The sequence below is a fragment of the Leucopleurus acutus genome, assembly GCF_964270905.1.
Source record: "Leucopleurus acutus genome assembly, chromosome: 1".
Classification (NCBI taxonomy): Eukaryota; Metazoa; Chordata; class Mammalia; order Artiodactyla; family Delphinidae; genus Leucopleurus; species Leucopleurus acutus.
Genome location: NC_139142.1, coordinates 142,597,321 through 142,667,643, shown reverse-complemented (window position 1 = coordinate 142,667,643; position 70,323 = coordinate 142,597,321). Strand labels below are relative to the sequence as shown.

At 47.7% G+C, this 70,323-nt stretch overlaps 2 protein-coding genes across 3 annotated transcripts; one reads left to right on the top strand and one right to left on the bottom strand.

The window, feature by feature from the left end:
- Nucleotides 1–25,942: 25,942 nt before the first annotated feature.
- On the bottom strand, nt 25,943–33,224 carry LOC309965135 (cytochrome P450 1A2). Of its 2 annotated transcripts, XM_082844459.1 has the most exons (7): nt 33,126–33,224; nt 30,999–31,838; nt 30,296–30,416; nt 29,735–29,824; nt 29,335–29,458; nt 28,097–28,183; nt 25,943–27,161 (listed from the first exon to the last, which is right to left on the bottom strand). In XM_082844459.1, the coding sequence occupies exons 2-7, from the start codon at nt 31,827–31,829 to the stop codon at nt 26,864–26,866; spliced, it is 1,551 nt and encodes a 516-aa protein (XP_082700585.1). In that variant the 5' UTR covers nt 31,830–31,838; nt 33,126–33,224; the 3' UTR covers nt 25,943–26,863. The 2 variants fall into 2 exon arrangements, with proteins under 2 accessions (XP_082700585.1, XP_082700586.1); XM_082844460.1 differs by lacking the exon at nt 28,097–28,183.
- Nucleotides 33,225–47,101: 13,877 nt separating this feature from the next.
- On the top strand, nt 47,102–54,010 carry LOC309958226 (cytochrome P450 1A1). The gene is made up of 7 exons (XM_082833934.1): nt 47,102–47,233; nt 50,069–50,933; nt 51,489–51,615; nt 51,704–51,793; nt 51,887–52,010; nt 52,156–52,242; nt 52,406–54,010. Exons 2-7 carry the CDS (start codon nt 50,097–50,099, stop codon nt 52,689–52,691), a joined length of 1,551 nt encoding a protein of 516 aa, XP_082690060.1. The 5' UTR covers nt 47,102–47,233; nt 50,069–50,096; the 3' UTR covers nt 52,692–54,010.
- The last annotated feature ends 16,313 nt before the right edge of the window (nt 54,011–70,323 follow it).

Here is a 70,323-nt window from a genome sequence, read left to right as displayed (position 1 = left end):
CTCTGACCCAATGCACCCCTTGGCCAGTTTCCAGAAAGGAGCCAGCCCTTCAAGGAGGGAAGTGGTAGTCACACCACAGCCCTTTGAGGAGACATCCAGTAAGTCTCAGAGATAGCTATGGTGTGACAGGAAAAAGCATGGATTTGGGGTTCAAATTGTAAAGTTAAATTTCAGCTGGGCCACTTCCTAGTTGTGTGATCTTGGGCTAGTTACTTAACATCCCTGAGCTCAGTTTCCTCCTCTGTAAGATCAAGCTTAAAATGCAACTGTCTCACAAGAGATGGTGCAGATGCAGCAAGATAATGGCCTAGGGGTGGGGGAGGTGGGGAGGGTGTTCAGCTTGGCTGGTTTCCCTTTCTTTCCTCTGAGGTCAAGATGGAATGATAAAGTAGGACCGGATGGGGCCACCTCTCAGCCTGAAGGAAAGTACTTCAGCAGCTCTGCGAAGGCTTCTGGAAGGGCCAAGTTGATATCTCCCCTCCCCTGACTGAATCAGCTGGCAAAATGGGAAAGGGCTGTGGGGATATGTGGAAAATGCTCTAATCCCTGTCCCAGTTTTTCACCAATGCATTTTCCTTTACCCCCAAACATGTTTGACATTATCCCCTGGGTTTGCTGTGGCCTAAGTGTGAACTTTGGAGTCAAATAGACTTGTATTTGCATCCTGGTTCCACCTCTTCACGGTAGAATGCAATAAATTTGTTAACTTCCCTGAACCCCAGGCACAGGGGACAAATCAATAAAGGGTCCTGCTCCACAGAGCTATCCTCCAGTGGAAGAGCCAATGAACTTCCAACCTCACCACCATTCATTCATTCATTCATTCCCTCACTCAAATACTTACTGAGCACCTACTAAGTGCCTGGCACTATCCTGGATGCAGGAGTTGAAAGGGCGAGAAAGACCACTGTGGATAACCATGTGGTTATCCCCTCATGGGATAAATAAATAAGCAGGGCAATCAGACACTGTGGCATGAGGGCAATGAATGCTTGATGGAGGAGAGCACGGGGCGGGGAAACAGACACAGAGGGCCCAGCAGCTTAAGGGACAGCCAGAAGGCCAAGGTGACAAGACCAGCAAGCGAGGGGGAGTAGTATGAGAGGAAGGGGCTGGATCTGGTAGGGTGTTATGGGGCGGGTGTTTTATTACGTGAGTTTGGATTTTATTACATGAGCGCTGGGGAGCCGCTGAAGGATTTTTAAGCAGGGGAGTGACACGATTGAGCAGAGGTCAAGAGACCAGTGAGGAGACTTTGCATATTATGGCCAGTGATGATGGGCATGGACCCCGGTGGACAAAAGGGAGCCACGCGGCAGCTCTGGGTGATGGGCTGTTCGGGGGAGTGAGGCCCCAGGAGAAAGGGGGCCTGATCCTTAGGTCCAGCTGGAACATGGGGAAATGCTGGTGCTTTTTGCTGAGGTAGGGAGGACCTGGGAGAGGCGCAGGCTGGGGGTAGCGCTCAGGAGCTGTACTTTGGACAAGCTAAGGTTAAGACACCTGTGAGACAGGGAGATGTCAAGATGGCGTTTGGAGCCACGTTTTACGGACAAGGCCACTGAGGCTTGAAGCACTCAGAACTTTCCCAGAGTCCCATTCCCAGAATTGGGGTTCCAATCTGAGGACCTCCAAAGCCTGGGGCACCAAACAGCCTCCCCTCTCAGCAGACCCTAGGAAAGGAACTCATCAGAGAAGGGTCTTCTGGTTCTAGGATAGGGGAGGAAATTTAAGAGGAGCCCCTCCCTGCCAGGTAGGCTCAAGTGCTAGCTTTCCCAGGCTGAGCTGTTGTCCCCACCTTCAGGGAATGGAGAAAAGAGGGGAGGCTTGAGACCCCTGGATGTGGGAACAGGGCTTAGGACTTCTGGCTGCATTTGATGACATAATGCCACCGCAGTAGCTCGATGCAAAGTTGGGTTGGTAGCCAGAAATCCAGAGCTTAAGCACCTTTATGGGTGGACTGAGCTCTGATCCCAGGGTCCCCTGGGAAGGAAAGGACTTCCCGCCATGCTGCCTCCTCCTCTCCCCCAGCCTCTTTGCTCTGAAATGACAGTTTAGAGAAACTGGTGTGAAATAGTTTGAAACTCAGACGTCTGGGCAGTCCCTCGGGGCAGAAAACAGGAAGCCAAGATTAAAGGCAGATTTCCAGCAAAGTCCCCTTCTACTTCCTGCAGAGCAGGTGCTCAGGCTGAGCTGACTGTGGGCAGCTTCCCTCGCTGACAGCACCTCTGGGTGGCTCTGCACAGGCCGGCTCTCCTGCTTTAGGAGCTGTTCTTCAACCTCGTCATCACCATCCCCACAGGAAGCTCCTGCCAGGCCCTTGGGGGAATGAGCCTCCTGCAGAAAGAGGCTGTGGAAGGTGGAAGGAGGCACCAACAGGAAACAGCACCTGGGGACACCTAGGAGGCAGTGAGGCCAGGCGGAGAGGGCATGGGCTTTGGGATCGTTCAGCCCTGCTGTGAGTGCCACTCCTTGCTGTAGGGTCTCACTGACCTGTGGGAGTGGGTCGAGGGGTAGGAGCAGTGCAAGGGGGGGCTTCAGGGAAGGTAGCCGGGGAGACTGGACCAGTGCTGGGGCCTGGGAGGCCTAGGGGAGGGCAGATGCAGGAGAAAGCAAGTGGCCACAGTGGCCATCTCAGCATCAGGGACCACTCGGCGGGGTGGCCAAGATGATATCCACAGCTGCTAAAGTCTCAGGGAACCAGGGGCCAGCATGGGCCTCCCCCGTGACCTCTTTCCCTTCCTGACCCACAGGAGAGCTGGCTTCCGTGGGCTCCGTCAAGGCAAGAAGCTACGCCTGCCTCATGCAGAGGCAAAGCCGTGACCTTCCAGATAAGCCCTGTGTTCTCCTCAAGGGGCCTGAGACCCCACCCTCACCAAGCTGTCCTTGGGAGGACACCTGCATCCAGAGGCATCACGCGTTGGAAACCTCCCTTCTTGGGTGGCTGAGTTTATCCCGAGGACAAGGCATTGGCCTGGGAGACCCAGGTTCTAGGGACAGACTGGCTTCTGATTTGGGGCAAGTCCTCCCCATCCAGGCCTCAGTTTCCCCTCCTGTGTACCGAAGGGTTGCATCTGGTGATCTCCTGCAGCTCTGACTTCGTGTGCACAGGTGGAGGCCCTGGGCATGGGGAGGGTGGGCAGCTGCCAACGGACTCCAACTTCTGTCCCCCTGGGACCAGGGAGCTACCATTTACTGAGCACCTACTATGTGCCCGATACTTTATTATTGTTATTGATGAGGATACTGATATTTACTGGACACTTACTATGCACAAACGTTTTTAATGTCAGATTAAAGTCTCTTCTCTTTACCGCAACAGTTTGCTCTAAGGGGATTTCTAAGGAAGCTTGTTTGTTTGTTTCCGCCATGATGGTGGCAGAAGTCTTGGTGCTGATGGTTTGGTGGCTTTTTGGCTTTTGTGGTGTTAGCGGTGGTGGTGACCCAACCGAGAGGCCATTGAGAGCTGGAGGACCTCACTCTTGTGGCTTGAGGCAGCCGGTACATAGGGCTTCCTCGACCACACCACAGGGGTTAATTGGCTGGTCTCTAGACCTTGAAGGTCATGGGTCTGGGCTTCGCAATTCAGAATCTCTCTGGAGCAGGCAGATGCAGAACCAAGTTCATGACATGAATTGGTCAAGGAACCCGGGATCCCTGCAAACTATCTGGTGCCTTCCTCCAGGAAGGCATATTTCCTCCAGAAATGTGGCACATATTTCTTTCCTCCTTGGTCCTTGGTCTTGCAATGTTCTGTCTGGTGGGGCACAGATGTTAAACAGCGTGATGAGAGTTACTAGGAGGGATGTGCAGGTGTGATGCAGGTGCACAGCAGAGGAGCCCTCCTCACCTGAGTGCTCAGACCCTGCAGGAGGAGAGATGCCTGGGATAATAGGAGCAGAGGCCCTGGAGCTGGAAGGGGTTGAGCTTTGGGAGAAGCAGAAAGAGGCTAGGATGGGCTGAGGTGCAGGGCATGCGGGGCAGTCTTGGGAGCAGAGGTCAGTGACCAGAGCCTGCAGGGCCTCCTGTGTCCACCTCAGGGCAGAGGGACCCTGCTCTTTGAGGGTTTCACCAACGCCTCAGCTGTGTGTTTGCATTTTTAAAAAAATATTTATTTTTTGGCTGCGTTGGGTCTTCGCTGCTGCACGCAGGCCTTTTCTAGTTGCGGCGAGCAGGGGCTACTCTTCATTGCGGTGTGCGGGCTTTGCGTTGCAGTGGCTTCTCTTGTTGTGGAGCACAGGATCAAGGTGCACGGGCATCAGTAGTTGTGGAGCACAGGCTCAGTAGTTGCGGCTTGCGGGCTCTAGAGCACAGGCTCAGTAGTTGCGGCACACGGGTTTAGTTGCTCTGTGCCTGTGGGATCTTCCTGGACCAGGGATCAAACCTGTGTCCCCTGCGTTGGCAGGCAGATTCTTAACCACTGTGCCACCAGGGAAGTCCCTGTGTTTGCTTTTTTTTGTGTGTGGTACGCGGGCCTCTCACTGTTGTGGCCTCTCCTGTTGCGCTCCGGACGCACAGGCCCAGCGGCCATGGCTCATGGGCCTAGCCGTCCTGCCGCGGCGTGTGGGATCTTCCTGGACCAGGGCACGAACCCGTGTCCCCTGCATCAGCAGGCGGACTCTCAACCACTGCGCCACCAGGGAAGCCCTGTGTTTGCATTTTTAAAAGATCACTTCTTCCTGTTGATGGAGAATTGACTGGCTTTTTGTCCTCCAGGAAGCTGCAATGGCCTTTCCCAAATCCCCAGGCTAGATCACTGCCCTCTGCAGTGCCCCTCAGTGGGCCCTCTTCTCAGCTTTGTAGCATTGACTACCTGCTTTGTGCAAGTTTCCTGGTCTGCCACTGGAGGCTGAACCATGGTGTTCAGATGTTGGTTGAATGACTGAGTGATGTGAATTTTAATAAATAATAATAATAATAATAGTTAACACCGATATAGGCTTTACCATATGCCAGACACTGTCCCAAGCACTTTACATGTCTTAAGTGTCATTTAATCCTTGTAATATATTTCCAAGGTATGTATCATTATTCTCTCCATTTTGCAGAAAAGGAACTGAAGGGGATTCCATGAGGCAACTCAGCCACCAGACCCTGCGTAGGAGAGGAAGGATTCAGGATGCCATTGTATCATTCTCACCCAATTTATTTTAACAGCTTCTGGGTTAGAGTCCTGGCCTCACTCCTGCCCAGCTGTGTGACCTTAAGTAAAGGTCATATAACTTTCTGAGCCTCAGTTTCCTGATCTCTAAAATGAGAGGCTCACCTCACTTGTGATGCTAAACAGAGAAGAAGAAAAGCTAATCACTTAGCACAGTGCTTTGGCCCCAGGCACACTTGCACTCACTGGCAGTGAGATGAATATTTTTTTCTCTGACTCCTGAAACAGGCTGTGTAGTACTGGCTCTCCCCTGCTGTCCTCTAAGTGCAGCTTCCTGAGGCTTTTGTCTGTTCCTGAGCCTACAGTTTCACAATGGCTTGTGAACAGTAACCCTCCTCCATCCATTCCCCAAATATTGAGGGCATGTGTACTACTTCCCAGGCACCAGAGCCCCTGGGGTTAGGCAGAGCCAGAGCTTCCTTGGTTCTTGGTACCCGGAGTCCTGGGCTCGGAAAGCTTCTGAAAGTTTGATGCTTCCCCCTCAAGGCTGCCTGGAGACCTTCTCCTGCCGCGTGTCATCTTTGAGCTGGACCAGCCTCCACCCAGAAGTCCCCAGGCTCAACTGCACAGATTGGAAACCCAGTTGGTGTTGTTCTGCCTTTCTCATGGGAACTGTTTGGGGGAAAGCCGAAAAGGGGTTCTGGGTTCTTCACGGTACAAAAGTTGGAAACTTGGCCTAGGATGGGGGTGGGCAAGGAGAAGAAGCAGGAGGTTTACCTGGCTTGGGCTGCAAAGGGAGAACAGCTGGGTGCTGCTACTGCCTCAGGCCAGGCTTTTGCAAATCACATGCAAATCCTCTTGCCCAGGTGTTGTACCTGTGAATAAACTTGTGTGTCTGTGTCTGAGATCAGGGGAGCTTTTGGAAGAATGGGGTGAAACTGCGCAGGGAGGAGATCTTCCGTGAGCTGAGGAGGTTTTAGAAGCTGCCTGAGACAGGGATGGGCACCTGGAGGGACATGTCCCTTCCCTTTGATTTTTAAGGCCCTCAGAGTTTAGTTCTGAAGAGCGGGTGCCTGGGTGGAGAGGAGAGGGATTGTCTCTCCATGGGGCAAACAGTAAATGTGTATTGAGTGAATAAGTGAGCAACTGAATTCTCCTTGGGGTCTCTGGCTGCCATTCTTGCCATAGGTCTCAGGGCTCCCGTCCCAAGGAAAAGGGCCTTGCCTGCCTCCCTGTTGTCCTTCCCCCCAGCCCATCTTCTTAGACCCCTGCTCTTAACCACTGGGTCTCCAGGAGCGCTCTCCTGACATAGAGGTCCAGGTCACATCTCTCTCCAGCCAAAGCCAGTTCTGGTTGTAGAGGTGGTCCTCTTATCTCCAAAGACCCGCCCCCCACCGCCCCATCCCTGGGGCCAAGCAACTCCAGTTTCAGGTACACCTAGTGCAGCCAGCCTTACCCCCCTCCCACTGGCCCTCAACCGTGTGGCCAGTCAGCAGTGAGGGTGGCAGCCTCAGAGGAAAGGCGGGCCTGCCTGAGTCTGCGAGACTGGGTCCTAGGTGCCTGCTGTTGATATGAGTGAAGGATGAAGGTTGGGGTGATAGGACCAAAACTTGGGAGGAGCTGGTTGCTTCCCCGAGCTCGTGGTGCAAGGGAACATGAAGCTTCAAGTCAGCGAGGGTGAGGGTGTGTCACGGAGGAAAGCAGTGCCACGAACTCTAGGGACCCTTGATTATTTTCAGTTGCAGCTGGGAGCAGCATCCTGTTCAAACCGCACTGGAGGCCTGATGTTGGCTGTCTTCTTTGAGTGACTATCTTTTCTGTTGTTTTGGTGAACAGCACATTTATTTTTTGCTTGTTAGCCAGAGGTCGGTTTCTGTTGTTTGTGACTCAGAACCCCACCCCGTGCCCCCGACCCCACCCCCACTGTGGCGGCTGGAGGATGAGGTACGGTCCTGCGTGGGAAGTGCCAGACTCATAGCGGCGATCAGACAAAGGCCATTGTCTTCCCCTTGCAGTCTCCGCTGTGACTTGCCTTTTGCTGTCTCTTAGAATTTGGTCTCATTTAACGATGAGGCTTGTGGTCTCATCGGGTCTGAGGGGGAACAGCGCCTCCTGGTGGCCAGAGTGCAGATCCCCAGGGGAAGGGAACGTGATGGGGCTGGAGGCAAGGCAGTCTCAAGGTCCTGGCCAGCAGTCCCAGGGCCTCACCTGTAGAGCAGGTGTCTGCTCTGAAAAAGTTGGCTTCTAGAAGCCTGGGCAGGACCCTGTCCAGGGCTCAACGAGGGCCAGAGCCAGAGCTGACCCTCACCAACTGAGAGTGCCACAGGGTGGGTTCTGAGCAGGGCTGGCCAGGGTAGATGAGGACAGAGAACCCAGGGCAGCTAGAAGGGGAGAAGATAAGACCGCTTCTGGAAAGCATGGGTGGATTGGTCATCCCTTTACAGAGGGGCGGAATCCAGCTGTTCCAGAAACCACCCCCAGTGGCTGTTGTCTGGCTCTGGAAGGGCTTTTCCACATGGGATGCTGGTGGGGGACAGCCAGATCTGTCCTGGCTGCCTGAATTCCCCAGGGTCCCCCACCTTGGACTGTTCTCTGATTCCAAGGCCATTACCACACTGGTCCCAGGTGCCTGACTGGCCTGAGCATTGCTGATTCTCCTGGTATTCTTCCGAATAACAAGGCAAGGTCGAGAAGGAAGGCATGCTTTGTTGAGCACCTACTGTGTGCTGGGTGTTTGTACATTGGATTTCATTTGATCATTGTCCATCAAGGAAAACAGTAGCATCTAGATCTTATCTGTATGGCCAGGGAGGCCCACAGAAGGTGATTTGCAGAACCACCTCGAAGCCTGGGCTCTCTCTCCTGCCCCATCAGGTTGGTCTCAGATGGCAGTTCCAGAGTCCCCAGGCCATAGGTTTGCTTGGCAGTGAAGGGGCAGTGAGCTGTGGGGAGGATGTTTACATCCCGCCTGCCAGTCCTCCCTCGAGGTATAGAGGAGCTGCTGGTGCAGGGCAGGAGGGTCTGGTTGGAATGGCCCTGGGCCTCAAGGTGGGGGCACTGGTGGAGGCAGAGCTGGAAGGGAGGGGCATGAGGGGGCAGGCTGGGATCAAACTTCTGGCTTCAGAGTCCACCCTGAACCTTCTCAGCAGGTCTGACTTGGGCCCAGACGTCATGCGTTGGGGCGGGGTAGTCTGCACGAGCTGCAGGAGCCACCAGCAAGGCTGAGGTCAAGTCCACCTCTGCAAATGACTAGCCATGACATCCTGGCTGGGTGACCTCCCGCTCTGCACCCCATCCCCATCTGCCCAGCAGACACGAGTGCACTGCCCTTACAGTGCTGTGAGGACTAAGTGGGACAAAGTGCCAGGAGGGACCTGGCAGAGAGCAAGTGCTCAGGGGACTCTGGCTGATTCTCAAGCAGAATTAAGGGGGCAGTCAGCCTCCAGATATCTTCAAGATTCCAGGGCTAAATTCCTGTCTCCAAGACCCCTGAGAAGGGCTTCCCTGGTGGCGCAGTGGTTGAGAGTCCGCCTGCCAATGCAGGGGACACGGGTTCGAGCCCTGGTCCGGGAGGATCCCACATGGTGCGGAGCGGCTAGGCCCCCGTGCGCCACAACTACTGAGCCTGTGCGCCACAACTGCTGAAGCCTGTGCGCCTGGAGCCCGTGCTCCGCTGCAAGAGAAGCCACTGCAATGAGAAGCCCGAGCACCACAACGAAGAGTAGCCCCAGCTCGCTGCAACTAGAGAAAGCCCGCGCGCAGCAACGAAGACCCAACGCAGCCAGAAAAAAAACCCAAAAAGACCCCTGAGAAGAGGTAGGTGAATGTGTAGGTCCTTGTAGCACTGGCCACGCCCATCTCTGTGCTGATCAGTGCACCTGAGGCCCTTGTTTGCTTACCTGAGCAGTGTGAGTCCTAGGAGATCAGGGGTGGGTCTACATTGTCAGTGTTCCTGGTGCCCCAGAACAGAAAAGATGATGGGACACACTTGGGCGAGTTCCCTGTCTCTGGAAGTAAGAGAATGGAAGTGAACGCCTATCAGGAAGCTGGACAGGGAATTTCTACTTTAGGTGTGTCTCTGAAGACCAGGCCAGGGAATGATGGGGAAGGGTTGGGAGGAGAGTCCTCTGGCCATTCTTAGTGGCTTCTCCGCAATTTCTGGGAAGGAAGGACTTGAGAGTTGTCTTGAAGCTGCATTTGCGAAATAAACTCACTTTTCCTTAGATTGTCTATTTATTTGGCATGGGGTTCCCGGGCTGCAGGTGATGGGTCAGTGGCTTCGGGAAGCATGTGCTTCTCTGAGTGGTCACGAGGGGGCAGCCCAGACTGCATTAGCGCTGCTCCAGCTCCAAGCAGGAGGAAGGAGGATGGGGGCAGATCCTGATCTGAGATCTGGGGGCAGGAAGAGGGGCACAGAATTGAACAGCTGCGGGGGCGGGGCACTCTAGGGACAGATTCCCCCTCCTCTGGGGCAAGGAGAATGTAAGCCTATGGCTGCTGAGAAGAGGGAGGAGGGGGCCTAGAGCACAGGAGGAGAGGAGCCCCGAGGGCGGTGCTGACCCCAGGTGGGAGGCATGGCGGGTGGCGAGCTGTGCGCTATAGCCCTTCCTGGAGTACCTCTCATCATCCCCTGGGAGGGCAGACTGTGGTGCAGGCTTTCCAGTATCCTGGGCTTGCACATCCCTCCAGGGAAACAGACCTTGCAGGGAAAGGAAGCTAAAGGGGGGCTCTGGTGTGGGAGGGGGCAGGCCTGTGTGTAATGAGTATGCTCATTTCAGAGCTCCTGGCCTCCTCCCAGGTCAGCTGCTCCCCTGGGCTCTGCATGGGCTTAGCACAGGCACAGCTGTGGGTAAGCAAAGGACTTCCACCTGCCCTCGGAGTGGGGCCTGGGGCCCTCTCTGGGTGAGAAGATAGGGTGAGGGAGTAGCCTAGGGAGAAGGCAGCCCCTTGTCACACTCACTCATCATCCAGTGCATCCCTGGGGGTGCAGGGCAGAGAAGGCCAGGACTCCCTCGGGCTGCAAGTTGTGGGTACAGGGCAGGGGCCAGAGAGTTCAGCTACATCCCAGGATGGCAAAGAGGATATCCTGCCCGTTCCCATCTACTGCCTGCCTGCCCAGCTGTGTGTGGGAGCCCGGCAGGAGGACAGGATCTTGCAGTCCTGAGGAGGGTGGCTTCTGGGAGGGGGCCCGCCTGGGAAGAATGAAGGCTAGGGTTTTAGCCTTGCCTACATCAGCTTGCTAGGTTCCTATCTAGATCTCAGTTTCCCCATCTATGCCATGAGGCTCACTTATTCATTTATTCATTGCATGTTTATCTAGTGCTGAGCTAAGGGCAGGGGCTTTGCCATCCCACACTCCTGGGTCTGAGTCTTTGCCACTTACTTGCTGGACAACTTATGTGATGATCTGGGCCTCAGTTTCCTCATCTGTAAAAAGGGGTGAATAATAGTGTGTGCCCCATAGGATTGTTGATTAAATTATTATTACACAACGAGGAAAATGGGAACTGGATGCTGTTCTTGGGAAACGCTCAGTGTAAACACACTGAGAATACTCACACATAAGCTTGCAGATACACAAGGACACACATACTTGCGTGCCCTGAGGTTTGTACACAAAAGAAGCAGCATTCTAAAAGAGGCACCTTTCGAGACTTCCCTGGTGGTCCAATGGCTAAGACTCCATGCTCCCAATGCAGGGGGCCCGGGTTTGATCTCTGGTCAGGGAACTAGATCCCACATGCTGCAACTAAGAGTTTGCATGCTGCAGCTAAAGATCCTGCATGCCACAACTAAAAAAGATCCCTTAGTGCTGCAACTAAGACCCAGCATAGCCAAATAAATAAATAAATATATAAAAAATTTTTTTTTAAAGAGGCACATTTCAAAGTCTCGGGCAAAGTAGAGGGCGTATCTGACTTCAGGCCTGAGATGACCATGGTAGGTTAGCAGCTCAGCTGTCTGGGGTGTGGTTGGTGCTCAATGGTGTGTGTGTGTCCATGCTTGCACGTGCACGAAGCCTCTGATTTCCCCCTCCCTCAGGTCCTGAGATGGTGGAAAGAGCCAGGGGAATGGCCAACTTTTCCCCTCTTTACCTCTGCTCCTGGTCTCTGTGATCCTGCAAAAAAGTCCCCAAATGAACTGAGAATAGCTCTGAGTTCATGGACTCAAAAGATACAGGTGTTGGTCCTGCCTCGTCAACTTTCCTGGGGAAGCCGTCTTCCCTGTCTGAGGCTCTGTCTCTCCATCTCTTAAATGGAGTTATTTCACTTGTGAGGCTGTGCTTCCCTGAGAAGGGTGGTGATTTGCCCTGGGCACACAGTAAGCCCCTTCCTGCCTCAGGACCTTTGCACATATTGCTCCCTCTGCCCAGAACTCTTTTTTCCTCTTCCCTTCCTATTTAATTCTTCCTCCTGGGAGAAGCCTGCCTTGATCCAACCATCTAAAGCCATCATCCTTGTCTCTTTATTACACTTTTGCTTCTTCTTCAGAAATCTCATTACAATTTGTAATTGGGTATTTACTTGTATGTTTACCTTTTTTAGTCTGTTTCTTCACTAGACTTTAAGCTCTATGGGAGCAGAAATAACCATATGCTGATCTTGTTCACAGCTATGTCTCCACCAGCCAGCACAGAACCTAGTACGTAGTAGATATTCAATCAATATGATGTAAATTCCTTTTTTTTTTTTTTTTTTGGCGATACGCGGGCCTTTCACTGTTGTGGCCTCTCCCGTTGCGGAGCACAGGCTCCAGACGCGCAGGCTCAGTGACCATGGCTCACGGGCCCAGCTGCTCTGCGGCATGTGGGATCTTCCCGGACCGGGGCACGAACCCGTGTCCCTTGCATCAGCAGGCGGACTCTCAACCACTGCGCCACCAGGGAAGCCTGTAAATTCCTTTTTTGGCATAGGAAATCTATACACATGATACAAAATTCAAAAGTTACAAAAGGATAAAATCTCTCTCAAACGTGTCCTCTGGACATCCGTTACTTTCTTTAGAGAAGAGACTTATTTTTTCTTATACATCCTTGCAGGATCTTCTCTGCATGTATTAGTATAGTGTGTTTAAAAACATAAATGGTAACAAAACTAGATACTTTGTTCTGGAGAATCTTCCATGTCATACATATTATTTTGTATGGATCTATCATAATTTATTTAGTCATTTCCAGATTATTGGAAATGATGGAATGCTGCAGCAAAGATCCTTGAACATATTATTGTCATTTGTGTAAGCTTAACTGAAGGATCAATTTCTAGAAGTGGAATTGCTGGGTCAAAGAGTATGTACTTTGAAACTTTTGATGAATACTGTCAGATTCATTTTTTAGAGGTTTACTTTTTAACTTAAATGCACCTTCACCAAAATGAATATGAGTGCCTGTTTTCAACACCCTTCCCAGCACAGTGTGTTAGCAGATGTTTCATCTTTGCCGATCTGATTGGTGAAAAATTGTATATTCTATTTCTATTTATTATAAGCGAGGTCAAGCATCTCTCTCTTTTGTTTTGTTTTTTATTAAGGTATAGTTGATGTACAATATTGTATAAGTATCTCTTTATAGTTTAAAATTTATTTGTATTTTCCTCTTCTGTTAATCATGTTTTTTGTCCGTTTTTTATTGGATTGCTGTTTTTTGGTTGGACCTCTTTGCATATTAAGGACATTATTCTTTTATCTGTGTATCACGCAGCGTTCCAGCAGGAAACAGATGGAATTCTCAATTCAGGTTAATTTGGGGAAGGGTTAATAAGGGATTATTTACAAGGCTATATAGGCAGGGAGTAGTGGGGGCTCTCGGGGTAGTTCAGTTGCCTGAAGGATGCCACTAGAGGGAGCTGTTACTAGACCCCCCCTCCCAGGGAAAGAACTGCACGCGGAGGGATGCCTGAGAGGTCACCTTTCCCATCTCCCATTAGAGATTCGGTTCCAGGAAACCAACTAGAAACCAGGGGGCAAGGGTGCCTGTGGCTGAGGCCCCTGCAGGCCAGCTTCACAAGACAGAGAGCAGGGTAGACAAGGGTAGAGAGGGGATCTGGAGGGGCAAAATGGAAGAGATCAGCACACATTTGTTGTATGTCTTTTGACTTTACGATTCTTTTAAATGTAGAAATGATTTACTTTTATGTAGTAGGATCGATCTTTTCAATTATTTTCAACATGATTTATTCAGTAACATATCTTTGCCCCATTGATTTGAAATGTTACCTTTTAGTAAAAGCTTATATGAATGAATGAATGAATCGGTAGCATTTCTGGGCACAAAAACTCACTGCTGTATCATTTGTTACACAGCACTAGACCCCATTGTTACCCGTGGGCCCTGCCTGGGGTTCATGTCCAAAGCCCTGCCATACCCCTAGTATCCTCTGAACTGCCAAAGTGGACATGGTGTGGGTCCATAAGAAGATGGAGGGCTTCCCTGGTGGAGCAGTGGTTAAGAATCCGCCTGCTAATGCAGGGGACACGTGTTCGAGCTCCGGTCTGGGAAGATCCCACACGCCGCGGAGCAGCAGAGCCCGTGAGCCACAACTACTGAAGCCCGCGCGCCTAGAGCCTGTGCTCCGTAACAAGAGAAGCCACCGCGACGAGAAGCCCGCGCACGACATCGAAGAGTAGCTCCCACTCGCCGCAACTAGAGAAAGCCTGCGTGCAGCAATGAAGACCCAACGCAGCCATAAAAAAAAAAAAAAAAGATAAATAAAAGTTAAAAAAAAAGGAAGGTGGCGTTCCTGTGGGGTGGCCCAGCCAAGCGTACCAGTGGGCTGGTGGGGAGTGGGGTGGGGGTGGGCATTCATGTCAAGGCTAATCCTGGGGGGTGGATAAGCCCGCAGATGTGGGGCACCCTCTCTCTGTGCGTGCGTGCACATGGGCAAGCATGAGCCTGGCGTGGTCAGGTGTATACCTGTGCGTGAGCCTGCCAGGTGTGCGTTCAGGTGGGTCAGCATGCCAGCCAGGTATGTGCGTGCTTGCAGCCAGGCGTGTGTTTGCAGGTGTGCCTGCTGTCTCCTGTGCCCTCAGGGCCACGGGAGCTGCTTGCTCGCGTGCCTGAGAGTCCTTCTTGCCGTGGGAATTGAGGAATCTCTCAGGCCCCAGGTTAGCACGTCCTCCAAGGTGGGGGTGGAGTTGGGGAGGCGGCCGGTGGGGTAACCAGTCAGGTTTGCGGAGCGTGTTTCTGCTCCTCCCTCTCGCTAACGATGGTCACGCCTGAGAGCCTGGAGACCTGGACCTGGTGACGCCATCTGCCTGGACAGGGTGAGCTGAGACCCTGCCCAGAGCTTTGGGGGGTTGTGCTGTTGAAAAGGAGTAGCGGAGAGAGATGCAGATCAGACAGAGCTGTGCGCTGGGCAGCCAGGCCAGGAGAGCCCAGCTACGGGGATGGTCCCACCCAGTCCACCCCACACACAGGCTGCCACGTGGGGAAACTGAGGCCCAGACAGGATGCATCTTGTCCAGAGCCTCTGCTCAGCAGCCCACCAGGGGTGAACCCTCCGAGACATCCTGCTGGGTGTGGACAGGCACAGTGGAAGAGCCGCCTCCCCCCCACATCAGAGGGCTCCCCGTCTGAGGGTGGAGGTGCTGGACCCACCTGGAGTGAGGGTGATTGTGCATGAGAGAGGAAGCTGGGGGTGTAGGTGAAGATGCTGCTACATAAGTGAAACCCTGAGTACCGGAAGGACTTCTGGGGGGAGGACATCCTTGGTCCCGCAGCAGTGTGCCCTGTGCTCTCTGGGGGGCTCTCTGGGGCTCTGACCTCATCCCTATCTGCAATGTAGGAGTTTTGGCTGAGCCCTGAGATGGATCCTTCCCTCTCTCTCATCTTACCTGGCTCAGCCCCTGGCCCCTGACCATCCCTGGGCTGGCTTCTTGCACTGTTATTTACTCAGTTGGTCAACACTCATCAATCGGGACTGCTCTAGCCCGGCCACTCTGGGGCCACAGAGATGAATGAGAACAGGGCCCTGGACTCTTGCAGGAGGACCCAGCCCAGCCCCTGGGGAGGGGGTCAGGGATGCCTCTGAAAGGAGGTGGGGGAGGCCAGTCTAGGTTCAAGGACAGAATGTACCAAGAATGAGAGTCCTAGAGTGCACAGGCCCTCCCCTTGAGCAGCATGGGGGGTCTCCAGTCTTCCCTGGGGCAGTCATCAGGGGGGTGGTGGCCTGTCCCACAGGGAGGTGAGTTTCCTTCCGGCAGCTCCTTCTCACGCAATGGGCCGGAAGGGGTTGGGGGCCCATTGTTCCCTGTCACGCCAGCACCCCCAGCCCTCCCCAGCTGCTGGGTGGGGGGAGCAGTGGAAGGAAGTAGGCTGAGCCCAGGCCCTGGCAAGACCCCAGTGAGAGGGTGTGGGGTCCTGGGAATGCTGGCTCACACACGGACCTGGTATATGCACAGCTGCACATGCCATGCCCAAGTCGCGGGTTCAGTCCTGCCCCCAGACCACCTTTCCCAGCATTCCTGGTGTGCGTGCATGTATGTGTGTGTGTGTGTGTGTGTGTGTGTGTAGCATTGATTTAATACCTGACGCTTTACACACTCCATCTCATTAGGCCCTCCCCAACCCTGTGGGGTAGGATTATCATCCCCAGTTGCAAGCTGAGAAAATCTAGACTCAGGAAGGTTATGCAACTGGCCCAGCATTAGTGGGCGAGCTGGGATTTAGACCTCTCTTTGTGAGCCAACCTCCTACCTTATCCCCTTTCCCTTTCCCAGGCCCTGCTGGGGATTAGACTCTTATCATTAATTACTGGTCCAGGATAGCATAGAGGGTGCACAGGTGAGGGGGTCGTTTGGGGAAGCATATCAAGTATCACCATGTCGTCCTTCTAATACTAGAAACATCTGCTGGCACGCAGGGCTGGCAGGGAGAGCGCAGGTGGCCTCAGTGGAGACCAGAGGCTGCCTCCCTCATCAGTGCAGGTTGAGGGCTGTTGGGTAGGCTCCCTATCCAAAAATGCCCCCTCCCCTGCACAACCTGAGAGCCGCTGCTACAGTTGCACAACCTTGAATCACGGCCCCAATTCCAGGGGCATCCTGCGAACCTGGTGTTATGTCGTGGTACAGGCGTAACCAGAGTGTGGGATCTTGGGGGGCAAATTTTGAGAGAGGGGATCATTAAGGGGTGGGGAACTTGGCTCAGGGTGTGATAACCTCTGGTGGCAGCCCCCTCTCAGGGACAGGAGCCAATGACAGGGATAAGGTGGAGGGCTGACTCATGGATTGTGTCTTTGAACCATATACACTTTGGACTAAGAAAATCCAGCCTCTGGTTTCCCCCACCCAGATGGTGCGCTCACCACCCTTCTTTCAGAAGTCTGCTCCCTCCTCAGAGTCCTTTGTCACTTGGAAAATCCTTCCTTGGGGAGCAAGTTGCCTTTGGACTAAGACTTATCTGGGCAGATCTGGGGGGTGTCCCCAGTGACTGGGTTCATTTGCATAGGGACCAAGGGGATCCTGGGAGGAGGTCACCTTCACCCTGAGGAAAAAAGGAGCCAGGCAGGACCACCTACCCCAGTGTCACAGTCCCTATTGGAAAAAGGATGAGCTGGGCCAAAATAAGAATAGTGATTTTTTTTTCGGTAATTTGTCAAGAAACCTAAACTTTTGGAGTCTCAGGGAGGACTGAGAATGAGGGCAAGATTGCTTTGTACTGAAGGTATGGGGAGGGGTGGGCAGGGCAGGAGAAAATAACAAATGGAGTCTTTTGTGTGGCTCTGTAAGCTTTTTCCTGTGCCACTGTCTTTCCTGGGCCTGGTGTGCAGGGTCCACCTGCCAAGGTGGCGTGTGTGCTGTGACTACTTGGACCAGACACAGATGTTGCTCCAAGGGGACTCAACACTGACTGACACATGGCCTGGTTCAATCAAACTCCTTTCTCAAGAACCTGAACTGAGTTAAGTAAAGCAAAGAGCTGGTTAGTGGTGGATGCTTGAGATAAAAGGAGTTGAGAGACTGAACTGAACAAGCTGGGAGACTTAGGGAAATCACTTAATTTTCCCTGTGAGGCTGACATGGGATTCTCAGCCCAGGGCTTTTCCCACCATTTCATGGGATTCCCAACCCAGGGCTCTTCCCATCATTTCATCTTAACCAAATTACCCCTTCCCAGTGCACTGCACCCCACAGTTTGCCAGATTCTCACGGGATTTCGCCCACAGCCTTAAGTGAGGCTGGCAGACCAGGGGTCATTGCCAGTGGCCTGATCTTCAGGTTTATGGTGCTGGAGAAGACCTCAGAGGTGGCTGAAGATGGGGGATCTGAGGCCCAGAGAGAGGGAGGGACTTGCCCAAGGTCACCCACAGGTAAAACCTGAGCTTAGGATTCCTAATCCGCCAGCCCAGTGTTCTTTCCAACTCTGCACACGGTTCAATGGTCATGCTGCCTTTCTGAGCTGCCGTGTTCTATTCGAACAGTCCTGGCTATGTGGGTGAGGCAGGAGAAGAGACCCTGCACAGGGTATAAGAGACACAGCCCTGAGTCCCTCCCCAACCACTTCCCAGCTCGGGCTTCTGAGCCTTGTGTTCCTTATCTCAAAAGGGGCTATAGTGGTGTCTGCCTCCTGAGGTTGTCGTGAGAACAGCCTGGGATGGTGTGTGTCCAGGACCTACCCAGGAAGGGGCAGGACAGAATCGTTGCAGTCTACCTCCAGCCTGCTGTGGGGGGCAAAGTCTCCATGTCCACTTTCTCCTCCTTTGGCTCTGACCAGAGGGGAGCCCTAAGCCAGCCCAAGTGAGTTAAAGATTGGCCAGGTGTGCGTGAGAAGGCTCAGGCCAGTTCCTGACCACAGGGAGCCAGACAGGGCAGTGACCCTGAGTGACCCCTGGGCCTGAACTTCCCCAGGGAGCTGGGCCCCGGCTGAGTCTTGGATTGGCGAAGTATGGCAGTGTCTGTTTGTTGCTTGTTGGGGGTCTTTACGTGTGCCACTAGGTGCTTCGATGGAATTTTCCACTAGTTAGGGGCTCTGAAGGATAGGATCGTGTCCCCGGCAGACTGGAGCTCCCAGAACAAGGGTTCGTCTCCTTCCTCAGACAGGGCCGTGTTTCCTGAGATTCCGGGGGATGAGCTGCATCCCCCTCATCAGACTGGGACTTTTAGAGCAGGTTCATTTCCCCCTCAGACTGGAGCCCCCAGGTAGGCCTGTGTCTCCCCGCTCTGCGTGTGACGTGCAGGACAGGGCCACGTCGGGCTCACCCTCAGGTTCCCAGGACAGGACTATCTTCCCCCTCAGACTGGAGTTCCCTAGGGCAGAGCTGAGCCTCCTTTGTCTGACAGGCGAGCTGAGTTTCCTCAAGGGGTTCCTTGAGGAGTTTGCTTTGGGTTTGAGGACGGACAAGTGGAGCTCAGGTGAGGTGCTTCCTCCCTCCAGGACTTTAGCACAGAATCCGGCTGATTTCATTCTTAAATTTATTATTTTCTTCAAAGCCACAGACAGCCGTGATTATTTCCAGAATGTTGAGGCAATTCTGCCACTGGATGAACACTTTGAAAATGAGGTCTGGCTCATTTTCATCTCATTTCAGAAAATCATGATTTGTTGGACAGATAAGGCCGAGTCTTGATTAGTAATAGAGAAGGCAAAAACAAACTGACGGGGCTTCCCTGGTGGCACAGTGGTTAAGAATCCGCCTGCCAATGCAGGGGACACGGGTTCGAGCCCTGGTCCCAGAAGATCCCACATGCCACAGGGCAACTAAGCCTGTGCATCGCAACTACTGAGCCTGCGCTCTAGAGCCCGCGAGCCACAACTACTGAGCCCGCATGCCACAACTACTGAAGCCCGCGTGCCTAGAGCCCATACTCTGCAACAAGAGAAGTCACCACAATGAGAAGCCCGCACACGACAACAAAGGGTAGCCCCGGCTCGCCGCAACTAAAAAAAGCCTGCGTGCAGCAATGAAGACCCAGCGCAGCCAAAAATAAAAAAAGAAACAAAAATAAAGTTCCCTTTAAAAAAACAAAAACGGGGCTTCCCTAGTGACGCAGTGGTTGAGAGACCGCCTGCCGATGCAGGGGACATGGGTTCGTGCTCCGGTCCGGGAAGATACCACGTGCCGCGGAGCGGTTGGGCCCGTGAGCCATGGCCGCTGAGCCTGCGCGTCCGGAGCCTGTGCTCCGCGACGGGAGAGGCCACAACAGTGAGAGGCCTGCGTATCGAGAAAAAAAAAAAAAAAAAGGCAATAGGAAAATAGGATTCACTTTGCAGAGATCCGCTCTACTGCCCATGTGGCTGGATGAGGCTATTCCAGAAAACAGGGCATCAGGATAGATGTGCAGGCACAGCCATTCTTTCTGTGTCATTCTCTTCTATCTCCTTCTGGGACCCTCCCTGAGAATTCCTCCATCATTTTCCTTCCTTTATCCCCAACCCCCAGGGTGGGTGCTTTGGAGTCACACTATACCCAGTTGATCCCTCCAGGCATAAAGGTATGTCCTTGGAAAGAGCCTTGGGCTGGAGGGACAATAAGGAAGCAGTGGTCAGTTCAGGTGTGTGTGGGAAGGGACAAAGCCCAAATCTCAGCGTCCTCAAGCTCTGTTTCTCTGTATCCATTTTTTTCAGTGGTGAAGGGCCTTGCTCATGCATATAAAACATAATGAACAGGTCTTCCATTTTGTGAAGACCAAAGCAAACTTATTATGCACTTAGAATCGAGGGCTCTTATGAGATAAACTAATTCAACTCTTTGCCTCCATTTTTCAGGTGGAAACACTGGAGGTGAAATTAGGGAGCTTCGGAGCAGAAAAGGGGCCTCTGGCACTATGGAAGTGAGCACAGTGACTGCTCCAACCCCCAGGGCTATGTGAAGGGAGGGTAAGGCCTGGGCCTTTTTTCCCTAATGTTTTGCCAATATTTTATTGGATTACTTGCCTTTTGTGTTTTTAATTGATAGACTTTAGTTTTGGAGCAGTTGTAGGTTATAGAAAAATGAGCAGAAGGTACCGAGAGTGCGCATGTACCTGCTCTCCCTGCTCCCAGTTTTCCCTGTTATTAACATCTTGCATTAGTAGCTAATTATTTTACAATTGATGAACCAGTATTGATACACTTTTATTAACTAGAGTCCATAGTTTACATTAGGGTTCACTCTTCGTGTTGTACATTCTTTTTTTTTTTTTTTGCGGTACGCGGGCCTCTCACTGTTGTGGCCTCTCCCGCTGCAGAGCACAGGCTCCAGACGTGCAGGCTCAGCGGCCATGGTTCACGGGCCTAGCCGCTCCGCGGCATGTGGGATCTTCCCGGACCGGTGCATGAACCCACGTCCCCTGAATTGGCAGGCGGACTCTCAACCACCGCGCCACCAGGGAAGCCCATGTTGTACATTCTTTGGGTTTTGACAAATGTATAATGCTGTGTACCCACCATTACAGTATCATACAGAATCGTTTCACGGCCCTAAAAACTCTCTGTGCTCCACGTGTTCATCTCCCCCTCCTCCCACCCACCCCCTCACCCCTGAAATCCTGGCAACCACTGATGGTCTCCATAGTTTTGCCTTTTCCAGGATGTCATATAGTTGGATTCATAAAATAGGTAACCTTTTCAGATTGGCTTCTTTAACTTAGCAATATGCATTTAAAGTTCCTCCATGTCTTTTCGTGGTTTTGATGCTTGTTTTTTATTGTACACAATGTTTTATTGTGTTACTTGCCTTTAAAAATTGTGGTAAGGTTGGAAGGACCTAGAGTCTGTCATACAGAGTGAAGTAAGTCAGAAAGAGAAAGACATATACCGTATGCTAACACATATATATGGAATCTAAGAAAAAAAAATGTCATGAAGAACCTAGGGGTAAGACAGGAATAAAGACACAGACCTACTAGAGAATGGACTTGAGGATATGGGGAGGGGGAAGGGTAAGCTGTGACAAAGTGAGAGAGTGGCATGGACATATATACACTACCAAACGTAAAATAGATAGCTAGTGGGAAGCAGCCGCATAGCACAGGGAGATCAGCTCGGTGTTTTGTGACCACCTAGAGGGGTGGGATAGGGAGGGTGGGAGGGAGGGAGACGCAAAAGGGAATAGATATGGGAACATATGTATATGTATAACTGATTCACTTTGTTATAAAGCAGAAACTAACACGCCATTGTAAAGCAATTATACTCCAATAAAGATGTACACACAAAAAAAAAAATGTAGTAAGGGACTTCCCTGGTAGTCCAGTGGTTAAGACTCCATGCTGCCAATGAAGGGGGCGCAGGTTCGATTCCTGGTCAGGGAACTAAGATCCCATATGCTGTGTGGTGGGGCCAAAAGATTAAAAAAAAATATGTGGTAAAATATACATAAAATTTACCATTTTAACCACTTTTAAGTGTGTAATTCAGTGGCATTAAGTATATTCACAATGCTGTGCCACTATCACTACTATTCATTTCTAGAAATTTTTCATTGTCCCAAACAGAAACCCTGCACTCATTAAACAATAACTCTCTATTCTTCCCTCCCCACCCCACCTGCCTCAGCCCTGGTAACCTCTATAATACTTTCTTTCCCTGTAAATTTGCCTAATCTAGATACCTCATGTAAGTGGAATCATACAATATTTGTCCTTTTGTACCTGGCTTATTTCACTTGGTATAATGTTTTCAAAGTTTACCCGTGTTGTAGAATGCATCAGAATGCCATTCCTTTTTATGGCTGAATAATATTCCATTGTATGTCTAGGCTACATTTTATGTATCCATATATCTGTTGTTGGACACTGGTTGTTTCCACCTTTTGATTATTGAGAATAATGCTGCTATGAACATTCCTGTGCCAGTTTTTGTTTGAACACCTGTTTTCAATTCTTTTGGGTAGACACCTAGGAGTGAACTTGTTGGGTTATACGTAATTATATGCTAAACTTTTTTTTTTTTTTTTTGTGGTACGCCGGCCTCTCACTCTTGTAGCCTCTCCCATTGCGGAGCACAGCCTCCGGACGCGCAGGCTCAGCGGCCATGGCTCATGGGTCCAGCCGCTCCGCGGCATGTGGGATCTTCCCGGACCGGGACATGAACCTGTGTCCCCTGAATCGGCAGGCGGACTCTCAACCACTGCGCCACCAGGCAAGCCCCTATATGCTTAACTTTTTGAGGAACTACCAAAGCATTTTCCGCAGGGACAGTACCGTTTTATATTCCCACTTGTAATGCACAAGGGTCACAATTTTCCCATGTCTTCACCAACACATTAATGTCCATTTTTAAAATTGAGATATAATTGACATATAACATTATATTAGTGTCAGGTATAAAACATAATAACTCAATACTTGTATATATTGCAAAATGATCACCACAATAAATCTAGTTAACAGCCACCACACAGTTACAATTTTTTTCTTGTGATGAGAACTTTTAAGATTTACTCTCTTAACAAGTTTCAAATATTCAGTATAATATTGTTAACACTAGTCACCATGCTGTATATTACATTCCCATTACTTATTTATTTTATGTCTGGAAGTTTGTACTTTTTAACACCCTTGACCCATTTTGCACCCCCTGCCCTCACCCGAACCTCTGGCAACCACCAATTTGTTCTCTATACCCATGAGCTTGGTCTTTTTGTTTGTTTGGGGGTGTTGGGGGTTTTTGTTTGTTTGTTTTTGGAGTTCACATGTAAGTGAGCTGATATGGTATTTGGCTTTCTCCGCCTGACTTATTTCACTTAGCAGAATGCCCTCCAGATTCATTCATGTTGTAAATTGCAAGACTTCCTTTTTATGGCTGAATTATAAATATATATAATCATAATATATATATCCCATATTTTCTTTATTCATTCATCCGTTGATGGACCGTTGGATGGATGGATAATAGCCGTTCTGACAGATGTGAGGTGATATCTCATTGTGGCTTTGATTTGTATTTCCCTGATGATTGATGGTATTGAGCACCTTTCATTTATCTGTTGGCTATCTGTCTGTCTTCTTTGGAAAAATGTCTGTTCAGTTCCTCTGCCCATTTTTAAATTGGACTGTTTGGGGGTTTTGCTACTGCATTGTGTGAGTTTTTATATATTTTGGATATTAACCAAAATATCAGATATATGATTTGCAAATATTTCCTCCTATTCTGTCAGTTGCCTTTTTATTTTGTTGATGGTTTCCTTTACTATGCAAAAGGTTTTTAGTTTGATGTAGTCCTGTTTGTTTATCTTTGCTTTTGCTGCCTTTGCCTTTGGTATCAAACCCAAAAAATCATCACCAAGATCGATGTCAAGGAGCTTACCACTTTTGTTTCCTTTTAGGAGTTTTATGGTTTCAGGCCTTATGGACAAATCTTTGATCCATTTTGAATTAATTTTTGTGTATTGTGTGAGATAGTGGTCCAGTTTCATTCGTTTGCATATGGCTGTCCAGCGTTCCCAACACCAGTTGTTGAAGAGGCTATCCTTTCCCCATTGGATATTTGTGGCTCCTTTGTAATAAATTGATTGACCATATATGCATGGATTTATTTCTGGGCTCTCTATTCTGTTCCATTGATCCATGTGTCTGTTTTTATGCCAATACCATACTCTTTTGATTACTATATCTTTGTAATACAGTTTGAAATCAGGGATCATGATGCCTCCAGCTGTATTCTTCCTTCTCAAGATTGCTTTGGTCATTCGGGATGTTTTTTATGCTTCCATGCAAATTTTAGGATTGTTTGTTCTGTAGCTGTGAAAAATGCCATTGGAATTTTGATAGGGATTGTCTTGAATCTGTAGATTGCTTTGAACAGTATGGACATTTTACAATATTAATTCTTCCAATCCATGAGCACAGAATATCTTTCCATTTATTTGTCTTCTTCAATTTCTTTCACCAGTGTCATATAGTTTTCAGTGTACGGGTCTTTTACCTCCTTAGTTAAATTTATTTGTAGATATTTTATTCTTTTTGAAGCAATGAGATTGTTTTCTTAATTTCTCTTACCAATAGTTTGTTATCAGTGTATAGAAATGCAACAGATATTTATATATTGATTTTGTATCCTGAAATTTTACTGAATTTGTTTATAATTTCTAACAATTTTTTTTTTTTTTTTTTTGCAGTACGCAGGCCTCTCACTATTGTGGCCTCTCCCGTTGCGGAGCACAGGCTCCGGATGCGCAGGCCCAGCGGCCATGGCTCACGGGCCCAGCTGCTCCACGGCATGTGGGATCTTCCTGGACCGGGGCACGAACCCGTGTCCCCTGCATTGGCAGGCGGACTCTCAACCACTGCGTCACCAGGGAAGCCCTCTAACAAATTTTTTAGTGGAGTCTAGGGTTTTCTATATATATCATGTCATCTGCAAATAGGACAGTTTTACTTCTTCCTTTCCAATTTGGATGCTTTTTTATTTCTTTTTCTTGCCTAAATGCTCTAGCTAGGACTTCCAATACTATGTTGAATAAAAGTGGTGATAGTGGGCATCCTTGTCTTGTTCCTGATCTTAGAAGAAAGCTTTTAGCTTTCACCACTGAGTATGATGTTAACTGTGAGCTTATCATACATGGCCTTTATTATGTTGAGGTTCATCCCCTCTATATCCACTTTGTTGGGAGGGTTTTTGTTTTTATCATAAATGGATGTTGAATTTTGTCAAATGCTTTTTCTGCATCTATTGAGGTGATCATATGATCACAGTCTAGCGGGTTTTTTTGTCTTTCGTTTTTGGCTACACCACGCAGCTTGCGGGATCTTAGTTCCCCAATCAGGGATAGAACGTGGGCCCCCTACAGTGGAAGCGCGGAGTCCTAACCACTGGACCGCCAGGGAATTCCCAAATAGCTCTCTAGTTTTTAATTTTTATTTATTTATTTATTTATCGTTGCGGTTCGTGGACTTCTCACTGCGGTAGCTTCTCTTGTTGCGGAGAACCGGATCTAGGCGCGCGGGCTTCAGTAGTTGTGGCGCTCGGGCTTAGTTGTTCCGCGGCACGTGGGATCTTCTTGGACCAGGGCTCGAGCCCATGTCTCCTGCATTGGCAGGCAGATTCTTAACCTCTGCGCCACCAGGGAAGTCCCTAGTTTTTAATTTTTATTGTAGCCATTCTAGTAGGTGTGAAATGGTACCTCATCATGTTTTTGATTTGCATGTCCCTAATAACTAATAATGTTGAGTGTTTTTTCATGTACTTGTCCATTTGCATATCTTCTTTAGAGAACTGTTTATCCAAGTCTTTTGCCCATTTCTGTTTGTCTTTTTACCTTTTAGTTTTGTTAAGATATGATTGACATACAGCATGATATAAGTTTAATGTGTACAGCATAATGATTTGACTTACAAACATCATGAAATGATTATCACAGTAAGTTTAGTGAACATCTATCATCTTGTATAGATACAAAAAAATTAAAGAAATAGAAAAAAGTTTTCTTGTGATGAGAACTTTTAGGATTTACTCTCTTAACAACTTTCATATATAATGTAGAGCAGTGTTAATTATATTAATCACATTGTACATTACATTCTTAGTACTTATTTATTTATCTTATAACTGGAAATTTGTGGCTTTTGACCACCTTCATTCAAATTCCCCTGCCCTCCCCCTATCTCTGGTAACCACAAATCTAATCTCTTTTTCTATGAGTTTGTTTGTTTGTTTTTTTGAAGTATAACTGACCTACAAAACTATGTTAGTTCCTGATGCCCAACATAGTGATTCGATATTTCTATACATTACAAAACGATCACCACTTTTTTGCCCATTTTAAAAATTGGGTTGTTTGTTTTTTTTGTTGTTGATTTGTAGGAGTTCCTTATATATTTTGGATATTAATCCTTTACAGATATGTGAATTGCAAATATTTTCTCCCATTCTGTGGCTTATCTTTTCACTCTTTTTTTTTTTTTTTTTGCGGTACGCGGGCCTCTCACTGTTGTGGCCTCTCCCATTGCGGAGCACAGGCTCCGGACGCACAGGCTTAGCAGCCATGGCTCACGGGCCCAGCCACAACAAGGCATGTGGGATCTTCCCGGACCGGGGCACGAACCCGTGTCCCCTGCATTGGCAGGTGGACTGTCAACCACTGTGCCACCAGGGAAGCCCTCTTTTCACTCTTTTGATAGTCCCCTTTTGATGGGACCTGCGCTTTTTGCAGGTAACCCAAGCATTTCTGGGGGGCTTATCTTCCCCTAGCTATGGATGAACAAATCAGAACACTGTGAGAGGTCAGATGTTCTCTACCTTTTGAGGATAGGGCATGAGGGATCCCCCTTCACCCATCTGCGTTTGGCCTACAAGGCTGGGTCCCTTCCTCTCTGTTCCCTTCAAGTGTTCCAAGTCGTGAATCATACAGGAAAGAAGTAAGAATAGTGAACTGAGCCTAGTCTCAGGACTCAAGAAAACAGGGCTTACTGACACATACTACAACACGGATGAACTTTGAAAACATCATGCTAAGTGAAGAAGCCAGTCACAAAAGACCATTTATTGTATAATTGCATTTATATGAAATGCCCAGAGTAGGCAAATCTGTACACACAGAAAGTAGATTAGTAGTTTTCTAGTGCTAGCAGGGTAGGGAAGGTGGGTTAGGGGGAGATGGGGAGTGACTGCTGAGGGGTATGGGTTTCTTTACTGGGTGATGAGAAGGTTCTAAGATTGATTGTGGTGTGATAGCACAACTCTGTGATATACTAAAAGCCATTGGATCGTATACTTTAAGGAGGTGAATTATATGGTCTATGAATTATATCTCTATAAAGCTGTTAGTTAAAAAAAAAAGAAAAGAAAAGAAACAAAGTTTCCTCAGTGACCTCCACCCTTCCCTCTGCCTCAGAATGCTGGTAACTTCTTCACTTGATGGGGAAGCGCAGCCGTGCCTGGATATGCTCGCAGGGGGCAGGCTTCATGGTCAGCCCGTAGGTAGGGGTTAGGTCCACTTTCACACCTGGTGGCACACTGAACTCCAGCTGCTGAAGCAAGATGGCCAGGAAGAGGAAGATCTCCCACTTGGCCAGGACCTCCCCTATGCACCGGCGCTTGCCCATGCCGAAGAGCATCATTTTCTCACTCAAGGTCTTGCTGATGGTGGTGTCATGGGCAGTGAGGAATCTCTCCGGCCGGAACTCAGATGGGTCCCCCCACAGCTTCCTGCGAGATGAACAGAGGAAGTGGTATCTCTGGGCTGGGGAGGCCCTTTGGGAAAGGCCTGGGTGGGGGACATCTGTGTTAGAATAGATCTAGCGCAATGAAAGGAGAGTGGGGAAAGGGGCCAAACTGTATTTTGATGTTTATTTCTTTTACATAGCTCTCTCTAAAATCACCAGCCTTGAAAATAGTGCTTTGTAATATTATTTATTTATTTATTTATTTATTATTATTATTTTTGCTGTACGCGGGCCTCTCACTATTGTGGCCTCTCCCATTGCGGAGCACAGGCTCCGGACGCGCAGGCTCAGCGGCCATGGCTCACGGGCCCAGCCGCTCCACGGCATGTGGGATCTTCCCGGACCGGGACACGAGCCCGTGTCCCCTGCATCAGCAGGCGGACTCTCAACCACTGCGCCACCAGGGAAGCCCTAATATTAATTTTTTATTTTAAAGAAATAATACTTTAACTAAAAGAAATTAAAAGAAGGAACACATGTCCATCTCTATCCTACTCAATATACAAGGGGAATCAACCGTCCATCCTGGTTTATGCTTATTGTTTTGGAGTAATTATTTACAGCATCCTTTTTCACACACAGACGTGCCCTAGTTTGGATGGTAAATTATATGATCCTCCTACCTGTAAAGTGAGATTTTCCAAAGAGGTCCCTAAGCCATTCACATCAGAATCGCCTGAGATACTCCACCTTACCTACCGAAGAGGAATCTCGGGGGACTGGGCACCGAAATCTAAAACCAACTTCCTGGTCAATGCACTAAAGTTTGAGAAACATGGACCTAAATTTTGTCCCTTAGAGCAGGCTGCAGAGCCATCGAGGCACCATTCCCTTATTGTATAACCAGTTCCTAGGGGGACAAACAGCCTTCCTGACTGCTGAACTTCACACATTTTTCAGTGGGGGATATGTACTCACGGGTCATGATTGACCTGCCACTGGTTTATGAAGACACAGCGTTCCTTGGGGATGTAGAAGCCGTTCAGTGTTGTGTCTCTTATTGTGCTAAGGAGGGAAGAGGGCTCTGTCAGGCTCACGGGCTGGAAAACTGGGATGGGTCTCTGGGAGGTTGTTTTTTTTCTTTTTAACAATTAAAAAAAAGTTGACTATAGTTAATTTACAATGTTGTGTTAGTTTCAGAGGTACAGCAAAGTGATTCAGCCATATATATACCTATATATTCTTTTTCAGGTTTTTTCCATTATAGGTTATTACAAGATATCGAATATAGTTCCCTTTACTATACAGTAGGTTTTTGTTGTTTATCTATTTTATATATAGTAGTTGTGTATATATTAATCCCAAACTCCTGATTTATATCCCCCCCCCGCAGAGGTTCTTGCTCCTTCACCCCACTCCAATAGCCTGTCCACCATGGTTTCTATACCGTACACTAGGAGGGAATAGCAGGGGCAAGGAAGGGTTGAAATTATTCTTCCCCTTTCTCAGATCCTATTCTTCAACAAAGTTTACTAAACTTTTCTCTGTACTCAGCTGTGCCCTTGGCCATTCTCTGGAGCCGAGAAACAGGCAGTCTGGGCCAGTCCTGGGGAGTCCCCAGCTTGGCTGAGGCATCAGGCCTCTTCCTCTGGGCATAACTAGACCAAAATATGGGCTGAAGTAAGTGTTCATTAACTCTCTTGACATTGTTAAAATCCCAGGACCTAATCAAGGACCAATGGCTGTAAGTCCTACAAAATATCAGAATGAAGTTATGCCAGCTGGATGAATCAAGAAAGGCTTCTAGGGGAGGGGAAGTTTGTGTCAGGATAAGGTAGGATAGGATTCTGGTAACCAGAGAAGACTGTAGACCTTCCAAGCAGAAGGTCCAACATAAGCAAAATTGGAGGCTGGCTGGTTCATGCTTGTAAGGGATGGTGAGGCCAGCCTGGCGGGGTTGAGAGTACCTGTAGGGAGGGAATGTGAGCAGAGGTGAATGAGAGCTGAGGTCAGAAGTGTGGTTTTTCTCCTGAGAGCTGGGTACTTTGATCATGTTTGGACTGGATGGGGGCAGAGTAGAGGCCAAGGTCTGTGAGGAATCTGGTGTCATGGCCAGGAAGGAGATGCTGAGGTCTGACCAGGGCCAGGGCTGAGAAGCTGGGGAGAAAACATGGCAATGATTTCAGAGGTGGGAGGGCAGAATAGGCAGGCCTCACCTGTGGGGGATGGTGAAGGGGACGAAGGAGGAGTGTCGGAAGGTCTCCAGGATGAAGGCCTCCAAATAAGGCAGCTGGGATCTGTCAGAGAGCCGGGGCCGCCGCTCCCTGCCAATCACTGTGTCTGCAGAACACAGAGGACGGACAAGGCTTAGGGGTTGTCCTGACTGCTCCACGGCATCTGCATCCCCAATCACACCAGGTGTCACTCTATGTGGTACTATGTCTGTTTACAGGTCTGAGACCCACTGACCCCCCCAGTATCCTCTAGGCAAGGGTGGGCACCATTGTATGCCCAGGGCTTGTACTTAGTAGGTACATAACAGCTATATGTAGATTGAACAGATGACCTGGGACCCCAAGGCTTCTCTCCACCAGAGGGTTAGGGGACACTACATACCCAGCTCCTCCTGGATCTTCCTCTGTATCTCAGGATTTGTCACAAGGTACAGAAGGCTCCAGGAGATGGCTGTTGTGATCGGATCAAGCCCTGGGCAACATGGGGCAAGGTGAGGAAGAAAGGAAGACAGGAACAAGAAGGCAGCATTTACCAAGCACCCACCATGTATGTAGCAAATATTGTCTTTCTCTGCCTCCTTTTCCCCCAAAGCCCCTCACCCTGAATTTTCTAAGGGCAGAGGTGGAGTCACCTCAGCACAAACTTGAGTCACTGCTTTCATGATTAGTTGCTGGAATTACAAGGGCCTAGACTTACAGCCCAGAGAAGCCTTTATTGTTTAGTTGGGGAAACTGAGGCCCAGAGGAGGAGAGGGACTTGGCTGAGTTTTCACTGGGAGTTGGTGGTACAGCCTGGGCTCAAACCTTGAGCCTGGGCCTGGTCTCTGTGTCCTGCACCATCTGACATGTAGTTGGTGAGTTATCTGATGGACCCCGGGGCTGGGCAAGGCTGTGTGTGAACAGCAGGCACTGAGGGATGGAGGGGCAGGGGTCTGGCTCCTACCGGCTCCAAAGATGTCGTTGACAAGGTTGACAGTCTTCTTCTGGAGCATGAGGCCCCCATTAGCTCTGGAGTTATCCTCGTAGTGCTTGAACAGGGCACCTACGATGTCCTGGACTCTGTTCTGAGGGGGCACAAGCTTAGGAGCACCCCAGAATTTCTGGGGTGGAAGTCTGGACCTTGCCCCATCCCATCTGGCACTGCCAGCTGGCCTCTGGGCAGTGGGTTGAGCTCACGACAGGAGCTGGTAGCAGCCCAAGGTAGGACTTAAAGTATCATTTCATGCCCCATTGACTCTTCCCCCCAATAACCCCAGGGGTCCAATTTCAGAGAAGGAGGTTGGGGTGAGTACAGGGAAGTAAGGTGACACCCGAGCTGGGAATTAGTCTCTGTCTGGGTTCAGTTTCCAGCAGAACAAAAGCCTTCTCATGATAACAGCACCCCACATTACAGGGCTCTGCCAGGGCCCCATTCATGACCTTATCTCTCTGGGGCTTTGAGCAGCCCTGAGAGGGAGGCTATAGGCATGAAGAAACTGAGGCCAGAGAGGGAGAGGGCTTGGCTCCAGGTCACACAGGTGATCTGAGATGTCCCAGAGCCTTCCTAGGCCTTGGCTGCACACCAGGTGTGTGGGTACCTTGGAGCTGGGTAAGAGGGGCCACACAGACTCTTGGGTGCCCTCACACTTCCCGTACCCTGGGCTTACCTTGTCAAAGTCCTGATAGCACTCCTGGACCATTTTCTGCAGGAACTGCAGGAACCTCTGGTTGAAGCTCTTGTACTTTTGCAGAGCAGGGTTGGGCAGGTATTTAAGGATGGGGAAGAAGTCCACGGGGCTCCCGGAGGAGGCAGTCTCCACGAAATCATGGGTGTTCGTCACAAGGCTGACCATCTCCTCACTGCTCTGGGGGAAGTGCTGCCCGAAGCATATGGCACCAATGACCTTGGCCACGGACACCACCACGTGGTCATAGGGGTCAAAGCGCCCAGGTCCTGCCATCAGCTCCTGGAACTTGCTGATGAGGGCCTCAGCCTCCTTGCGCACATGCATCTCCAGGTAGCAGGAGGATGAGGAAGCCGGATGTGAGGCAACGGAGAAGGATTTGAGAGCATTCTGGGCCAGGCGTCGCCGGGCAGCCCACACTGGTCCAGAGTCTGGGTTGAAGGTCATACTCTGGCCATCAGCGACTAAGGTGAAGCTGTAGAGGTCAGGCCGGCCCTTGAAATCATCACCCTGCCGCACCAGGGCCTGCCGGATGGTGTCCAGGCCGCTGAGCACCAGCACGGGTGTGCAGCCAATGCGGATCTGCAGCACATCTCCATAGCGCTGGCTCAGCCGCGACAGGGCCAAGTGTGGGCTCTTCCCCAACGTCAGCACGTGCCCGATCAGGGGCCAGCTCCAGGGCCCTGGTGGACTCTTCAGGCCTTTAGGGACCCAAGGCTGCCAGGCCCTGACCACCCAGAATACCAGGCAGAAGGTGGCAGAGGCCAGGAGAAGCTCTGTGGCTGAGAAAGGAGTGGCCTGGGACAATGCCATTTGTACCAACTACAGGGGAAGAGAACGGAGGAGCCAGACTGAGGGACGAGATAGAGCCACTCATTCATTCATTTACTCAGTCAATAAGCACTTGTACATGTTCTGTGCTTGGCTGCCAGCTGGACACCAGAAAGACTAAGTTGCATTCACTAAATTACATGGATTCTTCATCCCAGGAGCTCACCCATGGTGTATCACAGAATCTGAGCGCTGGAAAAGAGCCCTGAGATTCCCAACTTGAGCATCTGAAATCCCAGCCCTGGCCATCCCCTCTGCCCATCACCTGTTACCAATTCTGAGGCTGAAGTGATCACTTCAAAACGGAGCACTCTTGTGGACCCCAGTGCAGGGTGTATCCTGGGCATTGTACCGCAGGGACCCTTACTGCTGATACCTCCTCATACCCTCGGAACAGGGAGCTGCTCCCCGCTAGCAACACTGATGGGATCAAGGTCCCAGGGCTGACGCAAATGGCTTCTGATGCCCCCTTCCCCAGGGCATTCTTTATCAAGACCAACCAGGACACCTCCTCCAAGGACAAGTCCCCATTCTCTCAGTCTTTTTTTTTTTTTGGCTGTGCGGCACAGCATGTGGGAATCTTAGTTCCCAAACCAGTGATCAAACCTGTGCCCCCTGCAGTGGAGGCATGGAGTCCTAACCACTGGACCACCAGGGAAGTCCAAACCCCCGCCCCATCCTCTCACAGTCTGGAAGGCTGAGGTTGGGCTGCACCCAGGGCCAGGGCTGCCCTCATGCCAGGTGGGGTGCCCTACCCACCTCTTCAATCCAGTCACACTAAGGGTCCTTAGAGGTGGCCCAGTCCAAGCTTCTCATTTAAAAATGGGGAAACCAAAGTCTGGAGCTGGGCAGCAAGAACTAGAACTCAGGACTTCCCTGGTGGCACAGTGGTTAAGAATCCACCTGCCATTTCAGGGGACACGGGTTTGAGCCCTGGTCCAGAAAGATCTCACATGCCGCAGAGCAACTAAGCCCATGCGCCACAACTACTGAGCCTGCGCTCTAGAGCTCGTGAGCCATAACTACTGAGCCCACATGCAACTACTGAAGCCCGAGTGCCTAGAGCCTGTGCTCCGCAACAAGAGAAGGCCCCGCTCGCTGCAACCAGAGAAAGCCCACGTGCAGCAATGAAGACCCAATGCAACCAAAAAAAAAAAAAACCATAACTCAGACCTCCTACACCTAACCCAGTGTTCCCCCCATCCCTCCATCTCCACGGGTTCCCAGGATTTTTGATGGGGAATCCCAAGCGCTAAGACATGAGCCCAAGAAAGGTACCTGTAGAGGCAGGTGCTTGAGATCAGCAGGATTGTGGAAGCTGATACAGAGCTTCTGGCTCCGGGTGAGTGGCCTTTCATAACTACCACCCCAATCAGGTTGGCCTTGCTGTCCTGGTCACCTGATATCAAAGTCACCAAAAAAAGTTGAAAGGATCAGCTCTTGGCCTTGGGCCATGATCCCTCAGCTCCACCTACCTCCCAGGGCCCAGGGGCAGCTCTTCTGGGGATAGGTACTTTGTCCCTGGGGAGGAATGTCCAACTCCTTTCAGGGTCCAGAGTCTGGAGGTAATGCTTATTTCTCTCAAGGGCAAGGCAGGGTGCTGGGAGTGAAAGTTCTCTGGGCTAGTCCAACCTACTTTCCCATTGCACCCATGAGGAGGGACCCTGCCTGGGGGCACTCAGTCCAGCCTGATCAGCGGGGGAGACTCACTGCTCCTCTCCAGAAAGGTGCCCTGTAATACCCCTCCAACAACCTGTGAAACCAGATAAGAAATAGGTACGTTCTGACCGCCTCTGAATTTCAGCCCTGGTCCTTAATCTGGAAACAAGACATGATGAGGATCCTATATTGTAAAGAGAGGCCCCCTCAGCCTCCTCCCTCTTGGTGAGAGATGGTAAAAGTGAATGAAGAAAATTCATGTTGTGGGGGCATAGCAACCGGCTTGGAATCTTCAAAGTGGTCAATGTCATTAAGAAAGAAAGAAAGAAAAAAAAGACAAGGGCCTTTCCTAGAGCAAAGAGACTAAAGAGACCACCAAATGCCAAAAATGTGTGAACACTGGGGCTTCCCTGGTGGTGCAGTGATTGAGAGTCTGCCTGCTGATGCAGGGGACACGGGTTCGTGCCCCAGTCCGGGAAGATCCCACGTGCCGCGGAGCGGCTAGGCCCGTGAGCCATGGCCACTGAGCCTGCGCGTCGGGAGCCTGTGCTCCGCAACGGGAGAGGCCACAGCAGTGAGAGGCCCGCGTACCGCCAAAAAAAAAAAAAAAAAAATATGTGAACGTTGATTGGGCCCTGGATTTAAAAAACTTTTTTTAAAGCTAAAAAAGACATTTTTGGGACAACTGAAGCTACATAAACAAGGACTCGAGATTAGATGATATTATGGGATTAATGTTAATTTTTTTCGATATGAGCCTAGCATCATGATTATGTAGGAGAATATTTCAGGAAATATTCTTAGGAAATTAATGTTCTTAGGAGATGAATGCTGTAGTGCTTAGGGGGTGAAATATCATGATTTCTGCAACTTACTTTTAAATGGTTCTGTTTAAAAAAATGTACATCTATCTGCGTATCTCTATAGAGAGGAGAGAGAGAGAGTAGATATGACAGATGTCAGCTATCTAAGAACCTACGTGAAGGTACGTGGGTGTCCGTTGTATGAAAGGGAGCTTTGAAGTGGAGGGCTGGCTGTTGTTTGGTAAGGAGTCCCATAGTGCTTCTCTCCTCCCTCATCTCACAAAGCCAAGTGAAGGAGCTCCAGGAGACCCAAACCTTAAGAGTGGGATAGCTGCAGGAAGGGAACTCCTCAGCTGTGAGTCCAGATGGGTTGGACCATGGTGAGGGAGACTGTGGCATTCGTGTATTTATCACAAACTTTACAACGCCCTATGCTTATGGGCTGGCGTTGTTATAAGAGCTTTATATCTGTTAACAAAAAAACATTCTCAGTAATCCTATGGGATGGAAATTAATACTATTCTCATATTACAATATGAGGGGTAACGGAGGCACAAAAAGTTATGTAATTTGTTGTAGGTCACATAGCAATGTGTTAGAGTTGGGCTCAAATCTTCAGAAGATTGTGCTCCAGACCACTATGGGCACCTGCTTGACATGTGTCCCTGGATCTGGGGGAAATGTGTGGACATATGGAGGCAGAGCAGAGTAGCCTGTCATGGCAGGGGCAGCAGAAGGCAGCCTGCACAGCCCAAGTTGGGTGCCTTACTAGGATGTGAGTCTCCGAAGGGCCAGTGGACATGCTGAAGGGAACTGGACTTGAACTGCATGGATAAGACCTGGCTACAGAGGGGTGAGAAACCCCGCAATGACGGGCTATAGGGGGTACCCTGCGGGAACTAGCTGAGGGGTGTGCAAGAGGGCAGCCAGAGCCCAGCAGCTATGTTAGGAACTGTGTGATGTGGAGGACACAATGGGGCTCAAAGGTACTCGATGAAAAGCTGGCAGTGGAATGTCTGCTACATACAAGGGCATTCGGAGCTAAGAGGCAAGATAAACAGCACCAGCCAAATAAAAAGAGATTGGTTCCTGGAACTCTTCCCTGGTGGCACAGTGGTTAAGAATCCACCTGCCAATGCAGGGGACATGGGTTCGAGCCCTGGTCCGAGAAGATCCCACATGCCGTGGAGCAACTAAGCCCGTGCACCACAACTACAGAGCCTGCGCTCTACAGCCCGCGAGCCAGCTACTGAAGCCCATGTGCCACAACTACTGAAGCCCGTGTGCCTAGAGGCCGTGCTCTGCAACAAGTGAAGCCACCGCAATGAGTAGCCCGCACACCATAACGAAAAGTAGCCCCTGCTCGCTGCAACTAGAGAAAGCCCGCGCGCAGCAACGAAGACTCAAAACGCAGCCAAAAATAAATAAATAAATTTCTAAAATACTTAAAAAAACAAACAAACAAAAAACAAAGGGCAAGGCTGGGGAATCTGACAAATCTGTCTGAAGACTGTGGCTGAGAGGAAAGGAAAGATGTTTTCTCTCTGTACCTTCACTGGGTTCAGCTCACTCTATAAAAAAGGTCAAGGTTTGAAGTTAGAGTAGGTTTTGTAGAAAACTGACTATTTCTCTCTGTCTCTCTTCCCTCCTGTCTTTTCCTTTCTCTCTCCCTCTCTGTCTCTCTCTCTCTCTGATTATCTAAAGTCATACTTTATTCAGATTTTCTTAGTTTTTGCCTAACGTCCTTTGTCCTTTCTTGTTCCAGGGTCCCAACAAGGAGGACACCACATTACATTGAGTCACCATATCTCTTTAGGTTCCCCTTGGTTGAGACATTTCTCAGACTCTTTTTTCAGGAGAACTGGTCAGGTATTTTGTAGAATGTCCCACTATTGTGATTTGCCTGATGTGTTTCTCATGGTAAGACTGGGGTTATGGGTTATTGGTAGGAAGACCACAGGAGTAAAGTGCTATTTTCATCATATCATATCAAGGGTACATACTATCAACTTGACAGGAAGGTTGATGTTGATGTTGGTCAGCTGACTGCAGTAGTGTTTTTCAGGTTTCTCCATGGGAACATTACTCTTTTCCCCTTTCTGTACTGTGCTCTTTGGAAGGGAGTCAGGTACACAGCCCACACCAACAAATGGAGAGTTCTTCTCCCCTCCTTGAGGACAGTCTCTGTGTAAATTATTTGGACTTCTGCATAAGAGATGATTTATCTTTTTATTTTAAATATTTTCTTAAAACTTTTTATTAAATTACAAGATACATATAGAAAAGTGCAGATAATCTGTACAGCTCAATGAATTTTTTACAGATTTAACAAGAGTCTTGTAATCAGTCCTCAGATCAAAAGACAGAATGTTACCGGCACCCTAGAAACCCCTCGCGCTCCCCTAAGGATAACAATGACCCCAACTTCTAATAGCATAAATTAGTTTTGTTAGTTTTTGTTTTTCATGTAAATTAAATCATGCTGTGTACTTTTTTTGGCATGGAACTTTAAAAATTTAATAGATTTCATTTTTATAGCAGTTTAGGTTTACAGAAAAATGGAATGAAAGTACAGAGAGCTCCCATATGCCTCCTCCCCCAATCAGTTTCCCCTGTTATTAACATCTTGCATTAGTGTGATACATTTATTACAATTGGTGAATGAATATTAATACAATATTATCAACTAAAGTCCATAGTTTACATTAAGATGAACTCTTTGTGTTATGCAGTTCTATGAATTTTCTTTCACTTTTAAAAATTGTGGTAAAATATAAAACATAAAATTTACTGTTTCAAACTTTTTTTTTTTTTTTTTTTTTTTTGCGGTACGTGGGCCTCTCACTGTTGTGGCCTCTCCCGTTGCGGAGCACAGGCTCCGGACGCACAGGCTCAGCGGCCATGGCTCACGGGCCCAGCCGCTCCGCGGCATGTGGGATCTTCCCAGACCAGGGCACGAACCCGTGTCCCCTGCATCAGCAGGTGGACTCTCAACCACTGCGCCACCAGGGAAGCCCCCATTGGATTGTTTTTAATCTTTAGATTTCAGCCATCCTTGAGTGTCTGTTGACTACTTCCCTTTTTAAAACCCCTCAATGTTCCCCATAGATTTCAAGATAAAAACTGAACTCCTTTGCTTGGCACCCAAAGGCTTCCGCGGCAGCTCTTGCTTAACCTCCCTGGCCTTGTTGCCACCACATCCCACTTGCCCCGCCTCCATTGTCTTTCTCCATATATTGATCCCTTTACTGGAAACCTGCACCCCATCCTGTGTTCCCTGGCCAGCTCCTGCTCATCATTTTATACGCTGCTCAGCTGTCACCATGCTGGCTGGGTCTGAGCCCCTCCTCTGAGATCCCACAGGCCCCAAACTGCCCTCCTCGACAGCCCCCATCATGCTGTTTCCCCCATGGACTGTGAGATCCTTGAAGGTCAAGGCAACCTCTGCTTTTCTTCAGATTTCTAGTCTCTAGCACAGGGACTGACACACAGCATGTATTTAGAAAAAGATTTGTTGAATCAATTAGCGTTCACAAGTGAGAGTGCTAGCCTGTGTTAAGAGTTTCGTGAAGACTGCTTTCAGCATTTTCCTGCATTGGTTTTATAGAAATGACAAGTAATAATCCTTACAGTTGAAATTTATTGAGTACCCACTCTGCCCCAAGATCTGTGCTGATGTTTAACACTGGCCGTCTCTGTGAGCTTCATAGCAGCACTATGAGATGGGTACTATTATTGGCCTCATTTTACAGTTGATGAAATGAAAGCCTAAAGATGTTAAGTAATTTTCCCCAGAGCCAGAATACGGGGAAAAAGCAGTTCAGTGGGCACGGTGCAGGGGAGAGGGCAAATCAGGAAGCTATCATGAGAGAAGGCACATTGAGAGTTGACTATCCGGGGGGAGCCCAGGGAGAGGCAGGGTGTGGCTACGGTTAGGGTGAGGGTCACTCAACAAGTTTATCTAGTGCACATTCACCAGCCTGGCCAGTGGTCAAAACACAGTAAATGGCAGCCTTTTCCCTGCTTCTGTGGGGCAAGTCCTCCTCTGTGCCCCTCATCATTCCATTCTCACCTCTCTTGTGGATCTAGCCACAAAGAGCTGTAGTTTGGGGCTGAATCATCATCTAAACTAAACCCTAAATCAGACTGTGGGTCCCTCCAAGACAGAGGCTGAGTCCCATTCATCTCTGTGCCCAGACCTGGCAGAGAGGAAGGACCATGGTGGACACAGGTGCTGTGGGAAGCACAGGCAAATAATTAAAGCTGGGGCGGGTGTGTGTCTCACAATCTATTATATAAGGACCGGGAGATTCAGTCCTGGACATCCAGTCACCCGCTACTGCATGTGTCCACCCAGAGGGCCCCTGCCCCTGCCTCCTCAACATGTCCAAATGGATGATGTCACCTCCCTGCCCAAACACCTTCCCTCTGGGTCGTCACCCTAGCTAGAAACCTGGGAATCCGCAAAGACTCCTTCTCTTATTCACCTCCCACCAAACTCTCAAGATTCTACCACCTAAATACCTCTTGAGTCTGACCGATTTCTCCATCACTGTGGTGCTGCCTGGAGAAGATTCTCAGCTCTGCTTCCCACCTGGACTTTTGCAGGAACCTCCTATCTGGTATCACTGTCTCTAGGGCAGTGTTGCCCAGTAGAACTTCCTGTGATGATGGAAATATTCTAAGTCTGTGCTATCCAATAAGGTAGCCACCAGTCACATGTGGGTACTGAGCATTTGAAAAGGCTGGTACAACAGAAATACTGAATTTTTAATTCTATTTAATTTTAAATGTAAGTACCTGCATGTGGCTAGTGGCTACTGTATTGAATGGCACAGTTCTAGGCTCCCTCCCTGCCATCCCTCCAATCTGGGCTCCACAGTGCCGCCCAGCTGAACTTCCTGAAATTGCAAATCTGAGCAGTCCATATCCCTTTGTAAAATCCCTTAGTACTAATTTCTTAAGACATTCAAAAACCAAACCAAACTCCTTAGCTCAGCATGTGAGCCAGGTCCTACTCCCTTCTCTCACTTTGTTTCCCATGACTCCCTCCCTCTCATGCATCTTTCCCACCAGTCAGAAGGAACTCTTAGAATTCTTCTAGTTTTCTGCCTCTGTGCATTCAGACGCGTTGTTCCCTCTGCTTGGAACACCCTACCCTCCTCTCAATCACCTCTTCCCCATCCAACAAACACTCTCATGGAAATGCATTGCTTCCAGGTTAGAGATGCTTACTTATATTGCAGTACTATGATGCATATATGACAAAGCATTCTCATCTCTCCATTAAAACAAAGCCTCCAAAACTCTGCTCCAGGTCCACCTCCTCTGGGGTGTGTCCTGACCCCCTACTCTGGTTTAGATCCTCCTCCTTTGGGCGTAGCTCTCCTGTGGCACAAACACCACGGTGGCATATTGCTTTGGTTTCCTTTGCCCTCTCTAGACCGCGAACAACTTGAGGCAAACTATGTTCTTATTTACTCAGTTTTTAGTACAGTACCTGTCACATAGTGGACGTTCAGCCATATTCTTTGAGCATAAATTATGTTGCCAGCCACTGTTCTCAGAGGAGACTTAGAGCAGTGAATAAGGCAGACCTTGCCTTTGTGGAGGAGACGGACAACAAGCAAGCAAACAGATGAATGAAATCATTGCAGACCCAGGTTGTGCTGAAAATCCTCTTTGTCCTCCACATCCACTCCCCCCCTTCTCCACCCCACTCTAGGCACTGAGAGGCTGACCTCAGTAGACTGTGTCAGTGGGCTCCCCATCCTCTGGTGACTTGTTGGGTTCAGTCAATGGGAGGCATGGGCATGAGATGGGAGGGTGGGAGGAGAGTGAGTCTGGGGTATTTTTTCTCCAGACCCTCCCTGCAAAGTCACCATGCTAGGCCACAGCTCCTGCCAGGCAGCTCTCCTCTCCTTACAGTTCTCTCTCTCTGGGTTCCAGAAACAGATCCTTCCTCTTGCCCCTTCAGGCTCAAGACAGTAAGGGCTCCTCTCTGTTACTAGTCATATGGTACCACACTATCCTGTGTTAGTTTCTCTATAACCTGTCAACACCTTTGTAAATAGTCCCCTTATTAAACTCTTCTCAATGATTCAGTTTTGAATGGATTCTGTTCTTGCAAGGACCATGAATAATAAAGTGGTTCTTTGCAAATTTCTGCTCCACCATCCTTGGAATATCAGCCTTTCCCCAAGGTCACAATATGGCTGCTACAGTTCCAGCCATCACATCCGGACATGACAAGGGCCAGAGGGACAAGAGCGCATCTCTTGTCATACATCCCTTTTTTAAAAAATTAATTAATTAATTAATTATTAGGCTGTGTTGGGTCTTCGTTGCTGCGCGTGGGCTTTCTCTAGTTGCGGTGAGCAGGGGCTACTCTTCGTTGTGTTGCACGGGCTTCTCATTGCGGTGGCTTCTCTTGTTGCAGAGCACGGGCTCTAGGTGCACGGGCTTCAGTAGCTGTGGCACGTGGGCTCAGTAGTTGTGGCTCGTAGGTTCTAGAGCGCAGGCTCAGTAGTTGTGGCACACGGGCTTAGTTGCTCCACGGCATGTGGGATCTTCCTGGACCAGGGTTCTAATCCGTGTCTCCTGCATTGTCAGGTGGATTCTTAACCACTGCACTATCAGGGAAGTCCCAGATCAGAGTGTTAGTCTCTCTCCCTGTAGAGTCTTTGCATGCTAGCAGCAACTCTCTACTGAAGGCCACAGCTCCTCTCTATAGCCTCTCCACAGCCACCTCCTCCGGGTTCTGTTCCGCTCTTTCCCCTCATCACTTCTGGCCTTGCTGCTGCTAGCCCTGGACTGCTGCATTGTCCCTATTGATTTCCCTAAACGCTGAACCTTTGTGAATGGTCCCTTTATTAAATTCTCCTCAATGACTTAGTTTGAGGGGGCTCTCTGTTTCCTGCAGGGGCTGACCCTGACAGATACAGGGAGGGACTTGCCTGGTGTGTCTTAGGAACCTCAGGCTACTCTTGTGCCTGGAGAGGAGTGAGCCGGGGAAGCAGGAGTAACAGGTGAGGAGGTCAGAGGGATAATGGGAGCCACATCTGGAAGGGCCCTGCAGGCCATTGTAAGGACTGTTTCCTCTGAGATTCTTCAAAAACTTCCTTCTGAAAACTTCAACTTGGGGAAAGGATGGGGTCTCTTCCTCAGCTAGGAGCTGGGAGTGCAAATGGGGCACCTTCCTTCCCAGGGCATCCCAGCCAGCAGGGTGTGAACTCTGCTCCCAGAGCAGTGAGATGGCACAGACTCATCTGATGATCTCTGCCTCGAGTGTGGGTTCTCTCCAGGCACTTCCCAGCCAACAACTCCTCACCTCCACCATGGGGTGTTCTGAAGATAAAACTAGCCACTCACAGTGGTGCTGATGGTGGCATTGTTGGCACAGAGGCAAACCAGTGGGAAGCTATTAGATAGGAGTAACTTCTTAGGATTCTGTCCAACCTGCCCAGGCCTTTTTGGATCTGTCTCAAGTTCTGAGGTTTAATCACTCAGAGAATGCTCTTGGGTAAGCCTCTCTGGCCTGCAGGTTTTGGTTATAATTCTTCCAGTTGCAAATCCCCAAATCCACTCCTACTAGAAGAGAAAGATGAGGAGGAGGAGAAGGAGGAGAAAGAAGAAGAGAAAGAGGAAACAGTAAAGAAGAAGGAAAAAGGGGGAAAGGAGGAGATGGCGGAAGTGGTGATGTTATTGACTCACGTAACGGAGATGTTTTATGGTGTACTTCATTGGCTTCAGGAATAACTGGATCTAGGTGCTCAATGTCATCAATTCTTTCCCTCCCTCCCATCATCTCCCAGTTCTTTCCTCTAATGGGCTTCTCAAAAAATGGCCACTGGTAGGTCCAGAATTATTTTCTAACCAGCTTAGCCACCATTGGCAGAAAGAGAACATTTCTTTACCAACAATATCATTAAAACCCCACAGGGCTCTCACTGGCTTGGTCTGAGTCATGTGTCAGCCTGGTAGCCTGGGGTAGAGTTAGTTCCACCAAGCCTATTGGCTAAGAGTAGGGGTGGGGTGGTCCCCAAAGGACAATTGAAGTGGTATTTCAAGAAGAAGAGAGGAAGGATGCTGGGCACACGAAACCACTCGCATGTCGACTATCACTGGTGTGACCATATAATTTATTGCCCAAGCCAGGACTCTTTTGAGAAGGAAAGAGGGCTTTTTTTTTTTTTTGCGGTACGCGGGACTCTCACTGCTGTGGCCTCTCCCGTTGCGGAGCACAGGCTCCGGACGCGCAGGCTCAGCGGCCATAGCTCACGGGCCCAGCTGCTCCGCGGCATGTGGGATCCTCCCGGACCGGGGCACGAACCCGCGTCCCCTGCATCGGCAGGCAGACTCTCAACCACTGCGCCACCAGGAAGCCCCCAGAGGGTACTTTTAATAGACAAGACAACAGGCTTAGTCCAAGACTATCCTAGGAAAGTATTGTCACCCTATCTATAGCAGCCAAGAGCCAGAGAGCCAGGGGCTGTCCCATCTGAGCCTTGGATCCTGCAAACCAAATCTCTCTGGCTCTCTGGGCACAGGTAGGAGAGGAGAAGGCGCTCAGGGCTCAGATCTCAGGTGGGGTGGAGGGTGGCTTGGTGGGGTGAGGACACATTGGAAGACAAGTCCCAGTTCTCCACATCCACTCAAACTCTACTCTTCTCAAACTGCCTCACCTCCACCTCCCACTTGTTCAAGTTATGGCCCCTCCTTATGCCAGGTGTGCCCTTCCTGTACTCCTCATACACCAGGACCCTTCTCTAGTCCTCTGCTCTCCCCCAGGGGTCTCAGCCTTCTCACAGCTCCTGTAGCATTTCCAGATTTAGCATAGGCTCTGTTCAGCCTGCTTCCTGCTTCCACCTTGGGGTAGGGGTTTTATTCTGGGTCTTGTCTCCTCATCCCCTTGCCATGTAGCCCTCAGCAGTGCTGACTGAAGACTCTAAGCTGGGTCACTCTGCTGGGCCAAAACCCTCAGCTGTCTCTCTCCCTCCAGCCCAGAGCCCTCTCCTTTCTGCACTGCCCACTCCTTCCTCTGTGTTCCTGGTATCGATCGCTAGGGAATCCTAGCCAAAGGGCTTCTCACGCAAAGGCATACAAACTTTGACCCAGGATTGGCTGTTCAGCTCCGGGTCAAGGTCCTCTAACCTCCTGCCTGTCTCCCTCTTTCTCTGCCCCATGCTCCTGAGGGTCCCCTCCTATCTTGAGAGCTGTTCCCCAAGTCAGGGCTTGGTGATGAGAAGTGCAGGGCCTCCCATAACCCCAGTACCCCAGACTCCTGTCCAGGAAGATGGGGCGATGGGGGGCCCTGACCTAGAGGCTGAGCCTGTCTACCTTTGGCGCCCTGGGGCTTTGCTGGTAGTCTGGGACAATAAATCATGGTGGGAAGAGCCCTGGCCTAGAAGCAAGGGGCTAGAGTTCCGGGCTCTGCTTTGATTTGTCATTTGTCCTCAGGCCTTCTTCTTTCTGGCATCGGTCTCTCCAGCTGAGAAGTGGGAGAGGAATTGGCTTAATTAGCTAATGAATTTCTTTGGGATTAAGAGCCCCTTGGAGAATGTGAGAAAAGAAGCGTATCTTCTACCAAGAGAAGTGGTTTTCTGTGTCCTGGTCAGGAACCCCAGCAGATGGTCTTCCAGTCATGACGAGCAGGCTGCCATGATTCTCTAGAGCTAGGGCATTGGTGGGGACTCTGAGTGCAAAGGGAGAGATTGGGCTGCAGAGCAGGTGATGGATTTGGGAGTACCTTGCTTCCCACTTCCTTGCCATGGCTTCTACACAAGTTTTTTCCACTCTCTGTGGCTCTAGCCCCAGTTGGGATTAAAGGACAGACCTCTCTTGGGTACCATGGAGTTTCTCAGGCTGAGCCAGAGATGCAAAGGTGAAATGAATGGGAGGATGCTGGACAGAATGGAAGCTCAGCAATACCTCCCTTGCCTCCTGCTTGTTCTGTTACCTAAACTCCACCATTATAGCATCAGTACTTTGGGCTCAACACCCTGGTCATGTGCCCCATTCGTAATACAGCTGGGTTTAACTCCTTTACCAAGTCCTTTATCTTGCAAGGACCTGGCTTATTAGATCAATTTCCCACAGGCTGGTTTTCTGTGTTAGAGCATGGGGGATGGAGTGACAGGTTGGGTTGGGGTACTAGCAAGAGTCAAATGTCCTGAGAATTACCATGGAATAGTGCTGGAAACAGACCAGGAGAAATCTAACTTGCTGTGGAAAGGATCCAGGAAGCCTTCTCAGAGGAAGTGATGTTTTAGCTGAGACTTTAAGTAGGGGAGATTAGAAGTAGAGGTGGGCATTCCTGGTAGGTTCTGCTAAAGATTCTGGTTTCTATTCAGATGGGAGCTACTGAAGGGGCAAGGTGGTGTTGGAATGAGATTTTGCATCTTTGAAAAGACCACTTTGGATGCCACAGGGTGGAGAAGGAATTGGAGAGAGTGAAAGGCAGATGATACCCAGGCTTCAAGGCTGTTAGTACTCTAGGGAGCAATGATGGGGGCCTGGATGAGGTTGTGGCAGGGGGGCTGGACAGATACCAAAGTGGAGAAATATGTCCTTTACCCCTTCAGTCTGTTCTCAGCACAGTAGCCAGTGATCTTCCTTGACTCAGACACCACAATATCTCTATCTCACACAAAGAAAGTCCCATGTGTCTCAGGAGGTGTTCCCTGCACCTGGGGCAGGGCTCCCGTGCCCCCACCCCCACCCCGTCCCAGCATCCCACTCCCTGGGGGCACTAAATTCCAGGAGAACTCCCCAGTCACAAGACACTGCATATTTCCAGTGCCCCTGGTACTGCTCCCTCTCCCAAGGACCGCTGTGCAGGGCTTTTGAACTTGCTGTTCCTCCTGCCAGGTGCACTCTTCTTCCAGATACCCGCCTTGATTCTTGATTCACCCTCCTGCCTGGGCTGGGTGTCATTTTCTCAGTGAGGCCTTCCCCAACCAGCCTTTTTTGAATTGCAGTCTGACTCCACATGATTCCTACTCCTCCTCTGCCTTATTTTTCTCTATAGCACTTTTCACCCTCTGAGACTCTCTGCGTTTTCTGTCTCCACCTCCCACCCCCCTTGCCTCACAATGTAAGCTACAGGAAAGCAGGAGGTTGTCAGTTTTGTTCACCTCTATATCAATCACCAGCGTCCAGAACTGTGTCTGGCACACAGTAGGCATTTGGTAAATATTTATTTGTGCAGTGCACGAGGTGGCATCCAACTGCTGTGGAAGGTGATGGGGCAGGATGAGGCTCCGTTTTCTGGTCTGGGCCAGTGGATGGCAGTGCTATTCGTAGGGTTGGGGAGCGCGGCGGCGAGGGCGGGTGATGTGGTTAGTTGGGGACACGTTGAGCTAAACACGCAAATACGCCTGGACACCCTACATCGGGAAGCCTCGGCAGGGACGAGGACAGTGTCGGAGGCAGCCGGTCAGGCGACCCGGGCTGTGCTGGGGCTGCATGTCCCGCCACAGGCGTGGACCAAAAATAAGGACACAGTCAGGAGCCCGCTGGCTTGCAAAAGCCCAGCTATGCACGCAAACCTAGGCCCTTTGCACGCCCCCCCCCCGCCCGCCCCATCCAATCACGCACCTACGAGGGTTCGGCGGCTCCTCTCCCTCCACCTCTACCCCCACTCTCCACTAGAGACTGGCCCTTTAAGAGTCCCGCTCCCGACTCCTCCCCCCACCCCACACCCCCCTACCCTCCGCCCGCGCTCGCGTGACTGTGCTGGGACCGAGCCGGGCCCGGGAGTTGGGCGGCTGGGTGGCTGCGCGGGCCTCCGGGTCCTTCTCACGCAACTTCTGGGCACCGCGCCCCTAGCCAGGTGGGGCCGGGATGGACCGCGTGACCTCTGCCCCCTGGAGGGATGTGCCAGACTCATGCACGCTAGCCTGGGGAGGCATGTGCGCCGGGCGCCCCCCTCTTTAGTCCCTGGGCCCCCTCTCTTGCCCGCCCAAGGGCCTCCCTCTAACCCTTTTCTCGGCTACCAGGAGATCCACTCGCTGCCCGATTTCTCTGCCATGCCAAAGCGCTAGCAACCCTGGGAACTTCGAGGGCCCGTGGGTCCTGACTGGAAGTACCCTTGGTTTGCAGCATTCCAAAGTGGCCCTAGAGGCGCCTCAACGTATCCCCGCTAGTGCGCGCTCGGCGATACTGCACTTTCTCCATCCCTTCCCGCCCCTCCGTCAGGGAACGCTGACTTCTGCTAGTCGTCCGGGCTCTGGGGTTGGGGGGGTGGAGGGCTCTGGGGGAAGGGGCCAGCCCATCGGCGCCTCTGGTCTTCCGGCCCCGGTGACCTCGGGGCTGGGGTCGTCGTGCTTCTCACGCGAGCATGGACTCAATAACCCGGGTTAGGATGTCATCACCCGCAGCTCCGCCCCTCCCTGCCTGCCTGGCTCCCATCCGCTAGTAGTGAGGAGGAAGCAATTGCACCCCCAAATTTCAGTGGATGCGAAAATGAGGGAGAGGGGTCCCCGTGCCCGGGGATAGAGCACCCCCATACCCTCTTTCGGGCTATCATGGGACTACTTCCCCCAAACCTTCTCAGCTGGGCTCTGCCCTATCCATGGGGTACCTCGGAACTGGGGGTCCCAGGTACACCCCTTTAAGTGCCGGCACTTGGTTGAGGCATCCCATAGTGTGTTCTTACCTATCCCCTTGCGTCCTGTCTCCCCACTCCTCTCTCCATCCTAGAGCGACCATTCGCCAGCCGCACCCCCCCCACCCCCGCCCCATCCCAGCGCTCCAGGAGGCGTGGCCACACGCGAAGGCCGCCTATAAAGGTGGCAGTGCCTTCGCGCTCACCCTGAAGGTGACAGTTCCTTGGAGCCTTCCCTGATCTTCTTCGGGGGGTCCCTGAGTCCAGGGACCACTCTTCCCAGCTCAGCTCTGCACCCCGCCCCCCCGCAGACGCAGGTGAGTGCTGGGGGCTTCTGGGTTGTCCCTTCCCTCCCCCCAAAGGAAAATTTTGATTCATCAAGGTCTTTCTGGTGTAGCACCTCAAAAAAAGGAGGCTAAGAGTGTCCTTAGTGAGGAGGCAGTCTAACTTCCTCACTAAGTGGGGAAACTGAAGCCTGAGGAAGGGCAGGACTTGCCCGAGGTCCCACGACTAGTATCAGAACTCTAGATGCAGATGCTCCCCTCTCAGGGCTCCAGGACCCAGGCTCCAGCTCCATCTCCCACTGACTCCATGAATGCCTTGGGGCTTCCCCATGAGGGTCACCTGGGAGGCTGGCATAAGGACACAGGTGAGCCAGTGCAGCCCTCCTTCAGGCTGTGTGAGGGGGGCTTCTCCTGGGTGGTCAGGGTAGATGGAGGGGGCAGGTTGGGTTCTTACTAGCTGTACCCTGACTTATCTAAAAGCTACCCCTGGCTGGAGACACCCTCCCAAGGCATAGCTTGTCAGTGCTGAGGTGTGCTGGCCCGACATGGAAGGCTGGTCTGAGTGGAAGTCCTGGGCACTGCCGAGAGGCCTACCCTGTTCCATTGACTGACTGTCTTCTCTGTCCTCTGCTGGGGGCAGTCAATGTGAGAGACTGCCCGCTGCAGAGAGCTTGACCCTGAAAACTCAGCAGTCACACCTCTCTTGGCCTCCTACCATCTTTTTTGTTTTCAAAATTAACAGCCACAATAGTTTATTTACCATTGAACTCTTTATAAGATATTTACAAGACAACCAATTTTACACATCAGAAATGGTATAAAAGTATGAATTACAACAGAGACAACAATATGAAATGGGCATAAAACAAAGCTGAAGTGGACAGAAAAGCAATTTCTCTTTTTAATTTATTAACACTAGCTTAAACCTTGTTAAGGAAAGAAACAAAGAACTGTGTTTTAGGAGAATTGCTGGGCCTTCAGTTGAAGATTGAATTTCACAGTGTTGTATCCCACGTAGGGAAAAAATAAGACTAATTTTCCCCCCACACTTTAACACACTGTAATTTTGCTCTTGGAACTTTGCTAATCTACTCTCTAACCTCCTTCTCAACAAAACTTCAACATATCCAAATCAAAGGAGAATTGATCAGACGATTGGCCTCCTACCATCTTATGAAGGCTAGAGGTCTTTGGGGCACCCACTGTGCAGAAGGGAAAACCATGGCACACCAAGGCCTAGCAGTATCCCCAGTTCACTCAAGGAACTGGGACTAATGTGTGCTTTGGGATTCAGCTCCTCCAGGAAGCCTCCCTAGACAGATGGCTATAGTAGTTGAGGTAGGAACCATATAACCTCCCCATCTTGGCTGGCTCTTCTGTGGGGAAACCTCACTAGTCAGACTGTGAGTTTCCCCAGGTCAGATCTGGGTTTTCTCTTCTCTGAGATCAGCTGGGCACCCTGAATCAGAGATCATGTCGCACTCCCTCTCTCAGGTGATGTGACTGGAGGTGAGAAGGGTAAAATGAACCGACTAATCCAAGGCCACATCATAGAGCCTGGAACACTGGGTGTCCTGACCACCGGTCCAGGGCACCAGTAAGATGTCCCAGTCCGAGCCCCATGCCTCGAAGAGAGTAGTCCATGAATTTGCACACCCTTTCTAGACCGAACCTAGAGAGAAAGTATTGTCTCAGCCTCTGTTAAACTCAGCTCCATTCCTAGTTTCCCAGATTCCAGTCTGGAGTTTTCTTGCAGCCTTTGCCTGGTGGGAGCCTTCCATTTATTCACAGCTCTCTTGTGACTGGCAAATGGGGGAGGCCCAGACTATTCATTCATTGGGAATTGAGCCCAGTGAAAACCCTGGCCTGGAATTCTGTGACCGGGAGCCTCAATCTAGCTGGCCTCCAGCTGCTTTTAAACCGTGGGTCAGTTGAACTCAGAGAGCTGGGGATGAGGGCAGAGTGGCTTAGACAGTAAGTAAGGGGGCAGTCCCCTGTCCCTGCCCCACCCTGTCCCAGAGTCTGGCAGGATTCCCTAGACCCTGGGTTTGAGCAATAGAGAACTGAGCGTTCTGGGAAAATCCCTTTTCATCGACTGATCTGACCACTCTTCCAAGGGAAGTGCCTATGACAGGAGCTGGAAACTTCCCGGGGAACTTTCCCTAAGAGGTCTGAGTCCTGGCTCTGTCTGAGTGCTGGGTGGCTTTAGCCAAGTCAGTGCCTCCTCTGGAGGTGAGTTTCCCCAAATGTGAAATAAGGCTGAAGGAGTGGATGATCCGTTGCTCTCTGACAGTGTTTTCCCTAGTTGGGTGGGTAGTACTCACGGGGAATTGGGTGATACACATCGATTATGTGTTTATTTTAATATATGTTAGGGGAAAAAAAATCCTGTACTTTCACACAGATATTATGGTTTGGAATGCTGCTAACTGTGTGGATTTAAAGTTGATTTTAGAAAAATACGAAGTAAGTAATAGTATAGGTGCTCTATGGAAATCACAGGCTGATGTTTAGATTGGTGCAGCGGTTAAGAGGAAGTGCTCTGGAATTAGGCAAATTTGGATTGGGATTTGAATCCTATACGTCCTGGCTGTGTGACCTTGGGCAAGTCACATACCTTCTCTGAGCCTCACTGCAGTCTACCACATAGGCTGTGGCCAGGACTGAATGAAGAATAACTAAAATTCTTGGCTCATAGTAGCAGCTCAACAAACAGCTTCTCCTACCTCCTCTTCCCCTTCATGTCCAGTGAACAGTTCTGGATGAGGTTTTCCATTTCTTTGACCAGTGTGCTGACACTTTAGGACACTGGCTCCTCCCAGCTCCCCATCTGATGTCTTGATCTTTCCCTCCTATCCCACCTCTCAGCGGCCACCTTGGAATCTCTACACCGATCATGTTCTCTGTGTTTGGACTCTCCATCCCCATCTCGGCCACAGAGCTTCTCCTGGCCTCTGCCACCTTCTGCCTGGTATTCTGGGTGGTCAGGGCCTGGCAGCCTCGGGTCCCTAAAGGCCTGAAGAGCCCACCAGGGCCCTGGAGCTGGCCCCTGATCGGGCACATGCTGACGTTGGGGAAGAGCCCACACTTGGCCCTGTCGCGGCTGAGCCAGCGCTATGGAGACGTGCTGCAGATCCGCATTGGCTGCACACCCGTGCTGGTGCTCAGCGGCCTGGACACCATCCGGCAGGCCCTGGTGCGGCAAGGTGATGATTTCAAGGGCCGGCCTGACCTCTACAGCTTCACCTTAGTCGCTGATGGCCAGAGTATGACCTTCAACCCAGACTCTGGACCAGTGTGGGCTGCCCGGCGACGCCTGGCCCAGAATGCTCTCAACTCCTTCTCCATTGCCTCAGACCCGGCTTCCTCATCCTCCTGTTACCTGGAAGAGCATGTGAGCAAGGAGGCCAAGCACCTCATCAGCAAGTTCCAGGAGCTGATGGCAGAGTCTGGGCGCTTTGACCCCTACAGGTATGTAGTGGTGTCAGTGGCCAATGTCATCTGTGCCATGTGCTTTGGCCGACGCTATGACCATGAGAGCCAAGAGCTGCTTAGCATACTCACTCTGAGTAATGAGTTCGGGGAGGTGACTGCCTCTGGGAACCCAGCCGACTTCATCCCTATCCTCCGTTACCTGCCCAACACTGCCCTGGATGTCTTCAAGGACTTGAATCAGAGGTTCTACATTTTCATGCAGAAGATGCTCAAGGAACACTATAAAACGTTTGAGAAGGTACAGGCTGGGGAGGGGCAGATGAGTGGTAGGGAGTGGGTAGGGTCAGGGGTCAGGAGGTCAGAGATAACTGGAGCAGCGTAGGGTTTGGCAGGCTCTCGCAGGCCTTCACCCTGGGATTTTGAAGCCAGTAGTGGAGGGGACTCCATCCTTGGCAGGGAGATAGAACTTCTTCTTGACCAGCCCTTCTATCTTTCCATCAGACAGCAATATTTACTGAATAGCCTGTCCATGCAGGACCCTAGGCCAGTTATTGTGGGGACCAGAAAGAGTTAAAGAGTTGGTCTTCCGGCCTCATGGGAGAGAAAAGGGTAAAAAACATGTCCAGATGATGATGGTACTGGACTCTGTGTCAGGTGTCCCTCGAGTTGGGGCTGCTAGTATCCTGAGTCAGGAGACAGCTTTGGAGAGGCAAGAGAAGCTGCAGTGGTGGCCTCGGGCATGGAGCAGTCACCTGCTGAAGGAAGATGCTATAGGGATGGGAAGGGACCAGGCCTGGATGAGAGGCAAGTCTGGCTTTGGGATCTTGCTAACCCGTGGGCCTTCCCTACCCAGGGCCACATTCGGGACATCACAGACAGCCTGATTGAGCACTGTCAGGACAAGAGACTGGACGAGAATGCCAATATCCAGGTGTCAGATGAGAAGATCGTTAATGTCGTCATGGACCTCTTTGGAGCTGGTATGAGCTACCCCGTTGTGCCCTTCCTCTTCCCAGCTGTCCTGACCCACCAACCACCTAACTTTGCCCTCTATTCTCCCCTGGCCAGGGTTTGACACAGTCACAACCGCCATCTCCTGGAGCCTCATGTACCTGGTGACAAGCCCCAGGGTGCAGAAAAAGATTCAAGAGGAGCTGGGTAGGTGGTGGCTTCCTTCAGTGTGCTCAAGGCAGGAGGTCCGGCCAAGGTCTGAGTGGCTGCTTCATCTGTCTGGTCCTTTCTGTTCTGCAGACACAGTGATTGGCAGCGCACGGCAGCCCCGGCTCTCTGACAGACCCCAGCTGCCCTATTTGGAGGCGTTCATTCTGGAGACCTTCCGACATTCCTCTTTCATGCCCTTCACCATCCCCCACAGGTGAGGCTCCACGGGTCCGCTGCTGTCTGTTGCTGGGCCTTACTCCAGTTCATGTACCTGATCAGGGTAGCGGGAGGGACACGGTATGGGAGGCAGGGGGATCTCCTTGTGGCCCTGAGCCTAACTGAGCTTCCCCCCTCCCCAGTACCACAAGAGACACAAGTCTGAATGGCTTTTACATCCCCAAGGGGCGCTGTGTCTTTGTAAACCAGTGGCAGAGCAACCATGACCAGTAAGTTGAGAGGGGGCAGGGGAAGCTTCACTCTCTCCTAAGCTTCAGACTCTCCTGTCCCTGAGCTACTTGCCTAAACCCTATTCTTTTGAGCTGGGGCTCAACCCACCTGATGGTTCTGAGCCCCCAAGCTGCTACTTCAGCTGCCTCTCTTCAATTACAGGAAGCTGTGGGATAATCCATCTGCCTTCTGGCCAGAACGGTTTCTCACCGCTGGTGGCACCATTAACAAAGCTCTCAGTGAGAAGGTGATTCTTTTCGGTTTGGGCAAGCGGAAGTGCATCGGTGAGACCATCGCCCGCGGGGAGGTCTTTCTCTTCCTGGCCATCCTCCTGCAGCAGGTGGAATTCCGTGTGACCCCGGGTGTGAAGGTGGACATGACCCCCATTTACGGGCTGACCATGAAGCATGCCCCCTGTGAGCACTTCCAGGTGCACATGCGCTCTTAGGGGACGGAGAGCCCTGCAGCCTAGACTCTCTACTGGCCTGTCTGGGCAGCCAGGCCAGGAGGCTGACCCAGGGAGTCTAAACTTTGGCCTAAATGCACAGATATTGTCTGGCTGACTTTTTGCTGTCTGAGCTGTGGGCAAACCTGAGAGATTATACCTGCCCCCTACCCTGGACTTGTCCTTCTGTGCACTGACCACAGACAGTGGACACAACAGGGGTCACACAGGAGCTAATGGAGCCCTTCCGAAGTTGTGCTTAAGCTAGGAGGCCTGGAAGGAATAGGGGGTCCTCAGGCCTCTGGAAACCTCTAAAGAGCTCTCTGGAAGCCCCTGGGCTCACCAGCTGGCTGGCTCTCTGTTCAGGCTGACTGGTTTGAGAAACATTTAGAGCAGGCAACACCAGGGCCTGTCCAATCTCTTTGACAATTGGGAGCCGTCAAGAGTGAAAGGGAGGGATTTCCCTGGTGGCGCAGTTGTTAAGAATCCGCCTGCCAATGCAGGGGACACGGGTTCGATCCCTGGTCCAGGAAGATCCCACATGCCACAGAGCAACTAACCCCGTGCACCACAGCTACTGAGCCTGCACTCTAGAGCCCATGAGCCACAACTACTGAGCCCACGTCCTGCAACTACTGAAGCCCCCATGCCTAGAGCCCGTGCTCCGCAACAAGAGAAGCCACCGCAGTGAGAAGCCGCGCACCGCAACGAAGAGTAGCCCCCACTCGCCATAACTAAAGAAAGCCTGCGCGTAGCAATGAAGACCCAAAGTAGCCAAAAATAAATAACTAAATTTATTAGGGGGGGAAAAAAAAGAGTGAAAGGGAGAGGCAGTCCAGGATACCGACACAGTGGTGGTCTCCCCGCTTATACAAGGCTGAGCAATCTGACCACTAGGGTCTGGGACACTGTGCCTGGGAGATCGCCTTCCTCTCTGCAGGCAGCAACAGGTCTGCCTCCTGGCCTTGCAAGGTCCCTGTTCCTGTCCAGGATGGGCTGGGGACTTGTGTTTAAGGGGAGCAGAGAGCAGAGGGAGTGCCCAAATCCAGGCACCAGGACCAGGTCAGGAAGGAAGGGGTAGTAATTCAATTACCTTCTACTGGGTCTCCTTTCCCTATGCCCTGTGTTAAAACGTCTTTTAAAAATGTTTGTATGCAAGGGCCTTTTTATTTTAGCCTGTATTGTACTTGTATGTTTGCATTTACCATATATGAGAGCTTAAGAACAGTTTATTGAGTGCTATGGAAAAAATTCTAACCCAAGTATCCAGAAATGTGTGGGAAGCATCTACCTGAGCTAAATAAAGATATTATCCAAAAGTCGTATAGGTGGAGAGTTTTAAAATCTTGAGTGAAGCCATCACTCATCTATGTGCCCACTCTGAGCCCAATCTCATGTTGGGTTTTACTGTGGGAGGACGAAGGGGAGGAGGAGGCAGTGGAGAGGTGAAGCTGCTGCTCTCAGGCAGCTCACGGTCTGGCTGGGGCACAAGACTCTATCACTTCACTGGGTTCCTCCTTCTCTAACTGATCACACATTGATGAAGAACATTCTCTGGACCAGGCACGGGAGGAGATAGAGTGAATATGACACGGTTCCTTCAAGAGCTTCCCAAGCTAGTCGGGGGAACTAACTCATTAAAACATCACCCAATTCATTGTGATCAGTCTCTACCAGACAGATACATACAGGAGGGTGAAGCCCAGAGCCAGAGGGGGCTGGGTGGGAGCGGGGGGAGTGGGTGCTGGGAAAGGTTACTAGGTCCTGGGGATATCTGCGTGGGGCCCTCCTTGGAGGATGGGAGGCAGACTCATTTGGGTCTCACAGCATTAGATGCTCAGGTCCAACGGGTGGACTCTGGTCATGGTGTAGGGGAGGGGAAAGGTTCTCAGCTCAGAATTCATGGTCTGCTCCTCACTAGCCATGCCCGGTTCAGGTCCTGCACCCCTATTAGAACGCAGAACTGGTCACAGATGGAGAACAAAGTGTTTGATTATCAGGCCCCACAGGCCGACTCTTGCCCAGATTTCCACATTGAGATCATCCCTCTCCACCTGGGATGGCAGAGTAGTGGTGCCAAGTCGGGGCAGAGGCTGGACCCACATAGTCAGGAGCTAGTCTGGCTAAGGGACTGAGGAGAGATGCACTGTGACCACAGCCCACCTTTCCTCCTGAAGCATTGTGCAGTGGCCAGGAATTGCCATTCATGCACTGTGCTTTCTGGCAGGAGTGGATAGCTCCCACTCACCAAGAGTTTCAGGCCTCTGCAAGGAAGGAGCTGAAGTCAGCTGGAGCAACCCTGTTTATATAGGAAGATGGGGAATTCGGCATCCAATCATTCCTGTACTGACTTACAAAATAACTTGTATTATATGCTATAACATAGATGAGCTTTGAAAACATCATGCTAAGTGAAAGAAGCCAGACACAAAACGCTACATATTGTATGCTTCCATTTATATGAAATGTCTAGGGCATGCAAATCCGGAGAGACAGAAAGCAGATTAGTGGATGACAGAGGATATGGGCAGGGAGAATGGAAGGTGCAGGGCTTCTTTTAGGGATGGTGAAAATATTCTGGAATAAGATCTGGTGATGGTTATATAAATTTGTGAATATACTAGAACCTGCTGAATTATGCAGTTTAAAATAGTTAAAACAGTAAAAAAAAAAGTATGCCAATCTTTATTCTAAAAAAAAGGGAGGAATGGGGACAGCATATGCAAAACAATTTATGGAACTGTTCTCACTAATCATATTGGTAATGGTAATATTAGTATTTTTATTTTGAGACTATAGAGTAATGTGGGTTAAAACAAAGAGCAACTAATACTGAGAGTATTCTAATTCATCATCCCTTCTATCCTTGAGAACCAGGATCTTTGGCGTGGAAAAAAGGAGGTACACATGTAACATATCAAAGTTTGAGTTAAAAAATATGTTGTGTATATATGTATATATATATATATATGATATGTACTGTATATTATTATATTATATATAATATATATTATGTATATATTTTTCTAAATGTTAGAAACAATGACCAACTCATAGCAATGAGCATCCCTAATGCCTAGATTACCATCCAGGGCTTCTTGGAGAAATGCTGGTTACAGAACTGGGGCAGAAAATATAAAAGATGAGCCTGGAGCAGTTGCTCATACAAGATATCAAAGAAGCCACAAACACCACCAGGAGTGGATCAAGCCATTCAGGAGCCCAACTGTAGAGGCTCCAAGAGGCCAAAGATAGGACAACTTGACTGTCAATAATAATAATTGCCATTGATTAAAACCTATCAAATACCTTTGAATCCATGAGTTTATATATATATAAAATACATATATATACACACATATATTTAAATTAGTTGTTCATCTTCAGAAAAACCAATTCACTACCTTAAAAAATGAAAAACAAAGGCAAAGAAGCAAGCATTCATTCTACCTTCCCTATGTGAACTATACTTACAGATAACCAAATAGTACATAAGAAGAAGCATCTCTTAATGAAAGTATTCCAATTAATAAATGAAAAAGGAATAATAGAATTGGACTGCCACTATTTTGTATCCACCACTAAATGAATGGATCTGGGCATTGCATCCAACAAACGCCAGCATCATAAAAAGGGAGAAAACCAGATATGTGCCTCATGATAAAAGAAGCCAACACTGCCCACGGTATTGCCAAAGGGACTGAACCAGAGTCTGGCCGAGCCTCTGGATCCAGCTGTCAATTTGCAGTAATACAGTGGATGAAGAAACATGCTGAATGGAAGAGGGAACCTCCATACTGTTCTCCATAGTGGCTGTATCAATTTACATTCCCACCAACAGTGCAAGAGTGTTCCCTTTTCTCTACACCCTCTCCAGCGTTTATTGTTTCTAGATTTTTTGATGATGGCCATTCTGACTGGTGTGAGATGATATCTCATTGTAGTTTTGATTTGCTTTTCTCTAATGATTAATGATGTTGAGCATTCTTTCATGTGTTTATTGGCAATCTGTATATCTTCTTTGGAGAAATTTCTATTTAGGTCTTCTGCCCATTTTTGGATTGGGTTGGTTGTTTTTTGTTATTGAGCTGCATGAGCTGCTTGTAAATTTTGGAGATTAATCCTTTGTCAGTTGCTTCATTTGCAAATATTTTCTCCCATTCTGAGGGTTGTCTTTTGGTCTTGTTTATGGTTTCCTTTGCTGTGCAAAAGCTTTTAAGTTTCATTAGGTCCCATTTGTTTATTTTTGTTTTTATTTCGATTTCTCTAGGAGGTGGGTCAAAAAGGATCTTGCTGTGATTTATGTCATAGAGTGTTCTGCCTATGTTTTCCTCTAAGAGTTTTATAGTGTCTGGCCTTACATTTAGGTCTTTAATCCATTTTGAGTTTATTTTTGTGTATGGTGTTAGAGAGTGTTCTAATTTCATACTTTTACACGTACCTGTCCAGTTTTCCCAGCACCACTTATTGAAGAGGCTGTCTTTTTTCCACTGTATATTCTTGCCTCCTTTATCAAAGATAAGGTGACCATATGTGCGTGGGTTTATCTCTGGGCTTTCTATCTTGTTCCATTGATCTATATTTCTGTTTTTGTGCCAGTACCATACTGTCTTGATTACTGTAGCTTTGTAGTATAGTCTGAAGTCAGGGAGCCTAAAGTTCTATTTCTTAACCTGGGTGTGGTTCAAGAAAACTTGTTTTATAAAAATGAAGGGAAAAAAATGAAGGGAATAACAGAAATAACTTGTATCACTCATTGCTTTGTAGAAATATAATTTATATATGTTGTCAATGCCCTTCAGTCAGAGACCACTAAGAACACACCTGTAGTTATACAAGCTAGGTTTCTTATTCATCGCAGTAAGGTAAAACACACACCATGGGGAACTGTAGGGGTCTCAATAAGAGGATGTCAGAAAGAACTTAAATGATTTGGGCTTTGGCTGAGTGATACAGGGGAGGGTTAGCTCTAGGCTGGACATTGTCAGAAAGTGGGGACAATTCTATGATAAGGTATTTGGTGGGTAGCATTGTGACCTTGCTTTTATTTGTGCTCAGACAAAATTATAAACTAGCCTTGTTTTTTTCTGTTTAAAAACCATTGAGGGCTTCCCTGGTGACACAGTGGTTAAGAATCCGCCTGCCAATGCAGGGGACACGGGTTCGAGCCCTGGTCTGGGAAGATCCCACATGCCACGGAGCAACTAAGCCCGTGCACCACAACTACTGAGCCTGCATGCTGCAACTAATGAAGCCCACGCATCTAGAGCTCGTGCTCTGCAACAAGAGAAGCCACCACAATGAGAAGCCTGAGCACTGCAACAAAGAGTAGCCCCTGCTTGCTGCAACTAGAGAAAGCCCGCGTGCAGCAACGAAAACCCAACAGCAGCCAAAATAAATAAATAGATAAATAAATAAATTTTAAAAAACATTGATAAGGGACCTCCCTGGTGGCACAGTGGGTAAGACTCTGCGCTCCCAATGCAGGGGCCCTGGGTTTGATCCCTGGTCAGGGAATTAGATCCTACATACATGCCGCAACTAAGGAGTCCGCCTGCCACAACTAAGACCTGGTGCAACCAAATAAATAAATATTAAAAATAAATTTAAAAAATGTTGGTAAAATATACATAATATAAAATTTACCATCTTAACCATTTTAAGTGTACAGTTCAGTGGTATTAAATTCCTTCATGATGTTAGGCAATCATCACCACCATCCATATCCATAACGCTGGAACACTGAAACCCTGTACTCATTAAGCAGTAACTCCCTATTTTCTCCTTCCTGCAGCCATTCTACTTCTGTCTCTCTGAAGAGTTTCATTTTTATCATCTTCTCAGAATAACCTGTGTGGAGCTGGTGTTCTGTGAGAAAAGAACCAGAGAAGGGGAGAACAAAATGGCCTATGAGCGTCAGAACAGCCTGTAATAATACTGTGGTCTAGCTGTGAGCACCAGATCAGTTCCAGCTGTCAGGAGCTGCTCTTTCTCCATCCTCCTTTTAGGTCAAGAACAGGCAAAGTTAGGGCTTCCCTGGTGGCGCGGTGGTTAAGAATCTGTCTGCCAATGCAGGGGACACGGGTTTGAGCCCTGGTCCAGGAAGATCGCACATGCCGCAGAGCAACTAAGCATGTGCACCGTAACTACTGAGCCTGCACTCTAGAGCCCAAGAGGCACAACTACTGAGCCCACGTGCCACAACTACTGAAGCCTGTGAGCCTAGAACCTGTGCTCCACGACAAGAGAAGCCACAACAATGAAAAGCCCATGCACCACAACAAAGAGTAGCCCCCACTCACCGCAACCAGAGAAAAGCTCACATGCAGCAACGAAGACAATGCAGCCAAAAAAATAAAATAAAAAAAAATAATAAAAAGAACAAAGTTAAGTCTCAGGACATTCATACATTATATCCAGATTTTCATCATTGCTAAGGTTTTGCTGATTAAGATCAATTTGCTGATTAAGAAGGCCATCCACTGAATGTAGTCTATAATTGAACCAAGATTAATCTTTTATGTTTCTGTTGTAGGATGAGTTATTGGACCATCTATTGTGACAATGGCTGCCCTACTAGTAGGGCCCCAATGGTACTTAGATTCTGGATAGTCTGTATTGGTACGTATTGTAACATAGGTAATTATCAGGATCAAAGTGACTATTAGTCTTTTGATAGATCTGGAAGCCAAGGACCTAGATTATTCAATACATGCAATCAAAACATGTCCCAGAATCCAACTGGGCCTATTTTATAGAGTCAGGTTGCTTTTTCTGTTTGCCCTGTCGTATTTACATAGTTGTAGCAATGTTGACTTGGTGGACGAGAGGAAATCACGGGCTATATGATTGTTCATGACAACTCTTGTTAATGGATTTAGAGTACTTTGTGGGCTTTCAGAGCAGTGGGGTCCTATATGACTTCTGGTAGGTCAGAGACAAGCTTTAAACGTTTTTTAGCTGTACTGTTCCCACTGTAGGAATTGTAGTTGGCAGAGTATGCATGAAGAGGAATTCAGTTATTCCCCTTGGAAGTTCTCCTGAATAATCTGTGCTTGCCTCATTTTGGAGGCTTCTGAGTGTCTTTTTAAGGAAGCATGATATACTTAAGTGTCCATAAAAAGCAACACTCATATATTGCTGTGGACATGTACAATGATGTGGCTGCTTTGGAAAACAGTTCTTCAAAAGGTTAAACATAGTTATGACCCAGAAATTCCATTCTTCGTTATGCCCAACATTCTCAAAAATTTTCACATGAATGTTGTGAAAATATGGCACAAAATATCACACAAAAACTTGCACATGAATGTTCGTAACAGTGTTATACATAGTAGCCAAAAAAGTGGAAACAATCCACATGTTAATCATTTATGAAAGGATAACAAAATGTGATATATCCATATTATTCAGCCATAAAAAGGAATGAAGCAGTAATGCGTGCTGTAACATGAATGTGCCTTGAAAACATTAGACGAAGTGAAATAAGCCAGACCACACATTATATGCAGGTCACCTATTAAATGATACAATTTATATGAAATATCCAGAGTAGGCAAATCCATGGAGACAGAAAGCAGATTAGTGGTTGCCTGGGGTTAAGGAGAGGGAGGAATGGGGAGTGACTGCCAATGGGTACAGGGTTTCTTTTTGGGTGAGGAAAACACTCTGGAATTAGCAGTGATGGCTGCACAACTTTGTGAATATAGTAAAAGCCACTGAATTGCCCACTTTAAAGGGTGAATATTATGGTATACATATTGCATATATCTCAATTTAACAAAGCACATCAGGGACCAGGAGGCCAGAGTAAACCAGTCTTATAGACTGTTGAAGCTGTTGCTATTCGGTGTAAGAGCCAATCAGGATCTTTCCCCCTTCTGTTAGAGCCAATCAGAATTCTCTCTGCATATTCAGTGTAATAGATAGAAGCCCGGCTGAAGAATTATTTGGGAAAGACTGTATTTCCAAATGAATGCGTGTGTCTATTGCTCGGCAGGTTTAATAAACTCAGCTTTCTCTTTTAGCTGGTCTCCTTATTTTTAATAGTTTGGAAGTTTCATCAAAATAAAGACCCCACATCATGGCAACCCCACAGGACCCTCAAATCTTAAGCGCTCAATTCTGAACTGCTGTGTGGCCTTCTTCCGGTTTGCTGCTGGGTATGTCTCAAGGACAATATTGAACTTCAGGTATTTCTGTTGAGTTCTCATTGCTGTATTTTGTTATCCTAGGATATCCTAGGATATCCATGGTTCCTCTCTTGGTTAATACTTTGGAGAGCATTAGGCAATCCTTTACTAAACCTGTTTGTCTTTTATTACTTTTTTTAAAAATTTATTTATTTTATTTATTTATTTTTGGCCGCGTTGGGTCTTTGTTGCTGCGCACGGGATTGGGCTACTTTCATTGTGGTGCGCAGGCTTCTTATTCCAGTGGCTTCTCTGTTATGGAGCATGGGCTCTAGGTGTGCAGGCTTCAGTAGTTGTGGCTCGAGGGCTCAGTAGTTGTGGCTCACGGGCTTAGCTGCTCCGTGGCATGTGGGATTTTCCTGAACCAGGGCTCGAACCCATGTCCCCTGCATTGGCAGGCAGATTCTTAACCACTGTGCCGCCAGGGAAGTCCCTCTTCTATGACTTTTAATTGACTTGTCAAATGATTTTTTTCCCCATTCCTTGGTAATTTTTGTTCTGATTGTTACAAGGGAGCATCTTTTTTAAGGAACAGATAGAGGCACAGACCTAATAAGTCTCTTTCCAAACTGGCCCTCGAGAACTCTAATAACTTTGGGGTCATACTTATATTTAAAAAAATTTATTGTTTATTTACAATATAAATTTAACTGGGCATCCTATATTTTTATTTGCTAAATCTAGCAATCCTTATGGTTGTAGGTCCATCAGACTTGTGGACATATAGTGCGGGGCATTCCATGTCTTGTCTGGAGGAAAGGAATGCCTTGGTGGCAAGAGTGTGGTATTTCCTCCTCCACAGCCTTGCTGTAGGATAACATGGTGGCTGCTGGAAGTGTAGTCAGAGGTCTCTGCATCAGTGCGGTACAGCCCAGCTGTGTGCTTGGTTCAAACCTCCATACCTTGTTATAATCATGGTATTTTCTTCTCTTATCTATTTGGGTGTGTCAGCATCTAACCTCAAACTCCTCCTCGTTGAATTCTTGCTTCCTATTGTTTCTCTGTTTGTAACCCTAATTCCTGAGCCCATTTGGTAAAATAACAGTTTTTTATTAAAGAAAGTTTGAGTTACAGTGGCCATTTCAGGGAACTTTGGGGAATTTTTAAATTTTATGAGTTTATACCTCCCCAATGTTTTAGAGCAAAAAGGACAACAAAAACTCAATCTACAATAGTCAGTCTTTTTGTTGGTGATAAAGGTTTACATTTTTTGTACACTTTAGGAATATCCATTTAGACAAATCTAACATTAAAAAAAGAGAAAACTACTAAATCAGGTTACTGTAAGGTTCCTTAGAATCGGTAAGGCCTCTGTGCTATCTGCTAAGGACTTGTGTGAATTTAAAATAAGGAAACTCAAGAATTTCTAAAAGAAAGAGATGATTTTAACTTATAGTGTTTTAAATATGCTGATTCTTTAAAGACTTTTTTTTTGGGGTGTGTGTGTGTGTGTGTGTGTGTGTGTCTAGCTGAAGCTGAACTCCTAAGGGAAAAAAAAGGAATAATTGAATTAAGTTAATGGCCTTGGTTACTAAGTTGAAAGGTAAAAACCAATATAGGTCACTCAGAGCTTTTAACCAACTTAAGTAATTTAATAATTGGAATATTACCATAAAAGGAAAAAATAAAACAGTATTTCTAGTTAAAATGAATCCTTGGAAATTAGTCTGGTTTGATAATATGACTTAACCCTGATTTTATCACAATTTTAGAAACTGTTGCACTATTCTAGGTGATGCAAAGGTTTTAATTTCTCAGAGAAAGCCTAATAACTGTAGTTTGAATCTCTTAAGTTTCCTATACTAGATTTACTGGTCAGATAAGCTAATATTGCTTTCATTATTATTTATAAAATTGTAGACCAAGTGAGAGAGTGGCATGGACGTATATACACTACCAAATGTAAAATAGATAGCTAGTGGGAAGCAGCCGCATGGCACAGGGAGACCAGCTCGGTACTTTGTGACCACCTAAAGGGGTGGGATAGGGAGGGTGGGAGGGAGACACAAGAGGGAGGAGATATGGGATATATGTATATGTATAGCTGATTCACTTTGTTATAAAGCAGAAACTAACACACCATTGTAAAGCAATTATACTCCAATAAAGATGTGAAAAAATAAAATAAAATAAAATTGTAAACCTATGTGTTCAATTAAATTAAATGATAACTAATGTTTTCATAAAAAGATAGACTTTTGTAACTTCAGACAGTACTGTAAATTGTTTAAATCTAAACTTGAGCTTTCTATGTAAATGCTAAAATGTCTTTTTTCTGTTAATTTTTTATATTAATATTGATTGTTTTTAAATTAAACTAAAATTTAGTTTTTATTTTTTTGTGGTACGCGGGCCTCTCCCGTTGCGGAGCACAGGCTCCGGAGACGCAGGCTCAGCGGCCACGGCTCACGGACCCAGCCACTCCACGGCATGTGGGATCCTCCCGGGCCGGGGCACGAACCCGTGTCCCCTGCATCGGCAGGCAGACTCTCAACCACTGCGCCACCAGGGAAGTCCCTGAAATTTAGTTTTTAAGATCTCTGACTTTGAGCTCTTGAAAGTTATTAATTATTAATTTTTAAGTATAAAATAACCTAAGGAAATTAGAACTTACAGGACAGTGAGAACAAATGTATGGAGTTAAGATGATAGCTTTTTCTTATCCTTTGGCTACATACAAATACAGTTATCCTTTATAAAGCTTAACCTTTTTCTCCAGTTTTATTGAGATATAACTGACCTATAGTATAAGTTTAAGATGTACAATGTGTTGATTTAATACACTTATATTTTGTAAAATCATTACCACATAGCATTAGATAACATTTCCATCACATCACATAATCAACATTTGTTTCTTCTGGTAAGAACATTTAAGATCTACTCTCTTAGCAACTTTCAAGTATATAATACAGTATTATTAACTATAATCACCATGCTCTACAGTAGATCCCCAGAACTTATTCATCTTATAACTGAAAATTTGTACCCTTGATCAACATCTCCCCATTTCCCTCACCCCCAACCCCCTGGTAAGCACCACTCTACTCTCTGTTTCTATGAGTTTAGCTTTTTAAAATTCCTCATATATGTGATATATTTCAGTATTTGTGTTTCCTTCTTTGACTTATTTCACTTAGCATAATGCCCTCAAGGTCCACTTCATGTTGTCACAAATGCAGGATTTCCTTATTTCTCATGGCTAAATAATATTCCATTGTATGTATATATCACATCTTTATCCATTCATCTGTTTGACAGACACAGGTTGTCTTGGCTATTGTGAATAATGGCTATTGTGAATAATGCTGCAATGAACATAGGAGTGCAGATATCTCTTCAAGATCCAGTTTTAATTTCTTTTGGGTATATACCCAGAAGTGGGATTGCTGTATCATATAGTAGCTCAATTTTTAATTTTTTGAGGAATGTCCATACTGTTTTCCTTAGTGGCCGCACCAATTTACATTCTCACCAACAGTGCACAGTTGTTTTCTTTTCTCCACAAGCTAGTCAACGCTTGTTATCTCTTGTATTTTTAGTGATAGACATTCTAACAGGTGTGAGGTGATAGCTCATTGTGGTTTTGATTTACATTTCCCTGATGACTATTGATGTCAAGCACCTTTTCATGACCTGTTGACCACTTGTATGTCTTCTTTGGAAAAATGTCTATTCAGTTTCTCTGCCCATTTTAAAATCATATTGTTCGTTTTTTGGATATTGAGTTGTATGAGTTCTTTGTATTTTAACCAAAATATCAGATATATGATTTGCAAATATTTTCTCGCATTCTGTAGGTTGTCTTTTCATTCGTTGTTTCTTTCACTGTGCAGTAGTCTCACTAGTTTATTTTTGCTTTTGTTACTTGTGTTTATTGTGTTACATCAAAAAAATAATTGCGGAGCATTCGCCCTGTTTTTTTCCAGAAGTTTTATGGTTTCAGTTCTTATGTTTACTTTTTTTTTTTTTTTTTTTTGCGGTTTGCGGGCCTCTCACTGTTGTGGCCTCTCCCGTTGCGAAGCACAGGCTCCGGACGCGCAGGCTTAGTGGCCATGGCTCACGGGCCCAGCCACTCCGCGGCATGTGGGATCTTCCCGGACCGGGGCACGAACCTGTGTCCCCTGCATCGGTAGGCGGACTCTCAACCACTGCGCCACCAGGGAAGCCCCCATGTTTACATTTTTAACCAGTATTGAGTTAATTTTTGTGAATGGTGTAAATAGGGGTCCAATTCCATTCTCCTGTATGTAGTTATCCAGTTTTCCCAACACTATTTATTGAAGAGACTGTCATTTCCCCATTGAGAATTCTTGGCTCCTTTGTCAAATATTAGTTGACCAGATATGTGAGGGTTTATTTCTGGGCTCTTAATTCTGTTCCATTGGTCTATGTGTCTGCTTTTATGCTGGTACCATACTGTTTTGATTATTATAGCTTTGTGATATAGTTTGAAACCAGGAATTGTGATGCCTCCAGCTTTGTTCATCTTTCTCGAGATTGCTTTGGCTTTTTTGTGTTTTGTGTGTGGGCGTGTGTGTGTGTGTGTTTGTGTGTGTTTTAGGATTTTTTTTTTTTGGCTGCATCGGGTCTTAGTTGCGGCATGTGGGATCTTTTTTGTTATGGCGTGTGGGTTCTTCATTATGGTCCACAGGCTTTTCCCTAGTTGTGGCATGTGGGCTTCTCTCTAGTTGTGGCATGTGGGCTCCAGGGTGTGTGGGCTCTGTACTTGTGGCATGCAGGTTCCAGGGTGCATGGGTTCTATAGTTTGCGGGCTGTCTTGTTGAGGCGTGCAAGGTTAGTAGTTGTGGCACGCAAGCTTAGTTGCCCTGTGGCATGTGGGATCTTAGTTCCCCAACCAGGCTTCAAACCCATGTCCCCTGCATTGGAAAGCGGATTCTTTACCACTGGACCATCAGGGAAGTCCCAGGATTGTTTATTTCTATGGAAAATGCCACTGGAATTTTGATAAAGATTGCACTGAATCTATAGGTGGCTTTGGGTAGCATGGACATTAAAAAATATTAATTCTTCTGATCCATGTACATGGGATATCTTTCAATTTGTTTGTGTCTTCTTCAATTTCTTTCATCAAAGTCTTAGAGCTTTCAGTGTAAAGCTCTTTCATCTCCTTGGTTACATTTATTCCTAGGTATTCTATTGTTTTTGATGCTATTGTGAATGGGATTGTGTTCCTTATTTTCTTCTCAGATTGTTTGATGTTAGTGTGTAGAAAAGCAACTGATTTCTGTAGGTTGATTTTGCATCCTGCAACTTTACTGACTTTGTTTATAAGTTCTAACGGTTTTTTGGTGGAATCTTCAGAATATTCTATACAGTCATACTTGGTTTTATTGTACTTCTTTGTTTTTTTTGTTTTTTTTTTTTTTTTTTTGTGGTACACGGGCCTCTCACTGTTGTGGCCTCTCCTGTTGCGGAGCACAGGCTCCGGACGCGCAGGCTCAGCGGCCATGGCTCACGGGCCCAGCCGCTCCGCGGCATGTGGGATCCTCCGGGGCACGAACCCGCGTCCCCTGCATCGGCAGGCGGACTCTCAACCACTGCACCACTAGGGAAGCCCATTGTGCTTCTCTTTATTGAGCTTCACAGATGTTATGTTTTTTACAAATTAAAGGTTTGTGGCAACCCTGCTTTCAGCAAGTCTATTGGTGCCATTTTTCCAACAGCATTTGTTCATTTTGTGTCTCTGTGTCCCATTTTGGTAATTCTTGCAGTATTTCAAACTTTTAAATTATTATTACATGTGTTATGGTGATCTGTGGTCAGTGATCTTTGATGTTACTACTATGACTTGAAGACTCGACGGTTGGCATTTTTTAGGAATAAAGTATTTTAAAATTAAGGTATGTATATGGCTTTTTTAGGCATAATGCTACTGTACACTTAATAGACTACAATATAGTGTAAACATAACTTTTATATGCACTGGGAAACAAAAATATTCATGTGACTTGATTTATTGTGAATCTGGAACTGAACCCACTTATCTCCAAGCTATGCCTATATATGAGATCGTATCATCTGCAAACAAAGAGTTTTACTTCTTCCTTTCCTATTTGAATGCCTTTTATTTCTTTCTTTCTTTTTTTTTCCTGATTGTTCTGGCTTAGGACTTCCAGTATGATGTTGAGTAGGAGTGGTGAGAGTGGACATCTTGTCTTGCTCCTGATCTTAGATGAAAAGTTTTTCACCTTTCACCACTGACTTTGATGTTAGCTATGGGCTTGTCATATATGGCCTTTATTAAGTTGAGTCATGTTCCTTCTATACCCAATTTGTTGAGCATTTTTATCATGAAAGGATGTTGTATTTTATCATATACTTTTTCTGCATCTATTGAAATGATTATATGATTTTTATCCTTCGTTTTGTTAACCCTAATCCTAACCCTAACTGGATATTTTTGATTTGTGTATGTTGAACCATCCTTGAATCCCAGGGATAAATCCCACTTGACTACAGTGTATGTTACTTTGTTGTTGTGTTTTGTTTTTCTTTTCCTTTTTTTTGATCGCATGTGGCTTTTGGGATCTTTGTTCCCTGACCAGGGATCGAACCTGGGCCCATGACAGTGAAAGTGCCGAGTCCTAACCACTGGACCACCCGGGAATTCCCTATGTTACTTTCAATATACTGTTGAATCCAGTTTGCTAGTATTTTGTTCAGAATGTTGGTATCCATGTTCAGCAGGGATATTGGTTTGTAATTTGCTTTTCTTATAGTGTCCTCATTCTGGTTTAGGTATCAGGGTAATGTTGGCCATGTAAAATGAGTTTGAGAGTGCTCTTTCCTCTTCAGTTTTTTGGAAGAGTTTGAGAAGGATTGGCATTAATTCTTCTTTAAATGTTTGGTAGAATTCAGTTGTGAATTCTTCTGGTTCTGGGCTTTAATTTGTTGGGAGGTTTTTGTTTACTGATTCTACCTCTTTACTCATTATTGGTCATTATTTGTCTGTTCAGAATTTCTATTTCTTCATGATTCAGTCACGGTGGTTTGTATGTTTCTAGGAATTTATCCATTTCTTCTAGGTTATCCAACTTGTTGGCATCTTATTTTTCACAGTAGTGTCTTATGGTCCTCTGTATTTCTGTGGTATCAATTGTAATGTCTCCTTATTTTTTTTTTTTGGCAGCGCCATGCAGCTTGTGGGATCTTAGTTCCCTGACCAGGAATGGAACCTGGGCCCCAGCAGTGAAAGTGCCAAGTCCTAACTACTGGACCACCAGGGAATTCCCTGTCTCCTATTTCATTTCAGATTTTATTTATTTGAGTCTTCTCTCTTTTTTTCTTAGTCTAGCTAAGAGTTTGTCCATTTTATCTTAAAAAAAAAAAACCCAGCTCTTAGTTTCATTAATCTTTTCTATTGTGTTTCTGGTCTTGGTTTCATTTATTTCTGCTCTGATTTTTCTTATTTCCTTCTGCTAACTTTGGGCTTCTTTTGTTCTTTTTTTCTAGTTCCTTGTGGTATAAGGTTAGGTTGTTTATTTGAGATCTTTCTTTTTTCTTGATGTAGGTGTTTATTGCTGTGAATGTCCCTCTTAGGACTGCTTTTGCAGCATCATATAGGTTTTGATATGTTGTGGTTCCATTTTTGTTTCTTTCAAGATTTTTTTTTTTAATTTCCCTTTTGATTTCTTCTTTGACCTGTTGGTTGTTCAGGAGTGTGTTGTTTAATTGCCACATATTTGTGAATATTCCATCTTCCCTGTTTTGAATTATTTCCAGTTTTATTCCATTGTGATTGGAAAAGATGCTTTGTATTATTTCAATATTCTTAAATTTGCCATAATTTGTTTTGTGACTTATCATATGATCTATCTTGGAGAATGTTCCATGTGCACTTGAGAAGAATGTGTATTCTGCTGTTGTTGGGTGGAAGGTTCTGTATACGTTTGTTAGGTCTATTTGGTTTAGAGTATGGTTCAAGTCCAATATTTCTTTGTTGATTTTCTCTCTGGATGGTCTATCCATTGTTGAAAGGAGAGCATTGGAAACCTTGATTGTTATTGTATTGCTGTCTATTTCTCCCTTCAAATCTGTTAGTATTTGCTTAATATATTAAGGTGCCCTGATGTTGGGAGCATGTATATTTATAATCATTGTATCTCCTTGATGAACTGACCCACTTATCATTATGTAATGATTGTCTTTGTCTCTTGTTAGTGTTTTTGGCTTAAAGTCTATTTGTCTGATATAAGGATAACTATCCATGGAATATCTTTTTCCATCCCTTCACTTTGAGCCTATGTGTATCCTTAAAGCTGAAGTAAGTCTCTTGTAGTTGGGTCTTGTTTTTAACCATCCACCCACTTTATGTCTTTGGGTTAGAGAATTCAATTCATTTGCATTTAGAATGATTGTCGAAGGGTGGGGACTTGCTAATGCCATCTTGCTCATTGTTTTCTGGCTATTTTGCTTTACTCTTGTTCCTTTCTTCCTCTTTTGCTGCCTTCCTTTGTGAACTGATGATTTTCCGTAGTGGTATGCTTTGATTCCCTTCCCTTTATCTTCTCTGAATCTACTGTAGGTTTTCTGCTTAGTGGTTACCATGCAGCTTACATAAAGCATCTTATAGCAGTCTTTTTTTTTTTTTTTAATTTGCAGGAGAAAGAAGGATTTATCACTTGCAGCAAGTAAGGAGAACACCTGGGATCTCTCCCAAAGCAGTTATAACAGTCTATTTTATGCTGATAACAATTTAACTTTGATCACGTACAAAAACTCTACCCTTTTACTCCCCACTCCCCGTTTATGTTTTTGACGTCAAAATTTACATCTCTTTATATTGTGTATTCTTTAACTATTTTAATCTGTTTGTCCTTTAACCTTTATACTAGAGTTAATTTTCTTAACACACCACCATACTACAGTATTAGAGTATTCTGCATTTTACTATACCAGTGTGTTGTATATTTCCATATGTTTTCATGTTACTAATTAGCATCTTTTTGTTTTAGCTTGAAGAATTCTTTTAACATTTCTTGTAAGGCAAGACTAGTGATGAACTCCCCTAGCTTTTGTTTGTTTTGGAAAGTCTTTATCTCACATAGGGCTCAATATAAAATAGCAAAGCCAATGTGATATATACTATCTAACAACATTTAATAAAATTAATTATATTTTTAAGTTGAAAATTTAAACTTTAAATAATATTGTCATCCAACATTGTAGGGTATGACTAAATCTTTAAGTGTATTCACATAATAATGTTAGGATAAAAAAAATTTTAATATGATAAGAAAAGGGGACTTATAGCTAAAGAAATATTATGGCCTGGAATATACAGTTTGTTCTAGATATGAAGAAATAAACAATAATCTTTGTCCTCTGCATACTCTACTCAGACAACAAAATTTTATTTTGTCTCACCTATGTGCATACTCTCAATTCTCAAAAATCTACCTTTCTTGTGTGTTTCTATG

Coding starts and splice junctions, on each gene's coding strand:
- LOC309965135 (XM_082844459.1), bottom strand. CDS start 31,829: ATGGCATTGTCCCAGGCCACTCCTTTCTCAGCCACAGAGCTTCTCCTG. Junction 28,184..29,334: donor CCCTTCACCATCCCCCACAG/GTGAGGCCTGCC, acceptor TTCCCTCCTTAG/CACAATAAGAGACACAACAC. Junction 27,162..28,096: donor TGGCAGGTCAATCATGACCC/GTGAGTACATAT, acceptor TTCATCTCGCAG/GAAGCTGTGGGGGGACCCAT.
- LOC309958226 (XM_082833934.1), top strand. CDS start 50,097: ATGTTCTCTGTGTTTGGACTCTCCATCCCCATCTCGGCCACAGAGCTT. Junction 51,616..51,703: donor CATGGACCTCTTTGGAGCTG/GTATGAGCTACC, acceptor TCCCCTGGCCAG/GGTTTGACACAGTCACAACC. Junction 52,011..52,155: donor CCCTTCACCATCCCCCACAG/GTGAGGCTCCAC, acceptor CCCCCTCCCCAG/TACCACAAGAGACACAAGTC.